This window comes from Lathamus discolor, chromosome 12 (assembly GCF_037157495.1).
Source record: "Lathamus discolor isolate bLatDis1 chromosome 12, bLatDis1.hap1, whole genome shotgun sequence".
NCBI lineage: Eukaryota > Metazoa > Chordata > Aves > Psittaciformes > Psittacidae > Lathamus > Lathamus discolor.
Window position 1 is genome coordinate 10,694,205 of NC_088895.1, and position 72,089 is coordinate 10,766,293.

General features: G+C 40.0%; 1 long non-coding RNA gene across 1 annotated transcript; it reads left to right on the forward strand.

The window, feature by feature from the left end:
• The first annotated feature begins 5,765 nt into the window (after positions 1–5,765).
• On the forward strand, positions 5,766–59,608 carry LOC136021001 (uncharacterized). The gene is made up of 3 exons (XR_010615628.1): positions 5,766–5,828; positions 7,066–7,140; positions 59,542–59,608. It is a non-coding gene; the product is annotated as an uncharacterized LOC136021001 (long non-coding RNA).
• The last annotated feature ends 12,481 nt before the right edge of the window (positions 59,609–72,089 follow it).

Sequence of the window (72,089 nt, forward strand, 5' to 3'; positions counted from 1 at the left end):
TATGGATATTAACACTGACATCTTTCCAGCACAAATGGAAGCCCATCAAATCTTGCTAAATTATTACCATTATGTCATGCACAACAAAAGTCAGTGTCTCCTCAAGACTCTCACTTGGTTCCTTGAGATATAATGCTACATATGATTGAAAAATACGGATTTCTAGTTGCTTGGAAATCCATGAAACTTGGACAAAATGAGTCTTCAGTGAAGCTTATTCAGACTGTTTGCAGGGTCTCTTCCAAGATGATGGCTTTAAGAAGATAGCATTATATTTTTATACAGTAGGAAAACTGTTGAAAAAACTCCCAAATTTGTGAGGAAAGAACAGCTAATGTGGTAGAAATATCAGCTGAGGTTTAACCAGGGATTTCTGTCAGAGGGGTCTTGGTAATCAGGAAAAATACCCTCAGGAACACTTAAATGACTGTGGCCAACCTTCTCCCTTCTACAAATGTCCCAAAGACTTATTTGTTAGACCCTAGTGGTGTGGTATAATAGGTTAGGAACTGATTTACTTGCTTGTAAATTAAGAAATGCTGTGTTTTACTGTTAATCAATAGTTTGGAGTAATAAACCTTTCAAACATTCACGTTCTATTTCCTCATTTAATGAGACAGGAAGTTTTTTATTTGAACTCTCTATAGAAAGAGAAGGATTTGTACAACACTTACCATGCCTTTACAGGCTCATTCCTGAATCTATATAAACTTCTAAGATTTTACAGCAGACACATATTTCCTTTTGTGATGGTTGAGAGAGAGATAGGCATAGAGGATGAATGTAGGGAAAACACACTGTAGAAGCTCAACTTAGAGGGTGCATGTGTCCTGGGCTTCAGAATGACTACATCCTGTTTTGGAGCATTGTAGCCAAAGTGTGTGCTTATGTCATTTGGAAAGATCATCTGTGAAACATCTGTGTTCTATGCAAAATGCTTTTATAGATAAGTGAAATAATATTGCAGTCATCCGAGTGGTTTTAATCATGTTGCCTACTTTAAAAACTTAGTGGATAGCTTTTTGGGGTAAACAAAGTCTGAACTATCAGATCAAATGTAGATTCATTAATTAAGTTTTCCTTTTCAGTTTATGCCCCAATGAGCTTTCAGTTAAACAGATGTATTTCCTTAAACGAATGTGAGTCAGCAAAGCTATGGTTTTCCTAATTTCAAATAAAATGTAAGGATTTTATAAACATTCTCAGGGCTGTTGAATTTAAAGTATCATTGGGAGTAAAATAAAGCCAGAAAATGGTGAGGGCTTTTTACATGTCTGTATTTAAAGTCTGAGTTATGAAAGGAAAATGAATGGGTTGTAGTTGGGCTTTAATAATGAACCATTGATTAAAACTCTTGGGTTTTGGTTGCTGATGTGCTTGTGACTATCTGCAAATGAATCCTAATTAGCACCTGTAACATGCTCATAGCATCTGTATGCCTTGATACCTAAAGAGACCTTTTACTAAATCTAGTTCCTGCTGTTTCTGGAAAGATATATTAACCTTAATAATAATACACTGATCATTCACTAACTCTGTGTAAATGGCAGCTTAACTGGAAGTGTGTTGCAGTTCTGTGCAGCTTCAGAGTCTTTTGAAAACTCCAAGAGGCTTCTGCAGCAGTTACCTTGTGCCTTCCTGCAGTCTTTATTTTCCTTTGGTTGAGTAATAGTGACAATTAATTCTGTGTGGCACTAATAGACAGGACAAGTGTTTTATTACTCAAAGTAAATTAGCATGGAAGTAAATACCAGCTGTAGTGTGTCCTCACATTCTTGTAAATCACACATGACTGCAATGATGTTTCCTCCTACGACTTACCCCTTAAAACACTTTGCTTTTTTACAAGATAGAGTCAGAGAAGGGAAATTAGCTGGGCTCCCAAGGTTCTTCTCAATTATGTAGGTAAGGGCTGGAACAGACCTTACAGCAATTACAGTAATGTTCATTAGAAATTCAGAATCTTTAGCAAAAAGACTCATCAAGGCTGTGCCACAAAAGTGTCTGTAAAACGGGCAGTTTAGTTATTAAAACTCTATATATGAAAACCAAGAAGCTTATTTTGGTCATACCTCATTACTGTTCTGTTTGTTGTTGGGGAAAGCTTACCCTGACATGTTGCTATACAGAAATCCTGGGGCTCCTTTCATCTTTTTCTCCTGGCATTCTTTGGGATCAGCTCTATGCTACTGAGAAATCAGATGCTTTAACTCCTAGATCAACATGGTGCAATCTGCAAAGAATAATGACCTTTCAAGTCATCATTAACAAAAATGCCTATGAACAGGAAAGTGAAAAAGCTGCAGGAAAATACAGACACAACTGTTTGACCCCACTACCCCCTTCACATCTTTTGTTTCTGTGTGTGTTGCCTGGCGGCATCTGTGCAGAAGTAGTGTCCCCAGAACTTCAAGGGCAGATTTGAATGCTGAATTTCTGTTGTTGTAATGTTCTTTTGCTCTGAATGCCTTCGTTACACTGAACTCGAGGTTGATGTTTCTTTCTTTTTAATAACAAATGTAATTTATTCATTATACAGAATAAAAATGTGTTTGGTTTAACAAAACGAAATCCAGTCTTTCTCTCCCCACCTTTCTCCAATAAGCACCTGATAACAACAAGTTCTGCACAAAGTCTGTACAATACTCTGATTCTGTCAGATTTAAGTGGCTAAATTTAGTCGTGATTAAAATCAAAACTTTCCTCTATTTGGTAGTTGATTGATATCTCATACATACAGCCCTCTATAGGATATCTGCTCTCCTCACAGAGTCCACTTAATGAGGTTATAGGGTTGTTTTTCAAGAAACTCTCAATATCACAGGCTTATTTAGTCTTAAATTCAAACAAAATAGGTTTTATAATTGCACAAAATATGAAATTATGGAATAACTCTGAACTATTTCAGCTCAGCTACTTTAAAGAATCTTTGAAAATTATTCAAGAATCATCAAAATAGCAAAATATTGCAAAATTTACATTGCTGTGAAATATTTGAGTTTCATTTGGCCTATTTTTAACCATTGTGGTAGAAGTAAAATAGAAAGGTTTTGTCTGAATTTCTGACTTGTTTCTGCACCACTGTGGCACTGGGCTCTTCCTAAAAGCTATGTCTCATACTAGGAGGAGAAGTGGAACCTGCAGAAGCTAAGTTATGTTGTGCAAGGGAGGGGCTGGAATGGGTTCGTGAATCCACCTGGACCATGCTTTCTACAGCTGATCTCATTAGGAATGAAACAAATGTAAAACTGTACATCTCCACCTCTTCTCTCTTAGATCTCCAAGGAAGTTCTGGTTGAAAGCAAGACTTGGTGAACTAAATTACAAAGAAGCTCTTGGAGCTACTCAGTCTGGGATTTGATTTAGCATTGCCATTAATTTGCTGTATATTTCTGGTGTTCCTAAGTATTCTGGTTTCACATCTTCCCCTAGCAAGCATTCAGTGAATGTGATGCTAAGGGATGACAGATGTTTCCTAAGCCTCAGATGTATCTCTGTGGCTGCTTACAGATACTCATTCACAGCAAGTTTTTCCACGTACAATCATAATTTTACAATATAGCAAGTGAATTTCATAAAAAACTTCCAAGAGGTTTGTGTTTTGTCTCTTTATGGCTGAAGATCAGAGGTAGTCCCTGGCCATATAACAGAAACATTAGCTTATTTCACAGTCATTGTAGTTCTTTCAGTTTGTAGAACTTGCCTCAACAAGTTTATTTTATACAGCATGTAGTCAGGGATAGCAAAGGACCTTTAAGGCAAATATGAGATCAGTTGATGTGTAAATGTTCTAGTTTCCCTTAAGTATTGTATTGAGAATATATTTAAGTTATAATATTCAGAACTTGTGCTTTAGTTCCCAAGGCAACACAAACCAGGAATGGTAATTTAGAGGCTCTTCCAAGAGCCCTTTCATATGGAAGGGATGAGCAGTTGTAGATTTCTGATTTGTGGTTTGGAGGCCTGATAATGAAAACTGTCAATTATAGAGCCCATATTGTAACACAAACCCAATCCTTAAGCTTTTCTATTAATACACACTGCACCTTAATTTTAAGACTCTTTATTCCTAGTCATCATGGGCCCTGCCACACATCACTACTTTCTGCTGCCTGAAAGATGCTGGGAATAGTGAGTGTCTATACATCAGAGTAATTTTAAGTTTTGCTCTCATAATGAATGGAAATTGAATCAATCTCTTCTGGGACTTACTCCAAGATTAGACATTAAAGCAGGATTTTTACACACACACCCTACACACGCTTCTGCACTAAGCATAACTTCAGTTAATATTCCTAACAGCTACATTTTGTCCTCAAAAACTAGCTCGTTACCTTGTAAAATATACAGGAATCAGGTGCTTGATAGCAAATAAAGCCTTTAAAAAATTATGTTTAACCACTATGGATTTTAGGAGCCTGACATGAAGCAGCTATTTCACACACAGCTTTTTTGAGGCACTCTGGAGCAAGCTCAGAATTCTAATTCTGGACTTAAAAGATTTCAAGGTTGTTCCTAGGATGAGACAGGAAGAGCATGTGCTGCTTGGAGGACCAAAGTCCTTTACTGCAGCTCAGAGAATGCCATGAGTTGTGGCTGCCTCTAGACCAAGATATAATTAGATATATTCATCAAGACTCAGAACTTTCAAGCATTTTCTGTATTTTCTTCTAATAAGCGAGGAAAAAGCAAGTAAAAGGAGAAGGATTACAAAAAGTTTAACCCTCAGTTACTTTAACAGCAGTTTAATTTGCTGACAATAGAGGAGAGGCAAAAACTGAACAGGATTAAAAACTAAACTGAAAAGTGTGCACTCCTTTGGGGATGAGGGTGAAATAGAGATGTCGTAATAAAACATGAGCAGTGAGAATATAGCATCCTCTAAAGGCTTTAAGGGTTCAAGGGAAATAAGAATCATTTCTATGAAATAGTTATTTTGTGGAATCCCTATATAAAAATAGGTATTGATTACTATTTCGTACTTCAATTCTTTTTACTGTTCTGACAAACACACTTATAAGTCTTTTAGCCCTAATTCATAGCTCAGGGTTTATCTTGTCTTGTTCTTTTGTCAGAGAATGGAGCCATTACGAACTCAGCAATGCAGTTGTACTGGGTGCCTTATAGCCTTCCACAGTTGCTTTCATCTCCCTTTGGTTGAGAGGATATCAGTGTTCTCCTGAGCATGGAAAATGAACACTTCAGTAAAATTGGGACCTTTGCAGATGTTGGTGTCCTGGGGTGCCCTGACTGATGTTGTCAAATTCCAGCTGTTACGCAGTTGCTCTGTAACAAACTTGTAACAATAGCAAAGCAGTCGGACTACAAAATAAGTGTATGAGAACTTTAAATATGAGGATTAGGATGGTAAGTCTGTCACACTCCAAAACCTGGAAGTCCCCTGTTCTAAAGAGCTCATTGTTAACTGCGTCATAGATGAGCATGAAAGCTTTTGCTGCAGAGCTCTTGGCTACAGTCTGTCTTTTCTTCCCACAGATACCACGATTTACTGCATGTCCATGTTTTTATGTTGGTCAGGAGGTAAATGATCTGTTTGCTCAGACTTGACACCTGCTGAGCAAAAGCCCCGTTTTTTTATTAAAGTGCTCTTAATATCACATGGTTAAAGTATAATCTGTCATACACACAGAGATGCCAATGCAAAATGGCTACACTGCTCTTAGAGCCCAGTACCATGTGCTGGAGTCATAACCATGTTCCTCTTTTCCCCAGACCAGTCTTCATGGAGTCCCTATTTCCTGCTAAAATCAACACCTTTCAGGATTTGAGTTTAAATGTTTACGAATACTGCACACATTGCCAATGAGGTAAGTTCTGTATCTGTCATCTCCCCACTTATGCTGTTATGATACCCCCTCAGCCATTGCTGAAGTTTTAATCCTAGCAGATCCAAAGAACTTTCAGCATTCCTTTGTGCATCATTGCTTGCAAGGGCAGAGTTCCCTTCATCAAATCTTCTACAGCAAATTTCATAGATTAGTAAAAAGGTGAAAGAGCTCTGGTCTGTTATTTATCCCTGACTGATATTTATTAGCAAAAATCAATTTATGCTGGGACTCCTTTATGGGTCTGTGATTGCAGTAGCTGGGGCAAGGCGTAATTAAAAAGCTGCAATGTGTTCTCTCACCTCAAAATTGGGCTTTAAACTGATGACAAGATAATGAATGGTGAAGTCTAATATCTGTATTAATTTCTCTGGGTGTTCACAAATGTGGCTGTGTGTTGTGTAGGTGGCTGGAAAGTTCAGGATATTTGACAACTAAGACACATTGCTGCTGGCAGAGCCCATCTGTCTGATTAGCCTCAGTTATGTGATGCAAGTGCTTGTTTGCACATCAGCCCAAAGTATTGGTCTTGACTGTTCACATAAATCTCAGCCAGATTTCCTAATGAGCTGTTGCCACATGCACATCTAAAGCTAATTTTGGTCAAAGGACATCTTAAAGCAGTACATAATTTCAAGAGTTGGCAGAGCCCTGTGAGTTAGATATTACTCAAATTTTACATACAGGTTAAGTAAGGCGCAGGATCAAGCTGTCCAAAGTAAGTTGTTAAAGCAGACTTGGCCTTTGAAATAAGGAACGTTGGTTCATTAGCTCACCTCCATTTGCCACTGAAAGCAAGACCTGAAAAACTGCTTTTGAAAGATTTTGAAGTCAGATTATATTACATCAGCAAGCCTAGGTCTGCCCCCTTGTGCTGTTACCCTGACAGACAACAGTTTCTTGGGCTTCTGTTAGCCCTTGACAGCCTCACCATTGCATAGCATCACTGTTAGGGCAGTTTAGGCTCTCATCAGAAATCATAGCAAGGGTGCAGCTGGTTTAGCAGTGGGAAAGGGATGGAAATTGCATTTCCATGTATGTTTCCTGAATTTTGTACAAAATCACTTTGCACAATAGGTAGAAGGCACACTCAGAAACAAGATTGCTCCTGGTTACTTAGGTATGTAATGTGTAACTCAACTCAATGAGCAGACCAGCATCAAAGATGTTCTTCCCAAAGAGTGATTTAACTCCATGCCTCTTTCCTATCTCATTTTAGTCTTTTGGAATCAAGGTTAATGAAAGGTAGAGGAGCCACACAGGTTTCAGTCACCAGGGAGAGACTTAGCCTAAGGTAAGACAAGAACATTTCTTACCAACAGACTAACTTGTAACTAATTGAAAATGCTCTAACCCTTTTGATAGCACCTGAAGCGAGTTAGTACAGGCTATGAATAAAACCAAGTGAGAATTTTCTCACATTTCATTATTTTTCTTACTCTTAATCAGGAAGACAAGCAATGAAACTCAATCCTAAATCCTTTCTCTAGATCTTTGTTTTTAATAAATTAAGTAAAATAATAGTTGAATAATTTTGCTCAAATTCAACTTTTTTCCACAAACAACTCTACATACTGATTTTTTTAATTCAAGCATTTCAACTAGGAGATTCTAAGAAATGCAAGTGTTCTTCAAATTAATGAATCCAATCAAATTGACTTTTTACCATGAGCACTTTTGATTTCCACTACTTAGTATTCTGCAGTGTGGAAGTCCTATGCAGCTTGTGTTGCTGATGTGTATGTTAATAACGCAGCAGTCCTTGCAAGTGGTTGCACAGTCAAAAAGAGCTTTAGAATGCCTACATCTTTCTTGGAAAAGAGGTGAAAGTAGTTTGGCAGGATTACCTGCAACCAGTTGCACATGCAAAAGAAAACAAGTACAGCTTAATGGGCTTCTTTGAAAATCTCTGCCACTGAGATTAGATACTACTGACTCTATGGGACAGCTGCTTTTCTGTCTCCTTGAACAGCCAGGTCACCAAGTCCTTATCCACCAAGATGAAAACATCTCTCTGCTGTATTGCCAACATGACCTTCTCCTAGGTAGAACCTTGGTGTTTCCTGAAGGCCTCTGATCCAGGTCAGGGGCCTGCTTTGCTTTAGCAGTTTCAGAATGCTATTTCATTGGATTGCATGGCTGGAAGCCAGAAAGTTTTTGATTCGGAAACAACCCCTTGGCTGTTACAGGCTTATGTAAGCATATGTCCACTACAGTCAGCTGTCTGTGACCTACAGTACAAAATACTTGATAACTCCTCTTATTATCCCCTCTGTTTAGTAGCCTATTAAAAAAAATCAAGAAAAGTCAATTCTAATGAAAAATGTACTTGTGTAATGGCAAGGACTGCTGGTCTATGTTAATTCAACTGGTCAGGCCATTAATGTCTCTACCCCTCAATTTGATATAGTTCCTTTACTGTGAGACAACATAATTTGTGTGCTCAGAACACTTCAGAATTTAATTAGTGCTGGCACAGAACAGTAGCACCTTGAGTAAAAGGAATATTAAATTGCTTAATTTTTGACATAGAAAATCAATGCATTCTCTGTTCAAACTTGGATTTTGTTTCATTATACTTCTAAATAGATTTACAGGAGAATATGTAAGATGTTAATATAGCTAGCATGTTAAAAACTAAAATACAGCCAGGACCTGGTCACTTACCCAGGTATCAAAGAAAATGCATCATCATTATTATGAGATCATGAAGTTCATGTACTTCTCACTTTTTGGTAGAAGTGTTGCCTAAAGACTGACACAAAATAGTTCACAACCATCCACAGCTGCAGAATATTTCCTCTTTTCTGAGTAGAGTGAGAATTAATTGGATTCCCAGCTGATGAGGTTGAAATGAGGGCTGGGAGATGGAAAGGAGCAATTGTTACCTACCTGTTTGTTTCCACTATATTTGCATTTATAGGAGGCTTAAAATTCTTGCTCTCCAACCTAAGTCCTGAGCATCAGTGAATAACTGAGGAACAGTGCTTTCTGGCAGTCTTGTCCTAACTTCTTAAGGCCCAAACCTAGTCAATACGAACTGAAAGTTTTTAGTGCAAGAGCATTGTTTGCCCATAAGAAAATCCAGGGTGTAATAACACTTTTCTGAGGCTTGTATAGTCTGTTTTCAGAGACGATGTTTAATGGACCCAATTAATCCACAGCCCAAACTTGCCTGCTTGGATACAGCAGGTTGGTTACACCTGCCCAAGTGAGCGATTCAGTCACATTATTCTCTCCCGGAAAATCAAATCCCTTCAGCAGAATGGAGCCCTCCCCTCCTGCTACATGAATCTCAATTATATCCAAATGTAGCCTGAAGCTAATATATCAACAAAGACAACTCTATTAGACAGTTGGCATTGCTTTAAAACTCACCCATTTTACAAGGTCACTGTGTTCCCCCTTCTCTTTCCAGGAGCCACACACAGTTGTTTTACCACCTCATCAACAACCTGCCATTCTTTTGTATTTTCTGAATACTTTTTTCAGTCTGGGCTGGTGTCTCATGTACTTTCACCTGCAGCTGAAGGGCATTCCACTGCTATAGATTTTAATCAAGTCTTGCTGGAGTGCAATTTTCCAATGTTCAGGTATCAAAATGATTCCTGTTCCTGCCCAAAAGTAAGCTTACAACACTGGAGAGAAGTACAAATGAATGCTAGAAATCGGAATATTCAAGGATAACCTTCCGATCTCTAATGACCTCATTTTGCTGTTTTCAAAATATGTGCATATGTTTTCCCTTTGGTTTCTTTTTTGAAGTGCAGCTTATCAAGAGAGCAAAGGGAAATCTGCATCCAGAAAAAAGAGTCTTCCAATAAATATGTTAGTCTGCAGTAAAAATCAGTTAGTGAAATAAAATAATTGATAGCTTTTTGTGAGACCTCACTTGGAGTATTGTGTACAGTTCTGGTGTCCTCAACAAAAGAAGGACATGGAACTGCTGGAGCAAGTCCAGAGGAGGCCATGAGGATGATCAGGGGGATGAAGCACCTCCCGTATGAAGATAGGCTGAGAAAGTTGGGGCTGTTCAGCCTGGAGAAGAGAAGGCTGCGTGGAGACCTCAGAGCAACCTTCCAGTATCTGAAGGGTTCCTATAAGGATGCTGGGGAGGGACTCTTCATTAGGGACTGCAGTGATAGGACAAGGGGTGATGGGTTAAAACTTAAACAGGGGAAGTTTAGATTGGATATAAAGAAGAAATTCTTTCCTGTGAGGGTGATGAGGCACTGGAATGGGTTGCCCAAGGAAGTCGTGAATGCTCCATCCCTGGTGGTGTTCAAGGCCAGGTTGGACAGAGCCTTGGGTGGGATGGTTTAGTGAGAGGTGCCCCTGCCCATGGCAGGGGGGTTGGAACTGGACGATCTTAAGGTCTTTTCTATCCCTAACTATTCTATGATTCTTTCTGAAATCTCCAGAGCTTGTTACACAATTTTTGGAACTTAGAAAGCCTTAATGTACTGCTTCTGCTTGCCTGCTGACAGCCAAATCCCGAGGAAAAAGCCCACATATAGTGTAATCTCCTTGACATGGACCATTAAATACAATGCCAGCTCATCCTCATCATGCCAGTTACTTCATAAGGAGGCACGAAGCATCTGTTAAGACTATCAGACAGCTTTGTGGCAACATGCCTTTTTTACCTTCATATTTGAAACTTGTATCATTTAAGGGGTAGCTCTTTCAAACAGTATGTGAACGTTTGTAAGCGCTGGGACTGAAAGTGGGTGGCATTTGGGATTTTGACATACTCTCAGATTAGTGCAGAAACTTTCTGAGGAAACATTCATCAGCAAATCCTCAGTTGCAGCAGATGTTCACTCTGAAACTTCTTGCACATCAGACAGGGTATTCTAAGAGTCTCTGTTTCAGACAGGCTGTAGAAACCTCCCACAGGAACCAAACCACAATGTTTGTTTGCTCTTGTGTTGCACATGTTTATTGTGCTTACAAAGTATGTGTTTTAAGTGTTGCCCAAGTGACCACAAAGATGGTGATTCTAGCCTGTAAACACCGCCTTGGGCTGTAATGGTGCATCTTAGCTGGAGAGTGATTCCCTTGGGAAAGAAATTTAATCATCACAAATGAAGGCAGAAGTTGAGGCTACCTTAAGGCTCTTCCAATAATCTAAATATTTATATTCCTTGACTTACAGTGCTTAATCCTGCAAGTGTAACAGTCAGTGGAACTGTGATTTATAAGGAATACACTTCTTCCAGTTCAGGGAATAGCCATGTTTCTAGTTCACATCTGTGTAAAAAGATTAATTTCCAGTAACAGACTGTTACTGATGCTTTTGGAAAGTTTTTCTGAGTTTTAATCTAATTGAAAATACAGTATTAAGTACTTTTCATCATTACAGACATTCCTTTAGGGCCTATGGATCTTTGTAGGACAAGAACAGGATTTAGTTTTAAGTAACACACTGAGACATGATGAAAGCAAGAAGCAGGGTCTGAGACCTTAATTAAAACAGAGTTACATTTCAGAGAGTTATTGAAGAAGAAGGAGGTGCTAGGGGCTAGAGAGTAGCTATAAATGTTTTTCAAAGCCCATTTGTACAGTGAAACAGCCAATACAACAACCCTGTTATTCACCTTTGCCATGTTAGTATTTGTGAAATCAAACTTCAAACAGGCTTGGAGCTAGGAGCTCCCTGTCCAAGGGTGATGGGTACATCAAGGAGTAGGGATGAAGGAATGGATGCTAGCGGCTGGAAGCACAGAAGCTCCTCTGAAGTTTGATAATGCTTTTTGACCTTGCTAGAATTCATTTCACTCCACAATCCTCTTGATTTCAGTGCAAGGTCTTGCAGCTTCTCTGTTCAGCCATTGCTGTGAATTCATTTATTGTGGCTCCCTGCTAGAATTCACTTGCACTCAGTGCCTGTGCCAGACTGCACCATGACTTCCTCGAGATGATGAGAAAACAGTCTGGTTCCTTAGCGATGAAGCAAATGCAGAGTTAAACCAAGCCAGTCAGAACTGAAGGAAAGCTCAGGTTGTTCAGGTTTACAAAAAAACCCTGAAGGCTCGGAGTATTTTTTGTTCCTTCTGATCTCTACATATTAGGTGTATTAGGGCATATTTCCTGCAATAAAGATCAAAATTAAATCTTTCCAACCTAATTTATAGTTATCTATATTGTTTAAATCTGTAAGTTGTTCTAAATCCGTCATTGGCGAGTAAATGTTAAGGCAGTTGGTATCTGGGAATCACAACAGCAACATCTTAAGTCCTGTGGACATTTCTCCCAACCATGCTTTCATTCTTCTGGAGGCATCTGTGTCATCAGCTTCTAGGAAACAGTCTAAAACCATCTCAAACAGACCCACCATATGTTGTGGCTACGTCAGCTAGCTGCAGGCTCCTGGTAGAATAGGGTTAGAAATAACTTGTTACCCCATGCCAGTAAGATCCTTGCTATCAGAAGACACCCTAAGATCTTTGAGCCTCTTACGTTTATTCATCTGAATGGCTTTGCCCAAAGCTCAGGATATTCTCCTTAAAACATCAAGCATTGATAAGCCATGCGATTAAGAAGAGAGAGATATTGGTTTCTTTGGGGAATTATCTGCTGAGCTATTGCCAGTTTTCCCTGCAGTTCTCTTGGGAGTGTCTGAATTAAATATGATAAGAATTGATGAACTGTGCAGGAAAACACCTCAAGGCTATCAGGTATTCATTTACAGGAGCAGAGGGAACCGTTGTCCATACTCTAGCTGTGTTTTATCACAAAAATGATGCTTTAGAGACAGCTTTGTGTATGCTATCTTGTTTCAAAGTTGGTTTGGGTTGTTTTTTTCTCATTAGATCATGTTATTTTTTGAAACTACTAAGGATTTATGTTTTGCTGAGTCCTTTGCGGTATTTATTCTACAAATGGGCTACTAGTCCCTAATAGAGGACTAATTTGTATATGAGTGTATGTATATATTGAAAAAAGGAGGCATGTCTAGGAATAAATTTCCTACATAAATCACTGACTCATTTAGATTTTTACATAGCTTCCTCTTGAGGGGGGATGCTGTTGGTTTGGGGGTTTTTTGTGTGTGTGTTGTTTTTTGTTGGTTGGTTTGGGAGGGAGTTCACTTTCTCTTGTTATTTATGAAGACTTTGGGATATATTTTCACACTTTCTGATCCAGAATACCCAGAATCTGGTGGTTAATCAAAGGAAATCTCTTCAGGATAGTAGTTGTCCTCCTAAGCAATATATACAAATATACTTAATGAATAAGAATAGAAGACAGTAAAGCCTCTAAGTTCCTGGCAAGATCAGGAGAACAAGTCACTTAAGGTTTGAAGCTTATTGCTGGCAGCCTCTTTCTTTAGCATAGAGTTAAGTGTACCACCTGGTCAGGTAATAACATGTTTCTGTGAAAGTAAGGTGCTTTTGCATGGTAGCATTCTCATGTATATAGAAACCTGACTGCCACTGAACACTGGTCCCATACTGCGATGGAATAATGTACTGCCACAAGGATGTGGGTCTGAAGTACCTGTGGCAGGTGGTTTTAACTAATATGGCTGCTAGGAAATTTATCTATGCAATTCTCTGAATCTGAGGTCAACCAGAAAAATTATTCTCTTTTTGTTACTAGCTCATCAAACACATTTTACTATAGTAAGTGAAAGTCATGTATCCTGCAAATCTACTGGAATAAGTTGTACAGAGTTTTCTGTGTGTGTGACCATAGTCGTTTCTCAAATAAATGCTTTATGTTTAAAATGCCTGGTAATTCCTGCTGCCTTGGTGAAAGCTATTAATAAAGCATTTACAGGGATGAGTCATTCAGTATACTAAATGTTAGTATACTCTCACTCTGCGCTAATAGAGGCACTGTAGTTATTTAGGCATTTGAATTCAACAATAGTTAAAAATTCTACCCTGAAGTCCTCAGAATAATTTGATTTGGAGTAAATGAATTTCTTTCTAGACTTAGTCAAAGCAATTACATTCAACTAGATGCCGTATTACAGCATGACATTTATCATCATTTAAGTGCTGCACAGTACTGAAGAACTCAAACTTATCTTCATTTCCATTCTGGCAGTTTGGTGGTTGGGCTGACTTTGCATTCCCCAGTCTCTTCATTGTTAGGAAGAAATGTGGAGTTCAAGCAGAATTTGAAGTGATAACCCAAGAGGATGCAAAGAACAGGTAGACCTGGGGTGATATGGGTTTTGTTTATAAATCAAGTTTCTATCACTTACCTGTGTTTTTCACAAGGATGCTCATGACTGTAATAGAACATGAGTTAATGCAACCCCTTTTTTCCTCTTCTTCTCTGCTTGCAACTTTACTGCGAGCTGTGCCTTCCAGTGGGATGTGATTGCAATTTTTTGCTCATGTTAAGCCTGATTTGAATTATTAAAGTGGGCATTGCCTGTGCACGCTTCTATTGCTGTACAAAACTGTATTAAGACAGTTGCTCAGATTTTGCAAATGCTTGGCTGTGCATCCCCTTACATCCAGGGTGGTCAGTTTTGACTTCTGGTGTTTGCAGGCTGAGCTAATGACCCAGGTAAGAGGTTGCATTCAAAGATGCAATAATCTAGCTGGTCTACTAAGGTCACTTATAAGGAGTTATTTGCTGTGAAGATTACATGAAGGTTCAAGTGAGGATCTCCCTAAAACTAATGGGCATGTGTACTTTTGTAATCTCATTTCTGTGGTGTTTACAGGCATTGTATCAAAGGAACTTTTCAAAGGCACTATGGGGAACAATGCCTCACTTCACAGATGTGTTTTTGTGCATATTTGTGACCCTTCTCCAGAATACAGCTTCATAATGTTTTAAAACTTGAAACAAGTGAGAATGCATGTGGGATGTGGTGTTCTTTTGAAACAAAACAAAGTATTTGAATCTCAGTTTGAAACAGGAGGGTGTCTGTTGTGGAACATCCAAACCTTCTGTTCTCTCTACTGTAGTTGCACTAAACTTCAATTAAAGAAATAATGGGTATGCTGTCATCATACCATTAAAACAAGGGAAAACTATTCAATATTTCTTCTCATTTTAGCTGATGAAAGCTAATGGTGATTTATGCCTTTTCCTCCTTACAATAAGTATAATAGAGATTTATTATAACTTGGGTTTAATTTCCAAGTCTAATTGCAGAACGTGGTTGCTCAGAATTACTAGCTGTTGCATTTTTAGGTCAAACTGCTGGGTTTTCTTCCCCATTAATCTAATAAGGAGAAAGAAAAAGCATTTTGTGGCACAACTAATACTTGTTTGTTAACATGCTGTTAGAATAAAGCTTTCAATTTTTCCTCAGTAGATAATGCAGAATGAGGCAGAAGCAAATTCAGCTTCCAAGTAAAGCAGATTAACCAAATTCTTCTAGACAATTTGAATTGTCTAATGAACGTCTCCACAGACCATCCAAGATTGTAGTTATTTTGCAGTAAATGCAGGCACTGAAATCTGTGTTTTGTAGTTCCACAATGAATTTTATGGTTGTAGTCAGACTGCATTGGAATATCTTACCAGGAAGATCAATTAAAAAAGTTGCTACACGGTAACTTCCTGTTGTATTTCACCCACTTTGGAGCCAAACAGTCCCTTACATTAATTTCTCCTCTTAGTACCAACCTTCAGACACAAACTTGGAGGAAATGAACATCTCTCTGTGATTTTCCAGGCTACCTCTTTCATTACAGTCTTCCTATTAAGCTTCTTTAAAATTCTGTTCTCTTCATCTCCATACACCTTGGAAATGTATTAGCTTTTTCAGTAGTACTCCTGTTGCATTGATGTCAAAGGGTAGAAAAGCTTCATTTAGTTTGCCCTTTACGTTCATTTTCTCATGTGAGCTAAGTAAAAAATGGTAAGACTCTTTCATTAGTTACTTTTAAAGAAAGGCTTTTTAAGGGATTAACATGCAAAACAACATATGCTTTAATGTGTATTCTTATGCTAACAGAGAAGATAGTTATTTGTTATTTTAACCCCTTTTTCCTCTTTAAGATTACTGCTGCAGCATAAGAGCTCAAGTATAGGACTGTATAGTGAACAGGGAGAGCTTCCTAACACACAGAAGTTGTAGCCCACATGGCAGTGGAGATTCAGTGAGTGAAGATGTCCTCCATCCCAGATCTTTGACAGGGATGGAAGGAAAAGACGCATTGTGGCTGCATGTGAAATATTTGGAAAAGTGGCATAAACACTCATGGACAGTGCTTCTACTTCCTTCACAAGCAGGATGAAGCCTGAGACCTGGTGAAGCTAAGAGTTAAGAATTCACCCTAATATTTAGAGGTGCTGACTGCTCTCAAGTCTAATTTCTTTTGGAGCATCAGGGTAGGATCTAGTTTAAGGATGATTAGAAATTCCAGTGATTTTAGAACAGCAGAGAATGTACTCTGAACTATTGAAAATGCTTTCTCAAACCGGTGTTCTTAAATATGTGAATAAGACTCTTCTAGTTTCTAATTGAGAGGTGAAACACTGAAAGATTAAACAGGAGACTTAAAATAGGGAGCAACTGGTACCTGTTGTCCTGCAGAAGGTTGCAGATCTCATGGTATCAGAGTGCTTTGATTTGGTTCAATAACTGTCTAAGCACGCACATCTTTTTGCTCACTCCAGATGCAGCGTGGGTCCTCTGGCCAAGGAGGGTGGGATGGCTTCTATCTCTTGGCCATCAAATTCCCTTCAGTGGAAGGTTTTCTGCATCCAGCAGTTTTCTGCTGGCATCTGGACATGGAGCTGATGCCAGGCTGCAGTGTATGTAGCCCAGTAAGTAAAATTCAACGCTCACAGTGATGTGAAGAAGATTAAGTCTGGCAGAACTCCAGTTGCATATTGTAAATAGTCTGTCTGTCATAGTGGTTTCCTGGCTGGCTGGATCTGGTTTTTCCCTGGTAGGTTCTGTGGCTGTAGATTTGCATTACTGTTTCTTGTTAAAGACAACGCCCTGAGGGTGTTAAGGTCTTGTTTGACTGCAGAGCTAAAATATAAAGCTCCAGATTCCCCTCTCCATTGTACCTAATTAAAGAATCTCATTAACCCTCTCTGTATGGATTGTGAGAGGATGTCTCCTTGCTGCAGGCTGCTAATAGGTTTTCTGGTAGAAGAGCACTTACCTGACCCCTGGTATTAGGTGCTGTGTTTAAATGCAGTCTGCCAGCTCCTGGCAGTGACATCTCCTTTTATTGTCCATTCTTTCTGAGAAACTTCTCTGAACTAAACCTAGTTCTTTAGGGTTGATTTTTCTCTCTTTTCCATCTCTTTCTGGAGCATTTCCAGTTCAAAAGCTGGTCAGTTCCCTCAGCTGACTACACAAAGAGAAGTGGGGAAAAATGTTCAGTACAATGCTTGTCATGTGTTTTCCTGCATGTCATCTCTGCCCCATTGGAATTTTTTTAAGGGTGTGTGTAAAAGGATGGTCTGTACTACACCAGTGACCCTTTGATGTTTAGAAAGTTACCCGCTGGTTAGCTTGACAGAAAAGCAATGATCTGATAGCTTCATACATTCAACTCTGCTATCTGGTGGGGGGGGTGCTGCTGAATGAAATCTGGACAGTCCTAAGATAAAGGATGTGCTGCTGAGCATGGTGCAGGAACATAGCCTGGCTTCTGCAGGGAGCCAGCTCCAACTCAGCAGGGTTGATTGTTTCCCACTCAGCACTGGGTGTCTTCTCCTGGGGTTCCCAGTGCTGAGGCACAAGGGAGGGAGCAGGGCCAGGCACTCTCTGCTCAGCAGTGAAACAGAATGGTCTGTGCCGAAAATCCTTACCAGAGCAGCATGTGCTGGGAGCAGGTGCAGAAGCGGTGGCTGCATGTGGATTCCCCTTTGGTCTGGCATGGTGGAAGCCAACAGCCCAGCTGGGCTCACTCTTACTGCGTAGGAAGAGTAGCGAGTAGCTGTACGGCTTTGCTGCAGGAACCAGAGCTGGTCACCAGGCACATGGGAGGTGCTTCATTGGGTGCTGCATGGCCAAGACTGCTGGGTCTCCTGATACAAGGAATATTTGGATGTGGAAAAGAAGGTGTAGTAATAGGGTGGTGGTCAGGTGGACTTCTAAGTAGGCAGATGAGGATGGGCAGATTACCAGAAAGAAAGAGGAACCACAAACACCCCCCATAGTCTAAATGTCTGGTCTGCACTGGAATCAGAGCATAGAAACTTCAAAGGATACCCCTGAATTTATTTGCTTAACAGACACATCTGTGGCTGAATTTTTACCCTAAGCTGCCATGAGGATTTGTGTATTAAGGAGGTACTGTTTGCCTGGCCTTTCCCTTAGCAGATGGAGAGCTGATTCTATTGAAGTTGGCTTTAAATAATGAAACGGAAAGCAACGCAGGGGGAAGAATCAAAGTTGCCCACGTTTAGCACAAAATCAAGAAGCTGAGCAAACTGAAGTAGTGAAAGGGCAGGAGGAGAGATTATCTAATTTCCTGTTCTCCACTCAAGAAGAGGAGCTGAAATATTTACAAATGGGCTGTTTGAACTAGCCAGTGTTATTGAAACCTGCAGAGAAGATTCAGGTTTTTGGAATGTTATAGAAATGCATGTATTCCACTAGGCAGAGAAGACTGAACAAAACAGCAGGCAGGAGTGGCTGCCAGTTGGTAGCAAATCTGGAGCACTTGCTGATTCATATTCATATAACAAAACATGAGGCACGGTTGTCTGCTACAGACCACTGTAACACTTGTGTTAGTGTTTGAAGAAGTGCCCTGCAGTCAGTATTTTTAGTTCAAATCCCTGCCCACACTGGCTTTCTTATTCTCTCTTCCCTGGGTCCTCATACTTACCAGCCCTTTCATCCTTCACACTAATGGCTGTAGGTAATTGTTGGGATGATTCATGTGCATAACACCTCAAGGAGAATAAGCTATGAATTGGAAGGACTGTTTTCCAATCAATGGTGATAAGCAAGAATCAATCATGTACCATAACCTGCAGATATCACCTAAAAGGATGTATACTGACCATTGGTCATGGCCTGAACAATATGCTGGCTTATTAATTTTCATGAGGTTTTCCCAAAGACACGTTAACTTGGACAGCACAAGGTCACTGAGCAGAGAGCTGGGCAGGCTCCGCAATGTCTTTTGCACAAATATAAAACAATTCTTTTAGGCCCTGCTCATCCTTCTCTATTGCTAATCCCCACAAAACTCTGAGTGGTCAAATTTACTCCTTCCAGTGGCTTTGCATTTGTCGTTCCTAGCAACTTGCAGAATTAGTTTCTCAAAACAATGTTTACATCCTTTTGCATAACTGCATATGCCAACAATGATACTGGAGAAACAATAGCACATGAATTACACAATTAACAAAGGGACTTGGGAATATAAAAATACCTGAGGGACCCTTTCATTGAATTGAATAAGGGAGGAAAATGTCACCTTCGCTATCAGAGTCAAGTGCTAAGCGATTATATTTAAGTGAAATATCAAGACTGATATTCAAATAAAACTGTTCCCCCGTGGCCTTTAAATCTATGGCCTTTAAATCATTTTCTTGCATCCATTGAGCTATTCTGAGACACATAACCTGTGCAAAGTCCTCTTCAACTATCAAGAAATATCAGTGTATTTTTCCTAGTAATCCTGCCTATTTACCATGGAAAGGTTTGGCATGGCAGGGGGGATAGCAGGGTAGCTGTATGACTTCTGGATCAGAGCTGGCTTGCAGGAGAATGGTCTCTTCGAGGAGGAGATTGTATCTGTTTGTACCTGCCCATGTCTTCCATAGTAGAATAAGGTAAAGCTAGAATCTGGCTTATTTAATAGCTTTTGTATAGTTAGATTTTATTTTATTACAGGAAATACTGTATATTGGGAAAAAATAGCAATAAAGAATATACATCTTTAACAGGAAAATCTTCAAATCCAGACCGTTGTCAGCCTCTGTAAGCTGGTAGACACAAAAGAAAGTTACTAGATCAGCTTTTACTCTAACCAAACAAAACCCATCTTGTCTTTAAAGCACCCATATGCATTTATAAACTGGTCTGATGGGTTGTGTATATAATTTTGCTGGCTAGCAGAATATATAACTTATACTTGCATGGTAGTACAACTGAACTTAAAAATATCCTTAAAGATGAGACTGGCTTTGCAAGAACACAGGGACACTCAGGCTCACTTGAGGAGTGTATTAAACCTAAAGCATCCTAATGATCTAATTTACAAATATTTCAAACCTGACGTATCGATGCACTCAAGGTTAATTGCTGCTCTTACTCAATTAGTGGGAACTCGATGCTCTTTATTATATAAAAGTAAGCCATTAGCACTTCCTGCATTTTTATAGCTGAGGTTCAATAATGACAAAACTTTAATCTCAAACCTTAATTGGTTTTTATCTGAATACTGGTTTCCTCACAAAACCCCAAATCTCACTATGTTGTCCGTGTATATTTGTTCTGTGATTCCAAAATGATATTCTTAAGTAGGCTTTGTGTAAGTTTTCTTGGTGTCCTGCTTCAGTTCTCTTTTTGTAAGCTTTTGTATTCCTACAAATTCATGCTCTCTGCTTAGCTGGCTCTTTAAAGGTAATTTTTGTCTGGTAGATCAGATATGAAACTTCTTAAAGATGCTTTTCTATCATCTGTCAGCCTCTACCCTTTTCCAGAATTGAGGTGCTTCACAGAATATATTATTATTATTATTATTATTACTATTACTATCATTATTTTGTGTTGACCAGATCAAAGGTAGTGGTTTAGATATATTGGAACACTGCATTGTAAGTTTAAGGTTTGAAATGACCTTCCAATGGGAAAGTATTCTATATTGAGGATGAGAAGGAAGTCAAAACTGACATAAACCATTTTGATTTAGCTGAAACAATTTTGTGGAAGCTTCTCTCTTCAGAAAAAGTTCAAAATTGTTCTCATGCCTTTCTTTGGAGCAGGCTTCAAGAACAAGCTTGGAAATTGGAGATTTCCCTGGTAATAAAACTTCCATTTCTTTCCCAGATTTAGTCAAACCCAGTAAGTTGGTTGGTTTCAACCTTTGTCTGCAGGTCATAGTGGAGTGTATGGATTCCTTCTGAAGGATCTGTGTGAGGCAACCCATAAAAACTGGGCCATTAGTGGCAGACTGAAATTCATCCTACCAGTGCCTGTTCCTCAGCTGCAAAACCCTCAGAGGTTTGCAAATTGAAAACACAGTAGTTTTCAACCTCCCAAGGCAACAACTCTTGATGATATATCCCTATATGCATTAGTAGATGCTGGAACAAATAATTAGTAAGGAAACAGTGGTTGCTGTTGAAAGTTTTCAATGCTGGACACTTTTTACTGCCAGTGGCTGCTTTTTTGTCATTGTTTCTATAGTGTTAAGAGGATTTGTGTCATTTCAAATCATGCTGTGATAGCTGATAATGTTTTGTTTAAGTAGGTTAACTTGTCTAAATAATGAAATACTCGGGGATCCTTTGACCCAAGCTCAATTGAACACAGATGGGCTGTCTGTGATGAAAGAAGGAATCAATAGGATATTCCAGCCTCAGTAAGTCAGCGAGTCAGATTTCATCTTCCTTATGCTGTACCTTTCTGATTTCTGTCACGTCTGAAATGTTATGTTCAGTTCATATCCTAAAGAAAAGAAGCATATTTTCCCAGTCTGCCTTCTTAGCAAAGGTCATCCAGTCATGCTGTCTCAATGCCCTCCAAGTGTTAATGGGTTAGAGACATTACTAAAATAGCTGTCCCTTTACATATTACTTCCCTACACATTATATATTCATCATGATTTGAATTTGCTTTTAGGGGATAGGAAGGAAAGTACAGAATTGTCAAATCCGAATTCATTATAATTCTGAGAGGTTATTTCTCTTTAAGCCATCTTCATACAATAGAACAGTTGTGAGGGGCTGGGGTCTGGCCAGGAGAGCTCACCTGGCAGCATTTTCTCTCACAATAAGTATTTAGAGCAACTCTTCCTCTGTTGGGAATGGCCTTGGGAACTTACTGCACAGGGAGCGAGTGCCCAGCCTAGCGGCATTCCTGCTGCATGGGTCTCCCTTCTATTCTGCCATGCAAACTAGGTGCAAACTGTGCTGTGCTAAAGAAAAGGCAGAGCTCTGATCTTCTGCCCAGCTAACAGAATGGGTTGCAGGCTCTGAACAGCAAATTCTCCATCACTGTGTTTTTCCATGCTCCACTGAGAATCTGTAGACACTTCTCTCTTTCTCATAGTTAACTAGCAGCCCTGATTCTCTTCAGGCAGCTTTAGGAATAAAGTGTTTAGTTCTGTAGCTTCAGATCAACTCTTGTTAGCTTTTGTTCTGGGCAGTCTCCTTGATTTTATTGTTCTGTTTAAAAAGAGCACCTCTAACTCTGCCTGCAGTGAATGTGCTAATAGCTTCCGATTCTCACTTGTATCTGAGCAACTTACCCTCCAGTCTGCCTGCACTCCCCTTGAAACAAAAGAGAAAAGCTCCACAAAGGTTTGATTCCCTTTCACTCCCGCAACTGGAAGCATATTTTTAGCGGCTTTGTAGGGTCAAAGACAAGTGATGTAAACTGAAACTGATTGGAAGTAAGTAGAATCCTGGTCAGGACTAGAAGCAGACTTAAGAATCAAGTAAATAAACCTTCCTGAACCCGGTGAAGCTCCCAAACTGGAGAGATGGAAAACCTGCATCTTCACCTTTGCCTTTTCTATGTTTCTGTGCAGGTCATGCTAAGAAAAGAAATATAATCATTGGAACAGTGAATATCCATCCAAAGCATTTTATTTCACCTGGGTTTCTCAAAGCGTCTCTCGGGCCAGAGCCACGACTCGGCAGCAAGCTCCGTGGCATGATTTCTGGGCCTGTTTCACCAGTGTTTGGACTAGACAAATGGTGTGTTTAACAGAAGTATCTCCAGAACTCAATGCATTATTTGCATTCCTAATCCACAGTAATCAACAAATGCAATCCAGCAGCACTGCTTCTGATGGTTTATACCAACCATCTGTATGGAGCACAGGACAACATCTATATTCTCCGCAGTGCTTGCTTTCATGCAGTGATTTGCCCCTGAGAAGCCATTTATAACTGGTAAGGTGGATACTGAAAGGAGTTCAGTCACCGCTTGGGTAAACTCAGGCTAACTACCAGTGCAAAATGAGCTTAAAATGCAAGCAATTTTAAAATTGCTCTGAGGGCTTTTATGTATCACCAAGGGAGCGCTGGGCTTGTTCCTAACTCAGTGCATACATCTAAGGCCGTGTGGTCATTGCAGGGGATCCCAGAGGAAGGCTGCACTCTGAGGCACACCAACGTGCCGGTGCCATGTGTGCTGGCTGTGCCTGGTGGCTCTCCATTTAGCCCCTCAGAGTATTTGTATTCCTATGTGTAACTTGTCTGTCCCAGTATTTTTCTGAAGTAATTTCAAATGCGTTTCAGTCTCTGCAATACAGATTGCAAGCAAATTCTTTCATGTCTGTTGTATGGAGGCTTGCTATTATCCTGTAACATTTTATTTATATATTACATATTTCTAAAGGGCTGTCAAAGGACTGTCAATTATTTATTCATATCAGGTGGAGCAGATGTAGAGGAACTGCCATATCCGAAGTTTCAAAACTTTGAAGGAAAGAAATAATTCAAATTTTAATAACCTTACCTTTTACTCATGTGGGTTTTTTCCCATTTCCAAGCTTTTTTTGCTCGGGTTGATTACCATACACATTGCTGTAGGTGATTTTGTTTGAAGGTAGTTGAGTGAAAAATAAAGATTAATCTTGACTGAATTTTTAATCATGTTTGCAAATGAATTGCAAATATAAATACCAGCTGGTTTGGAAATGCATTTATTTAGAACATATGGAACCAAAACTGAGCCACTTGGTAACTTTTTACCAGCTTAGCGAGCTCCCTAGGACTTGTTCCGTGAAATTATTCATTTGGTAAATGATGGGACTGTCTTTGAGTAACCAGCATTGGGGAAACTATATGTAATGGTAAAAGATGGTGTACCAGGAAAAGAACAGGAGATAGGAGAGTGGGCGACACTGCAGAGAGACTGAGGAGGCTGCCTCCAAGCCTCTGTTCTTTCGCTGGCTTTCCATGGTAGCAGACTCCTTATTCCTATGCTGTAGCTTCTTTTCATGTAAAATGGAGAGAAGGGGCACTGATAAATGTCATGTGATGCTTGGATAATGTCCTGATGGAGGACCCAAAGCTGAATGTAAAAATGCATTTGAAAGGACTGAGTGAAGTAGCACACAGACAGCTGGGCTGATGCATGCAGCATGAAGATCTGCTTTGTGGCAGTCCTTCAAATCCCTCGCTATAAACTGACATGCCCAGTGTTCCTGAAGGTCCAGGGGGACAGATTTGTCTCCTTCCTGTCAGCCATCCTAGGAGCAGCTGCCAGCTGTCTCCTTCCCTCTCTCACAGCACTGTTTTTAACGCTATTCTTCGGGTACATGAAGTGCTATTGATTTCACCTCAACCATTGCTGCCTGCCAAGTTTCACTTCTGTTAATCCTTTTTATGTAAAAATGCCCCAAGCATCCCCTGGATTGTGGTGCAATCCCTAGGGACATTTGGCAGAAGGATTCTGCCATCAGCCGAAGGATCTTCTTTTGGGACATTTTAACTTCTGGTGATGTTACTCGGGTATTTTGTACAGAAGAGCTAATGGGTTTAAGAATCATTAAGGACAGCTTTGGTCAGATGGTGCTCCTGCTGAAATCAGTATGATGGTGATTGGTGATTCAAAGGAAGCTTGGTATTTTTTATTAACAAATCCTGCTTCTAAAATTTGAGTCGTTATAGTCTGCTCAGATTAGCACAAACCATCAACCTGTAGCTTTCACCTGTGTTTTCTCAAGTATTGTTATCTTGGGTTAAATGTCTGAGTCCATTCTTTGTTTTTCTATAAGCAAAATCCAGCTGACAGAAGCTGGCAGATCTGAATCTCATCTTTATTGCTCCATCCTTACTTAGGAAGTTAGAAACTGTTTGAGTTAGAAAAAAATCTTCCTATAGTAAATTATGTTTTCCTGAACCATGTGGGACTGTCCAGTATCAGATAAGAGTGAGAAACCCTTTAAGCCCATCTATGATAACAAGTCTTATGCTCTGTCTCTCCAGACTTGTAAGGGGCATATAGTACAGGCCTGGGTTGTTCTAGGGTTCCATTTTTTATCTTCCCCTCCACTTCCCAGCATAAAGAAAACATTTTGTGAATCTTTTCTGTTTTCATTTTAAAATCACCACGTAACCTTGTGGTGTTCATCGCTTTCCTGATATTCTTGTTGTAGACAGCATTAAGATCCTAGCTGATTGAATTTATTGATTTCTGAGTGATCTCTTGAATGTTATTTCACATTCATGTTCTGTCAGCATTGTGTAGACAGCCTGTGTTAGAGAATTTTGTGTTTATTAAACATGAAACTATAGCTCTGCAGACTTCCAATTTCAAGGCACTGAATGGATGCAGGAACACAAGGGACAATGTGCACAGTCTCTTTACAAACCATTTTTTATTTGAGGTTTTCAGAAATTAAAAGAAAAACCACATCTGCAAGTAGGAAAATTTGCAAAAACATATTCAGGGCAGGTTTGCTGCTTATTTTCTACTGTAACTAAGTCATATCTGAAAGCACAGCCACGTACTGGTTTGAAGGATCATGGGAGGAAGAAAAACCAAACATGCTGTCCTGAATTCTTTGTGTAGGCCACTTTTTTCCATAAAAACCTTTCATGATTTGTCACAAACAAATTGTTTTTGTATCTTCTAGACCAGTATTTTCTAATTAATATTGCCATTTGAACTCTTGTTTCTGAACTATATATATATATATATATATATAACTCTAGAAACCAACTGCTATCCTTGACCTGCTTTGTTCCTCTCTGAAGCTCAGCAATACCATTTTATGAAGATGAGTTCAGAAGTGTCATTCTGATATTCTAGGCTGGCTGTCTTCTTTATGCCCTAGAGCAACGCTGCAGTTTACTGGGATGCCCTTCTCTTTTCATTTCACTCTGAGCTATTTTAGGAAGCAGTTAATGTTTCTCTAGCAAAACCCCCCAAAGGGCTTGCCCCAAGCTGTAATGTTGTGCTCTCTCTAAAAGGATGTTCTTACAATGCAGTGACCAAAATGTCTTGTAAAAACAACTCAGAAATACGTTACACATAATGTTACTACTACTTTTCCACAGACCTTGACATTGCAAAGTCAATGCATGACAGACAGTGCTGTGTCTGCCAGTATGATGTGCATTAAACTTTCCCCATTGGGTCATTTCATAAAGCAAGTTTTAAGAAATGCCAGGACATCACAGATCTGTTTGAAATCAATGGAATCCAACGATCTTCAAACCCAACCAAACAAACAAAACCAAAAAACAACCCAGTTTTAATTCTTTACATCATGCACAGGTTGCATGTTCTCCAGTGGAACTCTTGGGGGCATAAGATGGGTTTATATCAGTCAGCAATTGCCCATGCTGGACTCCTTTGAAGGTTTATGCCATTGAATTTCCTGTTGCTTAGTTGATGATAATAGTCACCAGGAGCAATGTTTTACAGGGAGAGGAACTGGGAGTTGTGTTAGACCTCTGGCAAATTGCTCTTCAAGGGAAAAACTCAGATTATCCACTTTGAATGAGGAGGGAGCTATCACAGAAATCTGTTAAATTTCTCACGTATGAAGTACTTTTCTTTTTTCCCTTATCAAGTATGTTTTCCTGCTGATCCTGATTTGATCTTCAGTCTCTCACATGATGTAAACAGCAGCTAACCAACCTGGAGCTACATCTGTCTTAGCTGTCATTAACTTTCAACTTTCCCATCTGCCATCAAACTGGGCTGTAGATCCTGAAAATACCAGTCTAGTCCTTCAGCAGCTTCTTTCTGTTTCTCTTAGTCACTGAATTCAAACTGAGATTGGTATTTTCTTTGTTCTTATACAGTAACATTTTTCTTGTGTTTTTCTATGAAATATCTTTCTGCTCTTCCTTTACTGCTATGGCTGTGTTGTAATTAATGATGAGCCAACTTCAAAAACCTGGCTCAGGTTCCCCAGAGTTCAGAGGTTTATCTGTTTTTACTACAAACCACACTCCCTTCACACTACCTAGAGAGGAATGTGACCATTCACTTACACCACCATAGTTTTCATAGGTACCTCTTTTGTTTCTAACATTATCCCCTCATTTCTTGTATGCTGATTTCTTAACTGGATTTACTTTTCATCAATGTTTGTTGAAACTTAGTATATTTTATTGGCTTCTAATAGTATTTTTTTTTAAGTAATGATTGGAAATCTTAATTTTACTGTAATTGCATAATGCTAAATCATGAAGCAGGTTCAGTTTGCTGGGATTTGAGGCAGTCTAACCTTTTCTGCTCTTTTAACTGACTTCTTTCTCTAGTTACTGAATGAAGGTTAAAATAACATTTCAAGATGATAGAGGTGTTCACCTACAAAAACACAATGGAAGATGATTGTGTGTCATATGATAGAAAACCCAAGGTAGTGCTATTGCATGACAAGCTATTACAATAGATGTGAGGGAGGTCAAAGGCAGAAAACCCAATGATTAAGATATATTGCCACAGAAACAGGAAATCTTTTGGGAAACATGCGATCTTGAACTAAATGCCAATAAATTTAACAAAAAGTAGACAAGATACGTGCTAGAGAGATGGATGAGGGGGATTCACGGGCTTGGGAGGTGTGTGGAGAGCATTCAGGGAAAGAGGATTCTTTTGACAGTGTTGTAGACCTTTATCCAGCAGTGCAACAGGCAGTAATACTGGTCAAAAGAGACAGTTCAACTAGAAAAACCACATTGTTTTCTCCTCTCTCAGGAGAATGGAAAGTGCCAGTCTGAGCTCTGTCAAAACCAAAAGAGCTAACACTTAGTAGTATCTGTACCTTTGCTTCAGTAATGAGGGGCACTTGTGCCATTTCCTTGTGCCTTCTTTGATTGGCTGTGCTATAGCATAAATGCTGCTTGATGGATCTGAGGTGGTCAAGTGCAAGGAGAGCTGAGCAACTAGTGATAGCTATGGCCAAGCTCATGCAGATAAGCTTTGTTTTAGTTTTCTTTCACAACATGATGTGTGCAATGGCATGGCTGTAAGCAGCAGCAGAAAATGTGAAGATTCCTGGCAAACTGAAAAATAGGGCAACTTTGTATTTAGAGTGGCAATTAAGTTAAATGGTAATGAACTTAGTATCAAATGAGTATTGACCTCCCAACTTTACCAAAGCTCTGTTTTGAACTGCCTGTGCTTTGCTCTACTTATACCTGATGCTCATGAAGAAATGAGAGATTCAGTGACTTCCATAAATCTTCCTGAGAAGGAAAAAAACCCCAACTTTAAAAAATAAGAAACCTCTCTCCTAGAAAGTCTCCAAATATAACTTGACCGGTCATGTTTGCATTAGGTCATTGATGGGAAACCTACAGTCCACTGCAGTTCTACTGTGGTAGAATCAAAGAGCGAGAACTCTTTCTTCCAAAGGGGAAGACTTAACTCTGGAGGCAGGCCATTGCACACAGCCTTTTTGTCCTTGAACTGCCTCTTGTGTTTATTCCAAGCTCAGCTGAGTCCCAGCTTCATGCATTAAATAATCCGTGAGCCGTAGGCTCTGCATTCATCTTTTTCTGCCTTTTGTTGGCACTAAAGTAGTTGGAGGCATTTGTTTCTATTAAATAACCAGCACAGAATCATAGAATTGTTTGGGTGGGAAAGGACCTCCAAAGGTCATCTAGTCCAACCGCCCTGCAGTGAGCAGGGACATCTTCAACTAGATCAGGTTGCCCAGAACCACATTCAGCCTGATCTTGAATGTCTCAGGGATGGTTCATCCATCACCTCTCTGGGCAACCTGTGTCAGTGTTTTTTCCTCATATCCAGCCTGAATGTAAGGCTGAATCCAGCATGTAACGTTGACTGCACGTTTGAAATCCAGATGTGGAAGGGAGGATGACACAGGCACTGTAAATCATGTTACACTTTTCCTGCTTTAGTTCCTACTTACCCCCCAATGCCCCTGGAGAACTGCAGTAATCTGGATTGAAATAGTAGCACAGTAAGTTCCTTCCTTGTGTCTCTTCTGTCCTGTTTACTGTCTTTAATATTATGCCGAGACTGGAAATTCTCAGGGGTAGGGTTCTGTCACAATAGCACAATTGCTGTGACAAGGGAAATAGAGCCTTTAGAAGCTATTCAATAAAATTCAAATCACAGTAGTAATAAGAAATGTGTTTCTCAGGTAACTCAAATAGTCTAAACAGAGTGTTGTATTATAAACAAGTTCTCTTCTCTATGCTTGGTTTTGTTGATGAAGTGATGAACAAGAATACAACAGAGCATTCACCTCCAGCCTTCTCCCCAGATTCACCTGATGATTCTTATTCCAGCTACTACATCCTCTGCATCAGCTTCATAAGAAGGGATTTAACATCATGTCCTACCTTCCCATCACCTTGGATACAACTGCTGGCCTGTTTCAGAGAAACATTGCTAGTTACTGCAAAAAGATAGAATTACCCAACTGTACCCCTGTGAGCCTCAGAAGTCTGGTACACCCCTTATTAGCTAAAGATGCACCAATTTTTATCATCAGAGCTCAGTAATTCTAAATATCTGTTCTTTGCTTCTACAGTGAAGTCTTGTAGTTGCAGAAGAAATATTTGCTTATCAACTTACAAAACTGGAGAAGGAATTAGAACTTTTTAGTAGTTTCATCCCTATTGAATTCACGGAATTGAACTGGTGTGAATGGGTTTAAAGTATTTGGCCATTCAGTGCTTCTTTAATTTGTAGCACTTTCAATGTATCTGATTTGTAACTGTATCAGAATGTAATTCTGATCTGTCAGAGATGAGGATTTAGGGCAAAGGAAGGTAGATGTCGCTGCAGTCAGTAGTCTCTTAACTTCCTGTAAAGTGATCTATAGGCCAGTTGATGTCAGGACTGCCCTTTTTGTGTCCCTGGGCTCCTGTGACACTGGAACTTGGCCCTGCCAACAATGTTAAGCTCTGTGGAACTATTTGGGGTATTATCAGTTCCTATCCAAGGGGGTTTTAGGATATCTCATTGTTTGGGGGAAATGTAGATATGGCAAATAAATCCCTGCACTCTGTTATTTTATTTTATTTTGGTTTAGTAATATCAGCTGGGCCTTTTTTTGTTCTATTTTTGTGTGAACCTGGGTGAAGCGGCAAAAAGCTTTTTTCCCTGCATGGCCGTATTTAGCAAAGCTTTCTCCTCACGAGTGACACTTTTCAAACAGCTCTAATACTGCCGGCTGTATTCTTACTGTGCTCTTATATAAACAGAACCTAATGTTTAAAACTTGTACTTCTCTCATTCTGGCAGAAGTTGTTTTCTTCACACTCTTTTCATCATTTTTAAGCCATTGAACTCTCAGAGCTACAAATACTAGAATCACACAAAGGCCAAGTGAAGCAAGAGCGCTGATTTGCCATTGGCAGTGGGAGGGTGGCTATTTTCATTGGTACTGGATCCATGGCACAAAGTCAATAATAAAGCAACATTTATAGAACTTGGCGGTGATTGTAAGCATACTTCAAAAAAATTCTTTTCAGCAGCACTGAAAATATAATAATCAGTGATCACAAGGGCTTGAGTTATTTTTTCTATTCTTGTAGCCGATGTTTTTATAGTCCTGTTCTTGCTGTTTCCATTCCTATATTAATATAATTTTGCTGTAAACAATAAACATAGCAGGAAACCAGTTAATCAGGCATGGTGATAAAATGCAGACTCTAACAGTTAGCAGTGTTCAATGCAAGGTTCCACTCAGCTCTGTGTACCTTTGAAATACCACCTAGGGTGCATGTTTAGTGCTTCTGCATCTTGTACTTCTTTTTTTGTGTGTGTGAAAGTGTGGCAATAAAAGATGATCTGTCCGTTCTTAGGGCAACAAAAACTACTACTTAGTTTATTCAGTGCCCATTCACATCCATCAGCAGAAGTTTAAGGTGGTGCTGAACTGGCATTAATACCTAGATTAACTCCTGTGCTGTCTGGCATAGCTAGTTCAGTGGCCAGATAAGGAGTCTTGTTACTAAGGCGCCACAGCTTAACAGAAAAGGCTGAATAAAGACCAGTTAGCTGCACACCAGAGCACCCAGCTCCAAAGAGGAGCCATTTACACAACACCCAGAGGCCTTTGTGAAATGCATACTGCAGATATGTATGGATACAGCCATATCTGTTTTACCCAGAAGTAGAAACTTCTGCTTTGCAGTGAGGTATGGACTCTGGCAATTAGAGGCACAGATCTGTAGCCAGCTTGTACTAGTCTCCTGTGCCTGCACCCTGTGAGGCAAGGATTTAGTCAGAAATGAAAAAAAGAAGTGGTAAGATTAGGATTTTTATCTTCAGCCTTAGTCTTAGTTAAACTGTGCTACAGACAGCAGTGTTCTGCCCTCCCACAGAGAGATGCTGTGAGCTCACTGCCTGGTAAAGCTATCTATTATAGAGGAAAGAGTCAGGTACTGTCAAGTCAAATTAAACGAGAAATCATCCGAACTGTTGGAACTAGATGATCTTAAGGTTCTTTCCAACCCTAACTATTCTGTGATTCTATGTAGAATGTGGTAAAAGTACGAATTTTCCCATATCTTCTCAAACAAGTTATGCTAGTGATGTATTTCAATGAAAAACAGTGAGGAATTTGGAGATAATCCAAACATCCATGTGCTGATGACCTCAAAATATAGGACCAGCTCAGGGACACATCCAGAAGTAACACCAAGGAATCAAACTGAAAATAAATTCATTTCAGGTAAGATCCAGTTTATGGCAAAACAGCCAAATACAGGGAAGATGTAGTTTTAGCATGAGGAGTAAGCTCACAGTGGATTTACAGCCAATATCAAAAGCCCAAGGGCAGAAGGATACTATAGAAGATGAGAGAAGACAGCCTGATCCAGTGCCTTGTTCCATCCTGCCCTATTGAGATAATTGTTAGGGGAGCCAGTAACTTCCTGGTCATAGGAGTGTGACAAAATACTGCATCAGCTGAAAAAAAAATCCTCAGTCTAGTACCAAACACAATTTTTTGTGAGAGGGATATCTCTCATATAGAGTCGAGTCTGCTTTCAAATGCACCTTGAACTCCACAAGGAGGACAAAGCAATGCCAAAACTGAAAAGGAATTACTAACTATTGGAATTGGATCAAAGAAAATCTATCAGTAACCATGTGGGGTACTGGTTGATGTGATGTGTTAGCAAAAAAAACTATAAAGTGTATCACTTTTTTAAATTGCACATATCTGGAATTCCAGTGTGTAATGAAACAATGCAAAGTAAGTAGCTATCGGGGCTGTACCTGCAGTCAGGGAGCCATGCTGAGACACAGAGAGGAGTAGGGTACAGGTATAATAAACATCTGAGATTGGGCTACACAGCTGGGATAAGAGATATACAGCAGGCTTTTATATTAGAAGAATCACAGGAGCAGCAAATGCTACCTGTACAGAAAACAGTTAATCAGTGTCTATGCTTTCCTTGTCTGAGACACAGATTGCATCTGGAAGCTGGTAAGATCAGTTCACAGTAGGATGATTGTAAGATGTATATTACAACTCAAGAATGAGATCTGTATGGCAATTTCCTACGGGTTCTGCTTACAGAGGCTAAGAATAAAATAACGATTAATACGAGATGGGGTTTTCAGTTGTTACTAGTATGACAGGTTTAAATATGCAAACATGAAATCTCTATTATGGTACTTTGTAATTGATTTTGTACAACCAGAAGTCCTCAAAACACATGAACAGGCTTTGCTTTGCAGTTCTTATAGTTGGGACAGTATTTAATAGACAATTCTGTTCTTTACTTTGGTGGCTCCCTAGCTTACATACACATCACAGCTGGTTGGAAGCACGGAAAGAGAACTTCCTGAATCCCAGGTTAGGACCTGAGCCACCAGCCAGCACTGCAGATACTGTGACATCTTCTGATATTGTCATGATGCTTTATGGTGTGATTTTCCTACAGAATAAGCTGATTGCATAATGTTTTGTGTTCAGACTTGAAGTTATCAAATGCCCCTATTGCTCTGTCACAAGGAGATTCCTAAATAACAGTCCATGCTGAGAGCTCTCTTCAAAATTAAATCTTCCTCATTTATCAAACCTTTGTTCTTCAGTACAGTTTGTTAAATTAGGTTATATATCACTATTTCACACATACTTCTGGTCTACATATTCTTTAATTCAGGTCATGAGGAATGGCAAATTCTTCTGTGTTCGGATTCATTTTATTCCTGTTTCATGACCTAATTTATGAATTATGGTAGCTGGGACAGGTCTTCCATGCCACAGGCTCAAAATGTGTTTGATGAGCTACTCGGCACCTGCAAAACCTGCCTTATCAGTTGTCAGCACCATTCTCATTTCCTATTTGTCTTATTTCCTCAGCACTGACCTTGACGGCTGTTCACAACTGTTGAGTTGCATGGGAGGTGAACCAGTCTTGCCTATGGAGATACAGTCACCAAGAAAGCAAAAAAAGTGTTGCTGTTTTGTCTGGATTTGTTTCTTCAAGATATACTGCCATTTTGTAGACTATCTAGTACAGTGCAGTTGTCTATATTAGAGATAACTTTGATCAGTATGCATGGAATCAGTTTAGCAGTAAATATAATTCATCTAGAAGAAAGAAATAGCTTAATTTAGCCCAATATTTTGACTCTGTCAGTGGCTGATTGTCAATGCTGAGGGGTGAGAGATGTGTAAGATTATCACAAGAGCTAACAATTCCTATTTAGCTTGGCTCCTCGTTAGAGTTCATGAAGCAATGCCATGTATTCTGTTTTAGCATGCACATGTGTATGGGATCTTAGTCACCAATTTTGCACACATATACTGGTTTGTTTAAGCACGGAAATAATCCTGCTGAAATGAGTGAGGCTAGTAAAAGTCTGAAGGTAAGCAAGGAGTATTGCAAGGTCATGGCTTTAGTCAAGGATGTCCAAATAATGGCCAGGGGGCTGGATTCAGCTTGTAAAGCAGTTTTTCTTGTCTTCTAGAAATGTTAGCTGGTTGGAAGGCAAGCAACACAGAGGATTTTGCTCTGCATGCAGAAGCAGATAATTACCTGACGGGTTATTAGGTGCTGTATTTTACCTTCTGGATGTAGCTGTCTTGGTCTGACCCTCCCATAATAGCTAGGATTAGGGCTGTGTATAAGCAAGAGGGTTTAACTGGCCTGGCCAGTCAAAAGTATGCCTTGAAAAGAGCCAGCATGACTTTCAGCTATCTGGGACAATTCTATTTTATCTCAGTGCTTGACAAAGTAACATAGGTCTCCTCCAGTGTCTCAGTCAGCTTTATGTAGGATTGTGGTCCCTTAAAAATATTTTTTCCAGCCTGTTCCTTAGTACCATGCTGCTGCTTTCCTCTCATTGTAAACTTGTGTAATTCAAAGTAGAATTTGGTCCCGTATGTAAATCTTGTGCCTGACAAAGTAACAAAGAAGCATTATTAAAAGACAGTAGTAATTGCAGCATATCCACACTAATTGGTAGGTAGTGTTACAATATACTGTATGTAGCTAAGCTGTGTCGGAGCTACAGGATTTCTTCTTGACATTACCTGTCTGTTACGTGCAAATAAAACTCCACTGCAAGAATGTTGGAAAATCAGACATAGGGGAGATTGGAAATGCTTACAATGGGATGGCCTCTCCTTCATCCTTCTCTGTCTTTTTACCTCCCTCTCTGTCCCCTCAGCCAGTGAGTCCTTGTTTCCTCTCTCTGTAACAACTGTTACCTTCCATCCCCAACTCCATTCTCAGTTGTTGGACTCCCTGTTGGGGTTGCACGTGGGGTGTACACAGGGAGTAAAGAGAGCTGCCACCCTCCTGCTGGCAAGTGATTTTCTTTGCAACCTACCTTGGAAAAGAGAGGTGAAACTGAGAAATTGAGCTGGCTTAATCAAAACCCAAGAAATGAAAACTAGGAAACAACAGGTACAGGATATGTGTTACTGACAGGGTCTCCAGTGTTTTTGCTGGTTGCACAGAGAGGTATTCAAATATAAAAAAGAATAAGAAAATACTGGTTTAAAGGTAATTTCACTTCCCACAGTGGAAGGGGATGGCTGGCTGCAGGCTCTGCTGTTTACTTATTGTTTGGGTGAAATTTGTCCAGCCACTGCAGACAAAACCTGTAGAAACTCAAAAGGGCTGAACAACAGAAAGAAATAATACAGATCCTTCGGTCATCCCAAAGGCCTGCACCCAAACCATACGAAGCAGGTCACATTCAGATAATAAGCCTGCTGGTTTTACTGAGGTGCACTGGAAGCACAGCCACACTTATTGCTCTGCTCATGGCCAGGTTTAGATCTTGGGTTAAATCTTGGGTTGCCTTCGGTTTTGCTGGTTTGACAACATTATTAAAGCCTGCCATTAAAAGATAGTGATTTTGATTGTCAACAGCAGCTCAGTTAGAGTAGATGGCAGCAAAGCTTTGAGTAGTTCTATTTGAAGGGCAACAATCCTCTACTAGCCTGAATCTTTAATTCCAGTGATATTCAAGAATAAATTGATTTATACAGAGTAGAATCCAGTCTCATATCTTTTAGTTTGACTGATACCTATATTAATGCATTTGAATCATCTTTCCTTTGCCATTTTAGAGGGAATCCCCTGAATAACAAAAACAAAGGCATACTTTCAAAGGCAGCAGATGAAAGAATGAAGCTTTAGTAAGTAAAACCCCCACAAATCTGAGTGGTTTGTTAAAAAAAACTATAAGTATTGTGAACAGATTAGTACTCTGTGGAGATCATTCATATTTGGCAGTAAAGGTCAGAACAGTCTCACAAGGCAGTTCTCCCACCTGGGTGTTGAGGTTAAAAAGATGTTTTATGAGAAGTCCTCCTCTGCTATCAGACTCTTAAAGAAGGCTGCTGCTTCAGAGTGCTTTGCTTCTTTGCTATTACATGGCAATATTCCAGAGGCAACAGTAGCCTGGTGCTTAATCTACTGCAGTTTTTGCCATTTATGCAGAAGCCAAATGTTCAGCATTGTTTGGGGAAGAACATCAATAACTTCAAAGTGGTTTAATGAAAATCAACAACTGCAAGGCTCAGCCTAAGCATGGAAATTAGCTTCCCCCCACCACCCCTATTAAAATAATATATCTGCTTAGATACTTATCTATCTTACTATGCTTAACTTTTTCTCTGGGGTTCCAAAAACCTACTCTATGTGTAGTTTCCCATAATGAAGAAAGATATCCTAGTGCATTGTTTGTTTTAGGTGCACAGATAGGATTATATCTGTCCCTCTGGCCTTGCTTGTGTAATGAAAGATACTCTATAGAATGTTTCACAGCCATTGCTTTCTGTCCCTCGATGGCTTTATACAATGCGCAGCCTGGTCAGAGCCTGCAGTTAACGGCTCAACGTTTCAGTAAGGGCTGGGCTTTTGAGACACCCTCACATACACTCCTTGCAGTCTGCCTCTTGATCTAGGAATTGCTGGCCAAGTCCGTAAAGGTTTTGCTGATTTGGATAGCGCTGTATGAGTAATAGAATGAAAACATGGTTGGGCTTCCTGCATTTTCCAGTGCTGTTATCCAGACAAGCTGTCAGTGTCTTTGTTGGCCACTTTTCTCAGCAGTCTTGTTGAGGGCTTGGACCTATTAGCTTCAGCACTTGGAGTCCTCAGGCCTTACATATTCTGGTAAAAAAATACTAGCCAATACATAATTGTTTCTCACATTCTTTAGCAAAAGTCCTTTCCTAGGTTCCACAGACCATGCTTCATTGGCTTTCAGAAGACTTTGTCCCAGGGAAAGGACTTGGTACCTTGGTTTTTTAGGTTTAGAGCAAAATTTGGCTAAGACTTTGGCTGCTTAAAGTTTTGGTTCCTGACTTACCCACTGTTTCTAGTCAGTGAACTAGTGATGTGTTGGATTCCCTTTTGGTTTTTCATGAAACTCCATGGCTTTTCTGAATTCAGCTTTTAACATCTGATAAAGCAGCTGACAGAAGTCAAAGATAAGCTGCCTTTTGACTTCAAAGGGCCATGTATAATACCTTCATTTGTCTGGTTGTTCATCAGGAGGAAACTCTCAATTTCTGACCACAGGGAAATTTATTGTAATAACAGAAGTGGGAGAAGAAAACTGGACTCTTAAGTCTTTGAACTAAAATACAGTTTGTGTTTTAACATTTGCAATAACATTGTGTGTTGAGGTGAGGAATTTTGACTTTACTAATGCTGACATTCTCATTATGCCTCCCTGTGCTTTATCTTAATCACTTGGTGTATCATAATGCTGATTAATTTGTCTCCTTGAGGATCTCTTTTATATTAAAATTCTGTTTTTTTCAAACACTGCACAAAGAAACAAAAACTAATTAATTGCATTAATAACATTTTTTAGGTTCCCGTATTTTATCTCATGCTCAGACTTTGCCATCAAGTCCGCTGCATAATGCACTGCTGTGATTTTAAGATTATGATAATCCATATATTTTGTGGGCTTCCCTATTCTACCTGTGTTTTTAATGCACATTTAGATTTTGCAGTTCATGATCAAAATCACAATCAAACTGAGTTCTTAGCATGATTCATCTGAATGCATTGCTTTGGGCTGAAGCAAGGTATAGTACAGAAGAATGTGTTCACTATGGCCATACTTTATGCTTCTTGTGTAGCAGGTTAACACATGATGGACAAATCCTGAGCTGATACACCAGCTAAATCAGAATTACCTAGGGACAGTGGTAGAAATACTTATTCTGACGGATGACTTTTCCTACAAGTAGTCTTACACAGAGCTGCTTGTAGCTGAACATAACTTCAAAGGAATAGAGTACTCCATGTGGAATCAGACCACAGAACTCCAGATTTGCCCTAAGTGTTTGACACTTATTCTGTGTGTGTGATCATGATGTATAGTTGCCTGTCTCAGAATTCTAGGTAATAGTTCAAAGCAAGCAAATGTTAATTTAATTGTCACTTCCCATAAAATAAGCCAAGCTAGTGCCCCAGCCTGACAGCATCACGGAAGAAGAGAAAAATATTCTGCCATAATTGAAGTTTCCTTCAGCAGCAGTCATTTGGAAGTGGATATAGCTCTGCGAACATTAGAGTACAATGCTACCCATTGGGTGTCAGCCTTGGACAATTAGTAGGCAAAAGCTATCACCAGAAGGCAAAAGAGAAAAGGGATTAAAAAGAATTAAATGAGGCAAAAGAAATTCAATAATTTCCATTTGTAAGGAAAGGATATAATAAGACAGTGATGCACTGCAGATTTATCTCTGGAGTAAAATCAGTCTTTATAAACATACAAAGCCTTCCTTTACCATCCTGTGGTATCCTTCACTCTACGGATCTCAATCACACAATTCAGGGGTAAACTTGTGACATCAGGCTGGAGAAGAAGAGTGGCATTCACATTGATACTAAGCAGAGGTAATTTATCTTCATACAACTGGTTGGTGGCCCTTAAGAATTTTCTGTTAGAAGCAAATCCTGTGTATAAAAAGATGAAATTGTGCATACAGTAATGGCCAGCAGTTATCTCTTTCCAAAGAGAACAGGAGCTACTGACAAATATCATGGGAAGGCATCAGCAGCTCCTGAAGACGGACAGTTTAAAAAATAAACCCAAATCCACAAAACGATACTTAAATAAAACTTAAAATTAATGTAATTCAACAACTGCTCACTTTTCCTTGATCAGTCAAGCAAAAAGGCTTCTGCCCTGGAGATTTAAATGTACCTCTGGGTGTTTGAGTATTCCACTCTCACACTGCAATCACAAGCAGCAAAGCCAACAGAAAGGAACATTCTCTTGCAGTCTAATATGATACAACTCGCTATCTCTTAGCTCTGCTGCTTGAGATCATGGCATGAAAAATTGTGGACTGATGGATATAGAAACAATCCATTAAAAACAGCACGACTGCCTTTGTCAGAGCACTGTCGTGAGATCTTTTATCAAAGTATAGCATTGCTCTGCCTCTAGAGAGAGCAGCTGATGGATAATGTTAACCTGCAGTAAGAAAAAATCAAGCAGGAGAAAAAAGATAAGGAATAAACATTTCGCAGTGGAACACAACCTGCTTCCAGACAGACCCGTTGCTGCTCGCTGCAGCGTTCCTGAATGCCAGTAACAGTGCCTGGCTTTTCGAAGCCAAGTGCTTCCAGTCCAAACTTTTTAAAGCCCTGTCTTTTTGGTTTGGTTTGGTTTTTACTTAGGGGATGGAATAAATTAGGGAAAATGAATGAAATCTGATTCAAGCAGCAGCACTGGCATTTGATTCAAATACATTATGGGGACTAGATGTTGGGTTGTTGGGGGGGGATTCTTTTTACATTTACACAGGACATGCTGCTAAATGGCCTGGGCATGAGAACAAAGCAGCTGCAAAATAAATGAGGCAGAGATAAAGCTAAAACCTGGCCTGACTGGGAAAGAAGTGCAAAGAGATCTTGCCAAGACCAGATACAAAGAAAAGAGGACTGGCAACCTGGAAAAAGAGACTTGGAAAGAATAATTTGTTTGGGATACAATGAAGAAGCAAGGGTTATTGCAGAGATGTAGATCTGGGGAAAGGAGAGACAGAAACAAAGGTACTGTAACAGAACCCAATTTAGCATGTCAGTTCAAATGTGGAAGATGCTGAAAAGTAAAGAGGTTAGAGGGAGTTTTCAAATCCTGTGTTTTAATACCTTCAAGAGGGGAAGTTGAATTGCTAAAAATCATGTAAACCATAAATATCTGTCATTAGTTTCATGCTTGTAACTCTAAAAAGGAAAAGCAAAAAGTAATTAAGCATCTGTGCAGATCATGTGGATTAATAACAGGAAAAGAAGTTTTGCTCCAAAGCTCCCAGTAGTTTTTTTTCTCACTGACAGCACAAGTCTATACTTTGCATTAGCTGCTAGCTCCCTCTAGTACACAGCACTAGAGAAAACTCTGTTAATATAAGTTTAATTACTTCTTTCTTTAAGCCATAGTTTCCAAAGAGATTTTTGGAAGCTAGATGCTGAACTAAGAAAGGAATTTAAATTCCCTTTTTTTTTTAGGTTTCAAGTTGGAAAAGAACCCCCAAAAGAGATTCTTTTCAGAGAAAAGCATAATTACAGGTGTACAGTGTGAAAACAAATCCAGACACTGTACCCATCATAAACTCATCAGGGCATATAAAAATGTCCTAGTAACCAGCAGCCAGGGAACCACAGAAATCTGAAACTATGGCAACTCGGTGTAGGAAGAAGCATTCATTGGAAGGAGAGAGTGAGAGATTAAAAACAATAGCTCCTAAATCTCTCTATCAGCTTGGGTCCTCATTTTCTCAGCAGCTTAAACCTTTTCAGCTTCCCAAGCAGAAATCTTTTTCCTGCAGCTTTCAGAACAGCTGTCCATGTTGTTATTTTGGGGAAAACTTAGTGGTTTCCAACAATACAGTTGTCTGTGAGGGCAGCTCTGCCAGTGTGCTCCCGCATGCACTGATTTGTGAAATGATGAGACAAAGAACAATTTGCTGAAAGCATGGAAAGTGCAAAGAAAGAAATGGATAAATACCAGTTTCTCCCCTTTCAGGATGTTTCCAGCCCTTGCTGTTTCAGGAAGGTTATGGTTTGCAGTCTGTGGGGCCAGTTTGCAGCACTGAACTTGGCTTTGTCACAGTGCAGAGTTCAGCCGCTGCAGTGCAGTGAATAGGGGTCAGCAGAGGAAAGGGGACATGGCCTGAAAATTTCAATCCAGTTGGAAACTTTACATGGCTGACTGTTTGTTTTTCTTCTCTGAATCCATTTCAGCTGCCTGTGTTCTAGTTTAATCCAGCTCCTGGACAGAATCAGAACTAGGGGGGTTTCTTTTGTTTTACAGGAATATAAAGTGACTTCGATTTTTGGCTCCATGTCTCTCTAAAGGGCACATGGATGTATGTGACCAGCTCAGCTGGGAGGATTTTCTGTAGATTAGGATATATGAGTATGTACCTAAATGAGAGGCTGCTATATTAGTTCAGCCAGGAGACCAACATCCTTTTGGGGGTCACTAAGTGTATTTTTATATTTTTAATTATGGTTTTGCATAGTTTGCACTCTTCTTGCATGTTATATTCTCTTCGAATAGAATGGAATCATCAATCAGCAATGTTGGAAAAGATCTTTAAAATCATCAAGTCCAACCTTTACTCCAGCACTGCCAAGTCCACCCCTCAAACCATGTCAAAGGGCCTTATCTGCATGTTTTTTGAACACTTCCAAGGATTCTGATTCCACCACTGCCCTGGGCAGCCCATTGCAAATTGTTCCTAACATCCAATCTAAACCTCTTCTAGTGCAGCTTGAGGCTGTTAGCTCTTGTTCTGTCACTCATACTTGGGTTCATCTTCTTTCTATAGCCATTTTCCATACATAGTGAATGCAAACTGCAGTTTATTTCAGAGGATAGATAATTTCAGATGCTGCATATTGCAGGATTCAAAGTCCATTTTGTATTTGCTCAGATGCCTTCCACATTTGCACATACTGCTTCATAGTAGGTAGCTTAACAGTATGCCTATGGCCTGAAAGTAGACATCTGTGGATGTCTGGTCACAGTTTTACAAAGTATGATCTTATTTGACTTAACTGTATGAGTATTTTGGTGTTCCTTTTTATGTGTGGATACATTTCAGCAGTGAATAATATCTCTATACCTATCCTGAAAACTAAATTCTAACCTTATTGAAGCTGTGATGCCCCCCAAATTGTATTTAAACCTCACAGTGCAGCAGCAACAATGTACTCAAGCCACTGGAAACTCTTCATAAAGAGCACCTGGCCAGTGTGGTCCTTTACAACCCTTCTTAAAATTCTGTAGATGAAGAAACTCTGTCTACATATCATCCTAAGCACAGGGAATTGCCAACAAAAAAGATCTGATGGTATAGCTTATTTATCTTCTTGTTTGAAACACTGGGGGAATTTATGTATGGCTTGGAAAGGTGCAGTCATGATCTATAGCACTTAGCTGTCAGATTTTCAGATGTATTCAAATATTCCATCTACTCTCCCAGCAAGTTAGGGGAACATTAATGGAGTTTTGCTAATTTTCAAGTGTGACAGTTACATGAACTGTTTTGTCTATAAATTTTAAAGATGCGGGTTTAGAGTAACTTATGGTCTTGTAAAGAGCTTGTATGTAGCTGTTTCACAGCGCTTGTGTCATAGCAGAAGATCCAGTATCCTGTGTGGTGTTTTGGCATGTATAAATGCCATTCCTGATCAGTATGCTTCCAGCCATGGTCATCTCTGCATAGCTTTCCAGTGGGGAAATGACAAGGAAGGCAGGGAGCTGACATCTCCTCGCTCAGGCTCAGCAGTGCAAGCCTGCAGGGAAGAAAAACACACTGCACTAGAAAACTGTGTTGTATTTCAGTGGGTGCTCTCAAACACCACTGCAATTACTGGGGGTGTTGAACAGTGTGTAACAGAAATTACTGTGCTTGGGGGCTCACTGGAGGCAGGCAATCAAGGCTCAGATAGTATCACCTAAGGGTGAAATGAACCATAAAAGAGTGAATATCACTGAACTCAAGAGGCATGTTATAAGCTTACTGTGAAAGGTGGGCAACCAGCTGAAAAGGCATAAATCCAAGTGATGAATGTGTTTGTATGTTGGAGGAAAGCAAGCAGAAGACTGACAGAAAGACAGTCATGACAGTATTGGATCACAGCGAGCATCCTCTTTGTATGATCCATGTTCATTGACAGTCTGCGCACAAAAATAGCCAGGCACACTGACTCATAGATATCTGATGCTGTGCTGGAGTATTTTTCGGGGCAGAACTAAGTTGTGTAATATATACGCAAGAGCCCATCCATGCTTTCTTTAGAAAGCTCTGATTCTTGTGTTAAAAGCAGATATATGTGTTGAATCAAAGTGGCATTTTCTGACAATGCAGGGTTAATTCCCACCGATGCATCAGTGTGTGAAAAGCTAAAGGCTCATTAAACTTTAATAAATTATAGAAAGTTGAAAAGAATGAGATACCCTCTGTTGTGGGTTTACTTTTATTTTTAGATTATCTCCTTGAATATAGAAAAGACTACTTTGAATTCATGACAGTCCTGTGAATAGAATTTTGGGGACTTGATTAGGAAAATCACTGCTTTATGCTGAAGAAAGAGAGCAGCTTCCAAGGTATCTTGTTTTCCTGGACACCTGCACCCCAGGCAGTGGTGTGAGACCATCTTATTATTTCATATAGGTTAAAACCAAACTTCTGATGTTAACAACTTTCAGTCCTTTTCCCCCTCAATTGCTGCTGTACTGCCCTGAAGCAGGAAAGCTCTGTAGTCTGTTAATAAGTCTCCCTTACCAAGGCAAGTAATGCTTTTATTTTTGGACTGTCAAAAATCGGCTGCTTTGTGCAGGTTGTCTAACGAAGGTGGAGTACAATCCCTGATCACTTCTATTCAAAGGTGTTTATAGGGAGTTTAACCAGCAATAATTCAAAGACCTGCTGATATAATTAGAAAAGTGCTGGCTGAGCGTAGGTGTGCACTGCAGTGTTCAAAGATTTCTAGAGCCCTCATAATCTCAGCCTACTTGGATGAAGAAAAAAAGCTTCTGATGGAAGGCATATTCTCAAGTGTACAATATAGGAGGTCTCACAAAACTGGGTATTTTTTCACCTGAGCCTTCCACAAATCTTGTCTCTTCTGGAACGTGCAGATTAAAAGAAGTCTTATTACTAAGTACCAGGCAGGCACCATTCTCAGCAATGGAGCAGCCTGGCCTCTTGGAAGTCAAAATACATTCCTCAGAAATCCCGGCTTGAGATACAGCCACAGTCTCCAAGATCACTTTTTGCTCCCTATCAAAATAAGCAATTGTACTGAATCAGGTAAAAATGAAAGCTTTCTAAGACACCACAAGCTTAGCAAATCCTTTCTTTAAGCCTTTTTAAACCCTACGCATCTCTTGCATTGACTTTCCCACATATATTCATATTCAGTTTTCATTTCATTTTGCTTTCACTAAAGGCAGCAAATCCCTTAATTACCTTGCTGCTTATAACTGTCCACAACTGTCGGTCTTGATTTGAACAAGGCTGCAGGTTTACTGCAAGGGGGGAAACCGAAGAAACACAGTGGAGTAGTAAAGGGCAGGTTTGGCTGTGCAGTGTCACCTTTGAGGTTGAACGCGTATGTTCACTCAAATGTGGCTGAATGAGAAAACTTTGGGAGCAGCTAATGTTGTAAATGGCACTGTGCATGCTGCCTTTACTTGCAAGCTGCTTCTGGGAGAGGAATTGCCAGAAAAGTTGTTTTGTTCATAGCCACTTGCATTTGAGGTTCTGCATTGAATCTTTTCTTCATGTCATCTTCTGAATGCCACCACAACACATTGAGCCACAGCCCCCCTAATGAAAATCAGAGAAAGAGAGGAGCCACTAGTCATATGGGTTTGAGGTGCTCTGGTTTAGATTTGAACTAAAGCAGAAGGAGATACATTAGATTTCATTAAAATTTCATTATCAGTTTTGTAAGCTAGCACATCTTTCTTGGAAAGGTAATTCCTAAATGTTTCCTTTCTACTGAGTGGGAAAGGAAAGGGGAGAATCTGCTTTGTTAATGCACAGAGGAGGGAACCCCAAATGGGAGTTCCCCAGATTCCGCAGGCAAAGAGTCCCTTAATTAACTTCTCCATTTAAGTAAGCAAAAGCTCTCGCTTTTAGTGCAAGGGATTTAAAGGCAGAGATTTCATTAAGTCTGATAGGAATTTGACTTGCATATAGATAATGGTGGGTGAAAGGTAGTGGGTGAAGTAGTAGATGTCCACCAAAATTAATGGTGAAGTATAGTTTATTAGCCTGGCACAAGTAATTTATATGCATCTAAATCTTTGTAAGTACATAGTCATAATGCAGCCTTACACATAATAGAGATTTTTTTACAACAAAGTTAACATAAAAATTGTCCCTGAACAGCAGCTGGGTCATAATGGAATAGCTTTTGAAAGGGAAAAGGTCGGTGAAATAGCCAGCTGCTTCCTCATCCTGCCTGTGCCTTCATTCTGGGCAAAATTATTATTTCACTAATTAATAATCCACATGCAGATTAAAATGATTACAATATATATCGCTTGACAATAAAACAGTGACAGCGAATTATGCTTCAGTGTGCAGAACAGCTTAACTCTCTAAACAGAAGATGTTTTCTGACACTCAATTCATGTCCTTCTGCTGATGAGTCAACCCTCACTGATTTTGTTTTTATTAGTCCTCGGTCATCATTGTTCTTTTATCACTATGGGGTCTTTCGAATTAGCTATAATGGCTCAGCAGCCGTGGTTGCCGCTGCATTCCCTCATTAATTCAGGTTACCTCTCTAGTTGTCAGGGACTAAAATCAAACCCCTTTGTTATAATGTTCCGCAACCCTTTAAATATTGATTATTATGTGTATGTAGAGCTGCTGAGAATTTATTTTTGTCTAGACTAGTTCAGAATGGGAAAAAGTTCCATGACAACAGTGACAATGCAGCTGCTGCTTTCTCCTTGGAAAGAACAGCCTGGCTTACTCTCCTTGCAGCCCTGGCATCCCAGGGGCTCCTACCTGCCCTCTGGAGCCTGTGCAAGGTAAAACGCTGCTTCCTGCTACCTGCCTGAGATGAACAAGCTGCAATTCTGATTTTAACGGGTTTGAGTTTTGCTTGGTTTGCATCAGATTGCAAAACCGGCAGTTCTTTAGCAGGCTTGAAAAAGAGGCATTTAGGGAGGATTTTAAAGGCTCCTCCGTGACTGCTGGAAGCATAAGTGCCATCAGTGCACTTTCTTTTCAGGGCTGTAAGTGAATGATGTCTGAGACAGTACTGAGGAAAGGCAAATTGAACTAGTAGTTACTTGCGCAAGATCATACAGTAAGTCAGTGGCACACAGTGAAATGCTCATGTTGCATGTGATGAAGTTGCTTAATCGTCTAACTAGTCATTGTGTTGTCTGAGACAAGAAATACATTTTCTGGTATTTCTTTGCTATAATTGGGCTTAATTATCTAAATAAAAGCTGGCTTGACTGCTTTCACCATTAACTAAGAGGAATACAGGCAAGCAATGTAACCAGATCTGTTGGTTCCATCCTTTTGCAGAGAGTGGGTTCATTCATATTTATGTATCCATGAGAAAAAAAGTCTAAAATCTCTGAAAGCTAAAATCACTGTGGTCAGTGAAGGAGCTCTCCTCATTTGGCATGTCCTTGCCACCTTTTCTTCTCAGACACGCTGTGAGTCTGTGTTTCACAGTGTTTCCAATGCTGTTTAGTATTGTTGGATGGAACAACATAGGTAAATGGAAAACATCTATATCAATACCTTCCCTCCCACCTTTTTGATGGGACCCTTAAGAGGAGCATTGGCCTGTCAAAGCTTCACGTGTGGCCTGCACTGCACGCCTTTCCCACCAAAGGTTTCACTGGAGGAAGTTGCAGAAAGCCCAAGGACCGTGAAGTCATCTATAAAGGAGGTCCATGCTTTAACACCAGGGAAGTAGGACAACTGCTGACTTCTGCTCCTCAGGGTTCTAGCTAGGACTGCTCTTCTATTACAGGATTTGTCATATATCCAATTAAAACTCTCTCTGCAGAGTGCTCAGCCATGAATGCAGGAACATATTTTGCTTTCAAAATTCCCTTTCTGCTTCAACAACACTTTATAATCCAATTTTCACCAGCAGAGATGAATCATGTCCCTCACCAACATGTTTACAGTGGATGGAGAAGAGCAATCACACATATTGATTTCCTTTCCTTCCTCTCTCTTCATGTTTTTTTTCTGAGAGTGCTATAAAGTAACTCAGCTTATGTTTCTCTTTCCTGTTGCTAGTTCTAGCATCAGGTAAATAATAAATATCTTCAGGCAAGTCTGTAGGAAGAAGATGGCCCAAGTAGCCATCGTATGCTAGGTATTAACAGCTCTTCATATTCTCCCTTTGTTGCAAGCCACAGACAGGCAATAGTAGAAGACCGGTTAAAGCCTCTGACTGTTTCTTTCCCCCCCTCAATTCCTCTCCTATGGGTGGTAATATAGCCACGCAATAACTTGCTTCCCATGGCAGGGAAGCATGTGGCCAGGAGGAAGGCAGCTTTTTGAGTCCCATCCCCTTCCCTAGGGAAGATGTGTGGAGACAGTGCTGATATTTGCTGCCCTTCACTCACAAATAGCAAACGTGAAGAAATGAAAGAGGCTGGCTCAGAAGGACAGGCTGTAAGATTGCTATCTCTGGGTTCTAAGCAGGAAATCCCATTATTCCAACTGATTTACATGGTGGCTGAATTTGACCTGCTGACTCATACACCGTGATGTTTGTGCAGAAACAACTTTCAGATGATACAGCCCTTGCAGACAAGATGCAATAACCCTATTACTGTCACAACTCAAAAATAATAGGTGTCTCTTAAAGAACAGAGTTTGCACATAACTTCATTACTGGGATTGAATATGTATTTATTCTGGTTTTTTGCATCAACAATACAAAAAGTTTGTTCCAAGTTGTCAGTAAGTCATTTGCTTAAAAGCAAACATGAATAGGTATCATCTCAGGTAATGCACGCATCTGATGTGTCCTACTTTCACTGCTTGTTTATCTGTTCCAAAATCAGCTTTGTTTCATGCTAGGAGGATCCCCAGCACTTCTGTTTCTCTCTGGTCTTGGTGAAGCCAAGGGGACACTGTCTCTAACAAGGAGGAAGAAGTCAAGTAGGAAAAGGTCCCTTGGGAATCGGGCAGGAAAGACTGGGAGCCTGGGTGTGCAGGTGGGGACCTACATGCTCAGATAGCTCGGATGGCCGTGCCTCATCAGTCTGCATACTGCACAGCTGCTCTGTGCTGTGCAGGGTGAAAGATGAGAAACCTTTCCAGAAGGGCAGTGTTGCCTGTTCACCTGCTTGTTACTGTGCTTTGTGGACTCACCAGCCCAAATCAGGCCTAAATTGGGCCTCCCCGCACTTTGTCTTATTTTGCCGCATTGGCATGCCCTCAGTTTACAAGTGTCAGGACTCTTTACAAAACACAGAAGATTTAGTTCTCTTTTGCTCTTTCTGTGTCAGTATTCGAAGTATATCTCCCTAGGCTCCAATATATAAAATACTGAGAGATGGGGATTTCAAGAGTGCAATTCAGAGCACTTAAATTAGCTCCTGCTCTGAATTGCCCTCTGAAGGTGCCTGTCTCTTTCTATTGATTACAGAAAGTGCTTACAGAGACCAGCCTTCTGTGCTTAAAATCAGCCTCTGTGAAGACCCTTCTGTATATTTCTTATTGCAACCTATTCTGCAATGGTAGCATATAGTAATTGCCTTGATTATTACATTCTTTACTACACTTCACTTGATGATATTGAAACCCTGTACAAACGTGAAGGACTTGAGTCTTTCAATGCCCATTTGGTGTAAAAAAGGACTGTTAAGCCTGTGTTAGGACATGGCAGAACTTTGTTGCTGGCTTTAATACATGCAGTGAATCAGAGTGGCATTAGAAACCCAACCGACACAGTGAATTAGAGCTCTGCTAGTCAAAGTAAATGAAAAGAAGATGCCTTGTAGGAAGGTAGCAACCAACTTATTAGTTAAGAGAATCTTAAACTGAATCATCCCTCTATGTCCTCTCATTTCTCACTGCTCCAGTTCTCTTTCTGATAAACAGTTTCCTCCAGCCTGGAGGGGACTTAGAGATTTTGCTTGACAGTTTCGAGCAGCAGTGCAGGCTCGGAATGCTTTTCTAAATGTGACTGTTTATTATGATCCTGCAAAACAACAACAGCAAAAGTGACTTAGGACCCAAATGAAAAATCAGAGTCAACTATTAGGCTTGCATTCTTTGCAAGGCACCAGACCCTTATTGTGCTGCACTCACTATGCAATACAGAAAGACTTTATTCAGCACTAGCTTGGAGTCGTCTGTGTCCCTCACTTGTTCTGAGAGTGAACATGCCCTCACCTTCCCTGTCTCAGGTGACAGGTATACAGGGTCATCAGCCGGAGCTTGGGGGAGGGTTCATATTAAGTGTGTCTGATAAAAAATGCTAGAGAAAAGACCCCACCATTATTCCGACTTCATGTTTCACAGCCATTTGAAGTTGTTTTGATATACCCTAGTGTCAGAAGCTTCTTTTCGACACAGATGATAGGGACTGAGAATAGCCAATGGAAAACGACAGAGGAATAAATAGATGATACAGTTTGTTACGATTTTGTTGTTTGACTGACAGAGCCAGTTGTGAAAGCAGTATAAACAATTACAGACAGAGAAGTCTGTAAATGACAATTTGCTTTTTAAGGGCAAAGGAAATATAATTTGGATCACAACTGGGAGAAATAACTTCGGCTCTGTGGAAAAAAAACCAAGCCAGACTAACATTTACATTACCCGCTTGGTTTTCCTTTCCCTTTTACTGCATCTTTTCTCTGAATTATTTCTCACATGCCTTTCCCCTCCAGCCATTTCAGGGTTTTGGTTTTCTTCTCGCTACTTTCTTTAAATGGCCTAATGGTAAAAAGCCTGCAGAATATTTCCATCAAACTCCTTTGATTGCTTTAATTGAAAAGTTGTACCTTAAATTAAATATTTCAGTAGCCTGAAAATTAAAAAAGTGACCTGCAGGACTTGCCAGTTGAGCATTGCCAAACAGGAAGAACAGGGGCTTTTTCATGGGTCAATACTTGCCTCAGACTTGGACAAATTCAGTTTCAGGTAGAAGAAAGATGAGTGCATGTGTTCAGCACTGGTTGACCTCAGAATCAAGTACTGGCTATTGAGGTGTAGTGACCTATACCTTGCATTCAGATAGGTGTGGTTCTTTAATCATTCAAGTATTAATTCAGGCAAACAACTATTATTGCAACTATCCTTGGTACAGTACTGTGGTAGATTATATGTACTGTGGAAGACAAGAGCAAATGTTGAATGCCTGAGAAATTATAGTCATGTCACCATGAATGACAGGTTCACTCAAAACAACATTTAATGAAATTTTTATTGAAATCTGTAATTTTTTGTTGAATTCACAGCACTGTAGATTTTTATGGATGTTTTTAAGTTGTTAAATCATTGATATGACTTTTATAATGATGTCTACATTGATTGTTTCTCCTAGTTTGTCATGATCCACTTCTGCTGAATCTCTTTAACGTGTCGAACTGATGCTTTCTATATTACAGCTTGTGTAATACCAGAACACAGCACACTGTCAACCACTCTGCTTAATTTTAGAAAAGGAAGCAAATAATCACACTGAGGAATTGTGTGGCTCTGACTTGATTACTGCTGTAATCAATGTGAGGTATTACTTTGACTTTAGTGTCTGTTGGAGCAACTGCTTTTTATTTCTTTTGATTTTGTTGAACAGAGAAAAGAGAACAGCTTTTAACATATGTCTCTTTCTTGTCTGAGCTACCACACAGTTCCAACTCCAGTATATACACAGAGGAGGCATATGGTTAAAAAAGAGTTCTTTTTCTTCTAAGAAATCCAAACAGAAAGCTCTCCTTTTAGAAAGAGAAATTATACTTTCCCCCATATGTCATGTATGTATGTTGAGAGGATGAAATCAGATGTGCTAAACTCGCTCTTCTTAAGAAACAAAAAAAACGCTACACCCAAAATCCAAAGCACACTTTTTAACCTACATTTCTTCTAGATACATCTGTGCCACTGTTGTTGTCCTGATAGTTCATGAAGCTTTGAATGCTAAGAGTTCAGGTTCATTATAGGGATTTGTTGATGTAGGCAAGGAAGCAGAAGTGTGCTCTGTTGACCTTTGGTGTTCTTTTGCTGGCTTTGAGAAGACAGTTACAGAAATAGAACCATGTAACCTTTGCCGACATTAGAAAAAGGCCTTTGCATAACTGAAAATCAGGGAGGGGGCTGCAATTGGCTTTTCACCACAGAAGCCTTGGGGAGGTGGCAGGTATTCAGAAAGGCAATTCGCAAATACCGTGCAGTTCTAAACAATGATACTGATGGTTGCAGTGTTACTCACAGGAGATGTAACTTGATATTGGAAAATGAATTATCGTCAACCCAGTATTACACTCTATTTCCTGCATGATCAGAACCCTGTTGGATATAATACTAATGATTTTTATATCTCACTTAACTAAAAAAAATATCATGAAGTGGTTTTAGAGCATCCTGGTGTAGCTACATGCAAGAAGGAAAATCTAATAGAAATCTGTTTCCAGCAAAGCAATCTATTCATAAATAGTCTGTCGGGTTTTGATGAATTTCTGGTGGCATTTCCTGCATTTGCAGTTGCTTGTATTTGGTTTAGGCTTTTATTATTGAATTTGTTTTGTTTCTTTCTGGAATGGAGGAAACACTGGGCAGCATTTTGTTGGATGTCTGAACACTGACAAATACGACCATTTCATACACAGTGGGATCCCTGGCAAGGCTTTGATCCCAATATATCAAGAATCAAGAGACAGTGACGAAATCCATCTCTAGTACAAACTTCATTGGATTCCCACTGAGTTACACTAGGGATGAATTTGATGCATGGTTCTTGACAAGTCTGAGTTACCTGTGTTTGTGGTTTGAAGGGATGATACACATTAATTCTATGTGCAAATTGCAGAGGGTAATTTTAAGAGCTTGACAGTCACTGCAAAATAGTTACTGTGCTGCTGTCACTCAGCTGAACTGAATATGTAAAAATAATGTTACTGCAAGACATGACAAAATGTAATGGTAAGTCCCGTCTGACAAAGTGGATGGGTGGTTTTATAAGGCTCAAGACTGGGTGTGAGGAGTTCTCATGTCCCATTCTCGCACTAGCAAATGTCAGGAGATACTCTGAAGCATCTGCTCTGTACACAGGTGTAGGTAGGCAACATTCCAGTAGATGGTGCTCAGAAATAAACAGCATTACACACAGAGTTTCTCAAACCGGGGCACACCAGTGCACTGCAAATGGCTTTCTTGGGTTCTGTTCTACCATGGACTCCATCGGGAAGCTGGAGGGTGGCTGATGCTGATCTTCAGTAGGCACTGGTCTTGCATTTCAGCAGCCTGTGTTCACATCTTCTCTACAGCCTTCCTGTATGGCCCTGGGCATGTTGCTTATGCCTAGATTCATGTAATGGAGGTGCCTGAATGGTGAGTACCTTTGCGGCAGCAAAAGGAAAGAGAACAGCAATTCTATTGCAGGCCAAGCACTTGGTTGCAGGACTCAGCAATCCCAAGGAGGAATATGTTCTATTCAGCTGACCATAAGAAGTGTTCAGCCTTCCAGCCTGGTGCTCAAGCTTTGAGCTGCAGTGAAGTACATCTCTACCCTTTTAGCTGTACATCAGTTCTGTACAAATGTAATGTAAAATGAGACTATGACATCCTAACTGCATAGGGCTGTTGTAAACATGAGTTGATGAAAGACTGTGAGATGCATTCTCCATGTTGGTTTGGGTGAGATTTTCATGGTTCTGTATGAGTTGCCTTTCAAGCATATTGGCAAGGCTAACACAGTATCTAAAGGGAGATCCATTTGTAACTAAGCTGCATTGAGCTCATGGAGTGGGAGATATGACAGAAGAAAAATATGTATTTCATTAGCAGTAAGATTTCTCTCTGCTACTGCGTTTTCTAAATGGCAAAGTACTCCCTTTGTCACTGAAAGCTCTTGTTAATTAGAAGCTCTTTTCAACAGTGTAGTCTTTATTAAATTGGAACTTAAAACCATTTAGAACTAAGAATGTGATTTGTGTTTCACACCACCAATGTTACTAAGCATGCAGCTTGTACAGCTAATGGAACTAGTCACATAACTTCCATCATATCAGTAGTTTCAAGGCAGAATTGCAAGAGCTCTGAAACCCATGACGTACTCCAGACAGACCAGACCATTAGCGCACAAGGGAGCTATGTGTTCATTACAACTGAAAACACATCTTATGACACCTTCTTTGACATTTCTTTCCCTGTGCTCTCCAGCCCCAGTCATGCATAAAGCGAACTGTGGTACTGACAGCTCTTAGACATGCTAACACCAGATTTTTGACTAATGCCCAGCCACAGACATAGAAGATGTCAGTCAGTAAGAGCCTGAAACATTCCCAGCTATGGTTGGGTACTAATGAGTAGCAGAGTAAGATTTGTAACCAACAAAATGGTTGGTTGTGTGCTTAACGAAATGGTTACCAGTGGTTCCTGTACTTTTCTAGTCATTCCAGGACATGCCATGCCATATAGTGGAATATAAGTGTGTTCAACTTGGAGAAAATCTTTCAGAGCAAGTGTATGTTCTTCAGCTTAGATAGCAGGTATTTGATCACAAATATTCTCTCAGCCATTGACAGCTGTATATTTCCAGAAAGCAGATTTGCTCTTCTATTTCGTAAGTTCAAGATAAAGCTAACAAAAAGAATTCTGTGTTAGGGGTACAGAAAAGAGCAATTCATGGTACAGATATTAATAATATTTGCTAAACATTATTATCCAATTTTAGTTTAAATTTACAGAATAATCTGTCATCAGCAGCACAGTGTGGTGCTTATTTCTAATAACAAAGTCAGGAAATACATTCTAGAATAAAACATATGTGTTTAGGGTCCTATCTAAACTCTCATACATCTTCAGTGATAGCTTGTAATGAGCACCAATCAGTATAGTCTGAAAATGGATATTTGCTTAGATTAAATATAATGTTTAAAACCCCAAAGTATGTTTAGAAGTATGGAGAGGTTGGATAACTCATAACCAGAGGATATTAAATTAAATCAAGAAAGACTGCAAGTAGAAGATGTTCTAAGTAAATGACATTTAATAATCAGCCTTATCAATTCAGAAACAGAGGCTAGATATGCTCCATAAATTACTTACTCCACTCATTCTACTTAAAACGTTAGTTTGAGTGAGTATTCTACAGCCTGCAAATGCACAAAGCTGCAGCCGAACTCCATCATGCAGCAGTTGCAGTAAAATATCTATTTTATATACTGGTGTGCTACTCCTGTCCATTTCGCATGTGATCTATGGCCCTTCAAAAGTGGAGAGCCACTGTTTCAGGAAGAAACCTCAAGTCCTTTCTCCAGCAGCCACAGCTCTATCTGGCAGCAGGGAGCCTGGGGCTCTCCACAGTGATGGAGAGCCCAGGCTTAAGGCCAGTAGGTCGCCGGCCTTAGCCTGCCATGGAGAGAAAGGAAGAGGAGGGGCTGGAGGGGAAGGATGTCTCCCTCCTGGAGACACCTGGATGCTGCAATTCCTGATAGAGGGCACAGCAGTGATTGCTTGGGAACTATTTGTGAGTTCTGTTGCTGTTTCAGATTAACCAGATCTCCAATGTGTTGCTGGATTCCACTAGGTTTGGGTTTTTAACTCATGTCCTTGGCACCTGATTTCAAGATTTCCTGAATTAATATCTTAATTACTCCTGCTGCTAGCAGGACCTCTGCTCACTACCTCCAGAGGTTTTCAGCAACTTTCCTAAGCCATACATTTCTGGTAATGATTCAGGTGTAGGAGGAATGAGTACATAGATGACAGAGCATAATGTATGGTAGGAAAACACGATTTCTGTGATGGTATCTAGTCACTGAGACAGAGAGCTACTTCACTTCAGAGTGCACTTTGTAAAGAGTCAGCAGGCTACAGAAGTTATGGGATTCTGTTGATAATTATAGAACTGTTAGCAGCAATTATGACATCTCTTGCTTATTTTTTCACTTTTTTAATATAGTATTAAGTATTTTTACCACAGCCCACTTTGAGATGCTCTTGCTTTCCCCTATGACTCTACAACACACCATGACACATTGTCATGTGTGTGCACCAACCATTTGATGACTTGAAGGAGGAAGAGAGGATGTAGATGTTGAGGAGATGGATTTAGAGATGGAGGTCAGGAGTGTGCTGAGCTCCTCAGCTCTGTGAAGTTTACAGAGGCCATGGTTGGAGGTATTTTTTCAGTGGCAGCACCAATTTCCATAATTGCTGATCCCTGCAGCACATTTCAAACCACATTGCAGCAGATCTTCATTTCTTCCAGCAGGCTGTTTTTCAGGTGCTTCTGTTCCTAATCCAGTTGCCTGTGCAGAAGCCCTGGTGTTAGTCCAGCGGACAAAGCCATGCCAGGGTGGAATGGCCTGGCTGGAACTGTCACAGCGAAGGGGTCCAGGGCTCCCCATGCCACCTCCTTTGCTCACCCCAGCCAGTGACAGCACTGCCTGCAGATTTTGTATTGCTGTGCTCCATCACACCCCTCCTGCCACATCCGTATACCTGGAAACAAACATGTATTTTCAGTGGATTGTATTAAGGCTGTAAATCACCTCATAACCTCTGCTGTTTGCCTGCCCATGCTGAGGTAGGATCAAATGTATCCTTAGCTTCCCCAAAAGATGCTTCTTTCACCCATTCTAAAAAATTCCGGAGGTGTTTCTTCTTCTTACCGCATCTTGCATAAAACTCCATTCGATTAACCCCAGAATGAGATTTGCCTTTTTTTGGCAACAGTGACACGTTGTTGATTTATACGTGGTTTGTGTTAAACCAACTCCTCTTCTGCAGTATTTCTGCCTAGCCAGTAATTCCCTATCTTGTACGTGTACATTTGATTTCTCCTTACTAAATGTAGTACTTTGCACTTGCCTATCGACTTTCCTCCCATTGATCTTGGTCCGTTTCTCCAGCTATCCGGATCATTTTGAATTCTGATCTTCTCCCAGGGAGCAGTGCAGACGCGCCAGTCTCTTCACCATCCCTGCAGCTTATAAGGTACCCTGATTTGTCATCAAAGAAATTAACCGAGTTGTCCTGTGAGGAATCCAGCTAATGAAGCCTGGTTTCCTGTGGACTTTTGTTCCACATCCAACTCATCAGGATACCCCCAGATAGATAACAGGCAAAGAAGATTTAACCACTGGGACAAAATACAGTGTAACTACTTGTCACACACATCAAATGCCTTCTAGCCAGCTGTGTCCTTGGAAGTGAGTTGAAGGCTCTGAAAGAAAACTATCTGGAAGAGACATGCAGTTTGCATTCTTACAAGCTGTTCATTGTTTAAATTTCTCAACTTTGTGCTTCTTTATATGATACTGTAAAACTCTGAAGGTCATTTTAATTGCACTTTAATTTATAAATTGCTTTCTTGGCCACACATTGCCACTCGTAGATTAAACCTGAGACTCTTATCTCTGCCTTTGTCTTATGGGAAAGACTGGTAAATGATTTACTCTCTGTAGAATGGTTTACAAATGAGCTCTTAGATAAGTGATTTGGAAGATTTTTCATATGGAGTTATTTTCCATGGAGTACAAATGGGTTGTTTTTATAAATACTAACATAAGTATGCATGGGCCAGATTCTCAGCTGGAGAAAATTAACAGAGTCAGTATTGATTTATACCAACTGCAAATATTTTTCCTTGTGCTGTAATTTTCTCTAATGCAAATCCTAATTTCTTCTCCCTGAACTCAAATTCTGAACTCCTGTAATTCCTGCATCTGTTTATTTACTTTCTGGTTTGTATTCTTTTAGCTGGGTTTATTAACATACTATATTTTTCTCTCCTGTTCAACAGTATGTGCGCTGCATGTTTAAGCTCTCATTTATAGTCCATGTTTGCTTTCTGTGATACTGTTTTGTTGAAAATCAATAAAAAGGCAATTCAGGAAAAACTGATTTTCTCTGAAGTCTAGTTAAAGAAATTGCCGATAATTAACAAGGAAGACCAATCCTGCTGCCTGGAAGCCCCCAGATTTCTTACTGAATTCCACAGGATTTAGTGGGGTACACAGACTCCAGCCTGTTAATCCGTTGTCATAGCTGGGAGCTGGGTCTATATGAGAAAGTTACACTTAGCTCTGTGAAATCAGTTCAGCCTCAATAAAAAGAAAATGCTCCTCACCTTCCCTCCAGATATGAAGTATAAGAGTATGATTTTGTAATTCGACCTCTTAACAGACAGAAGTTCTTAAGTATCCATTTAAAAAGCCTCAGATTTTTTGGTGCGTACTTGACAAATCTCCACTTCTAGCACCTTCTGAAGACTGGGCAGCTTTAAGTTTGTCACCCAAGGTCACAACAAGCTTGGCATTAGGGCCTGCAGATGTCAGGCTCTATACCACACACCACCACCACAGCAGATTTGAAAGCTTAAGCCAGTAGATCAGCAGACATGAAAATTACATGTGAGGAAACTTGCTTTAAATGTGACTCAAAACTTGCACAGCTTTTGGGGGCTTTTTTTCTCCCCCGGAAGCTAAAAAGAATGTGTTGTCTTCTCTGTTTTAATAAGTAAATGTTATTGTATAATGAATAAAACTGTACCTGCAGTTCTGTCTATCCCACTCACTAATCAGTGCACAGATAAATGCATTTTAATAATTTATTATCATTTAACTTCAGTGGAGCTCTATTATGCTTTTCATTCTTGCTGTAAATATGTAAAGTGCTGTTAATCAACCTTTGTTAGTGAATATTTGATTAATAGCTAGCAGATGCACTTGCCCGTGTGTATACCATGTTAAATGCAACGTACCAACACATAATTCATTTTTTTAATAATACACTGGGTTATAAATCAAAGGCACTCTTGAGAATGCAACAGCCAGAATCACCAAAGGAATAACTGTGCATTGTTTTAAAAGTAATAAATGTGTGCATTGTTTTAAGAGAGGCACGGACTTGGTAATCAGCTACCTATGAGTCCCAGTATCAGATAATTGTGGTAGTGCAATATGATGTCTGCAGATATCTTTTTGACTCTGTCATGTGTGTAGTTGTGTAGTTTCAGTTTTACCAGAGGATTCAAGTTAGAAAGGTAATAGCTACCTGAAGAAGCAATAGAAGAGGACGGAAGTTGCAGTAAATAGCCAAACAGCAAAGAGAAGAGAATATTAAGTCAAAAATGCTGTAGGGAGCAGCCAGATAACACCATCAGTGTCCATCAGTGGTTGTCTAAACTGCTGCACGCTGCGCTGAGGTGTATGAATGATGCTCAGTTTGAGCAACCTGATATTTTGTTCAATGGCCAATCACCATCCAAAGTTTTATGTTCAAAACCTTTACTCAGTGTTAATCATTGACATTCTGCAGTGACAAGTTGCAATACTGAAAGAGCCCTTTATGGTGACATGTCATTCAGTTCCTAAAGTTCACTGTAAAGAACTCTCCAAGTGGAATAGGTAAATATCGTAATCTAGGATTAGTTCCAAATATGGAGCCAAAGTAGAGAAAAATGAGGTAATTTGGACAAATTCTGAGACTAAGCCAAGAACTGAGCTTTAGTTCCTTGAGTCTCACAGGAGCATTCCCTCCTTCCTCAACTGCCAATTTCTAATGTAAAATATATCTCATTAATCATAATAATAATAGTTGTGGATTTAGTTGATGGCAAGTGCTATAGAGTACCTATATTATGATGAACGCATCCACCAAGACAGCTGTGCATGTGGTTCTCTGATATATTTCAGACTGCTTATTTCTAGTGACCTTGGCAATGTGTTTGATTCAATAGGGATTATCAGATCTGATAGGCCCTGTATTTAATTCTGTAATTTGGTTGAAAGCTACACTGCTTTGCATTGATTTCCATGTGCAATTAATACATTTTGTCAGTGACAAATGCGTGCAGAGATAATGCACTCTGCTCATTTCAATCTCTGCTGTGTACACTTTAAATCCAAATAGCACCTGGTGGCCGATGCCTCCTGAGAAGTGGTGGATTTAATGTGGGAAAGTAGCATTAAGAATTGCTTATGTAATGCTGTAATGATTTTCAGTAGTGAAATAACAAATAATTCCCTAGAAATCCAAGTAACTCAAAAGCTTAGACACCTTGAAATCATCAGCATGTGTAAATGGCTCTCTTGTACTGTGTCTTGCTCATACTCACAATACAATTGAATGTCAAGAAAGCTGAAGAACACAGGAAATGGTCGTTTGTTATGTGTACTGAATTTGCTCTGATATCAGAGACATGACCCTGGTGCAACTAATAGATAACAGCAGTGTATATGCTTGTATTTGATACCTTGAATGGAGCTGGCTCTGAAATGGGATTTGAGCTCCTCGGGGAAGTGTCATCTCTTACTCTGAGTTGTTTAAAAAGTAAAAACAAAATTCTTGAAAGTCTCAGAGATCTTATAATCAACTTTGCTGAAATACTTAATTTTGGTCTTTCTGACATATTTCAGTTGTATTTTTCTGACAGGTATCGTTCAGCATATAATCTAGAAGTCATAGCTACCCAAAACATTTGTTTTATACTTCAAGGCAAACAAGTGTTTCAACCTTATTCAACTAATTTTTATCTGCAGCTTGCACAAGATTGCTATCTGTGAAGCACTTCAGTTCTGTCAAATCTGAGTTTTCAGACATAAAACTCTTCCATTTAGAATTGCAGTCAGCTCTAATCTGCAATGTCTGTGAAGCTGAAAAGTTTTTCATCTGCCCAGTACAGAAATGGACCATGACTGATAAGAGTGTTTCAGTACTACTCTTGTCAAACTTCACAGACTTGAGACTATTAGAACGTAAACCAAAATCCTCTCTCTTTGTTTTTTCAAAACCAGCCAAATAAAGAAGTCGCTTTGTAGCATTGCCTTTGATATTCTATAGAACTCCCTTTAGAACTGCAGTTCACAGTGGACCTTTAATTTCTGTTAGATAGGAAAAAATCAAACTAGCGCTGAAACCTAGACCACAAATAAATTAAAACCCCCTCCTTTCTGCCTTCTTTTTATCTGTTTATATTCTTACAGGGCTGCTGTTAGTGCAATTGCATGTGACTGCCTCTGAAACAGTAATGGATGATGTCTTCATAGTGCACAGTGTGACTGGAAATGTTACTCCCAGATTGCTGACAGAAATTCAGGAAAAAAAGAAAAGGCAGAAAAATGGTGAGGTTTATCTCAAATAACTTTAAACATATGAAAAATAGATTTCTGGTCTAAATAAGCTATACTTCCTCAATATTCAGCAGAAAGAAGGGGATTTCTAGGGGATGATTTATCCTGCTTATTTCAAGAGGTATCATTCATCTTGTGGAGGTAGCCTAGACAACTCAGACACTCAGATTTCAGAGTGATGTAGGAATCCAAGTGATCTGCTTAATAAAAACAAGGTCTCCAGAACTGTAGTCCAGTGATAAAGCTGTGTAATTCCCATATTACCATCTTGCATTCCAGTACACACCTCTAGCAAGAAATCATAGTCACCACTTCTCTGAGAATAACTTATTCTGCAACCGTAGGAGAAGAGTATCTAAATTATATGGGGGTATTTACCAAGTCAGGGGTGTGTATATTCCAGCTGCTCTTCTAAGCCCTCCATTTCCACATTGAAAGAAGAGCTCACACACCTCTGCCAAGCATTCTCATCCATTTAGCATTTGGAGATGTTTTATTGGCTGCATTTTCCCGTGCTTTTTGAATCTTTCTTCATTAGCAGCCTCTAGCACCTGACAGCTAATTTGCCTGCCTACAGCTTCCTCTATTAACGCTACCTTTAGGCTGAGCACAGAGAAAGAAATGGATGTTGTGCCACTTAATGGTGTATCTGTTCCTCATCTGTTTTCAGGCTGTTGTGTCCTTCCCACCTTTTTCCTATGCCAGTCCTGGGAGGAGGGGGAGCTGCCTACACGGGTGTGGACATTTCTATTGCATATTGCACAGATGCTTGTCCTAAACCAGGCTGTGCTGCTTGTTATTCAAAAAGATTACTTCTGCAGATGTTCCCATCACTATGCCCTCCTGTCTTTTACTCTGTCCCTCTCTCGTACAGGAACAGATTGCAGTGATTTTTTCCTTTTTCCTCTCCAGAGAACTAAATCCCAAGCTAGCCCTCTAGATTTTCTTTGCTTATTCCTAAGCAGCAGTTCATTCTGGCATATGGCTTTTTCTCCTTCCTCACCATTTGGACAGATGTTTTCTCTTGACTAAGTACATTCTTAATCCATGAGAGAAATGAGAAAACTTGCATGATTTGTTTAAGGAAAAAGAAAAAGCTCATTTTTTTTTTTTTTTGTCTCTGATGCAGACTGCTTTTCAGTTGCATGTTTCCTTGATGCCATGGCTTTCATATCCAGGCCAGTTAGTATAGCAAGAGCAGAAAGTTCATTCTGATTACCCTTGAACGCTAGTGTAGTAGGTGCTGTGAAAGCAGCAAGAAAGATTTCCCTCTGCCTGAAATAGCTTCCACATGTGAAAGGATGGCAAGCAAGTGCAACAACCAGATAAGAGGATTCAAGGAGACTTTTGTGCTCCGCCTATTAGCAGTGGTCAAAGCACATCCATTGCCTAATTATAGTAATTGGTTTATCGGTGAATGTTTGAGAGATAAGAAGTTATTAGTAATAAATGTCTCATTAACAGCAGGCAGAAAATGACGAAGGTGTATTTAAACAGTCATACTAAAACCTTTGAAATTACATCTGGGCCATTTTAAGGTCAGCATTAGCAATAGTTTTTCAAGAATTCAGATTCTGGTATACTCTTGTGGGGAGAGAAATGCTAAGGTATTCCCTGCTTTTGTGAAAATAAGTATGTGATTTTTATTTGCTTTTAAGGTCTTGTAACAGCTCTTTCTCAAACTGGAGGTGCCATGAGAAGACTTGTACATGTACATGATGCCCACAGGCAAACATGGTAAAGCTTCACAAGCCAGCAGCGAGCTGTGAGCTGAGTGTTCATGCACATGTGCAGGGCCTTTTATTTGGAGTCATCTGTCTCTGTTACAGACTCATAAATGAATGAAAAAGTCTGTCTCTAAACCCATGGTTCTTCACTGCTTGCTATAGCTTTTCCTAAATTAATGATTACAACCAAGATTTTAATATGATACCCTTGTCTTTCTCACCGTAAGCATCCCACACACATTCACACCTCCCACTGTGACAGCTGAAGGAGCAAGAATGAGCACAGCCCCAGTGTAAGCAGAATCAAAGCGATTTATTCCAGGGTTATACAGTTTTTGACACAAGAAACTTTTCTTGTGACAATGGGCTGTTGGCTAACATTCAAGGTGATCCTCCCTGAGCCTCATTAAGCTGTCTTCAGTAGTTAGGTTTAAAATGGGAGGCTGGTGGTTTCCTGGCTGTCTGAAAGAAGAAAGGATGAGATTCATCTCTGCTTGCAGTTCTTTTATGGCTGAGTAAAGTGCCCTGACTGATATTCAGAGTGAATGAATACAGAGTGAAGAATGCTGGCTCCAGTGAAGTCTACACAAGAGATATAAACTCTGCTGAATTAGCTCTTCAAATATTTTGAAACCCTGCTGTATTAATAGGCTTATTTTTCAGCATGACCCTGAACAGACCCAAAAGGCTGTCAGCGTGTTTGAGGCACTCAGTAAAAGGTGTGGAAAGTTAAACTTTTTCTGGGTACTAGAATCAACGGGGCTGCTGCAGTGACCTTCAAACCTGGCTAGGAGTAAGAGCTTTAGACTATAATGAGATCTCATTTTATGCACAGGGCAAGAGGAAAAGCTTGTGTAGGGAAAGCTTAGGTGGTCTATGGGATTCACACCACTTGGGCTGTCTGAAGGATAAACCCTTAGAATTGTGATTTTTTTCTGTCTTTGCTTCTGAAAAGCATCTAGAAGAGACAGAGTCAAGAAGAGTAGCATTAGCCAGTGTTGCCAAATCCCAAGCATTGCCAGATTCTCTTCACTCCTTTAAATAGCTGAGACAATGGAGCTGGAGGAAATGCATGTCCCAAGATGTTAAAAGCCTCCTTCTTTTCAGGCATTACATGCAGTGTCTGTTTCGAACACGGGGTTCCAAGAATAGGGGAAAAGAATGAATACGCAGGGAGAGTGGGGAGGCAACGTGCTGGCCCTGGGCCTGAAGCAAGGAAACAGCGCACAGAATAAACCCCACAGATGGACTGAAGTCAGTACCCCTTGTATTTGGTGTTGCATCTCTGCTGGAGGAGAGGGGGTTGTTTTCAAATATTCCTATTATCATTCTCAAACTTGACAGTGAATCTGCCCACTGGCCTTCCTGCAGCCAGAGCATAAAACTGCGAGGTTGGAGCTTTGGGCCAAAGGAGATTCTTTCAGCTTTTATTTTGAGTATCTGAAGTCAGATTAGTGGTTTAAGCTGCTGTGTTTTCTGGAATTCACCTTCTCTGTTTTTACATTTCATGGCATGTACTGAAAGCACCGAGAACTGCAAATATTAATTAAATAGCCTGGCGCAGGCACCTAGCTCGAGTAACCCCACTGAAGCCAACTGAAAGCGTTGCACTTGCATAGTGGATACATGATGGATTCAGAAGCACAGAAATTCTTCTCAAAAGAATTATTCTTATCCTCCAAATATTATTTATTTGTGTTGGAATGGGTCTTTTCAGCTATAGCGAGATTCTTCAAACTGCAGCATAGTGATACAATATTGCTCTTTTATTAAGCCGTAATACTAGTAGATTGTTTTAAGCCTTATGCTATGAATCTCTTGCAGATGAAATGCTGCAACAGGAATATCCATATGATGAGGAGATTGGAGGACTGGAGGATGCTTTTCTGCGCACCTTTGTCATTCCAATGGTCTGGAGGACCTGGATGACTGAAAACCAACGAGTAAATAAAGCCCTATTACATACCGAAGTGCTGGGTAAGTATTGAGTGGTGGGGAGGAATGTTTAAATGATCATATGAGGCTAAACTGTGCTGCATGGACTGACTGACACAACATTCTGATGAAATCTGACAGCTCTATTGCCTTATAATTACAGACTGCCAGAGGCGCTTTTTAGACTATCAGTACTTTTGGGATAGTTTGCATCTAAATTAAAATTGAACTTCAAAGCAGTTTGATGGGGATGTGTTTCCAAGGAGCTTCAGAAATGTGAAAGACACCAACTGATTAGCATCATGCACTGTACCAGCTGGTTGCTACTGTAAAAGAAGAAAATAAAAAGTAGCAGCCATGCTGATAATCAGAAAGCGGTATCTTGGATCCTATTAATTTTCTTTTGAATTATTTAGGGGGAGTGGGGGTGTTGTTCCAGTCATGCACTTCCTTTCAAATGTTTGTTTAGTTTCTCTGTAAAGGAAAAAAAACGGGAGGAAGAGAGAGAAATCTGGAAAATCTCCAAGGGTTATCTCACTAGCAATCTGTTTAGATGTCCTCTTCTCAACCGAGCCCTGTTCTGCTAAATATTTATGGCAATGTTTAGCAAATAAATCTCACCCACCTCCCCATTTACAGTAAAGCAGAAGATTGAATGCTTTAATGGAGGATTACCTCTTTTTATCATGAGGGGAAAGAAATTCCATGAATATGTTAATTTCTGAAAAAGAGAAAGCACAGAGCCGCAACTGCAAACATCTGTCTGTCCACATTACAGATGTTCTGCCTGAAGCTTCTTTTCTGATCCCATCTCTAGACAACAACAACAAAAAGGAGTTCACAGCTCCACAGTGTGTTCTCTTTCTTGTCATACTGTATAACCTCTAATTGGAAGCAACAGACATTCTCAGGGCTTAATCCTGTCTTCAGATATAGGCATGCTTTGATTGGCACATTGTACAGCCAGTCAGGGTCTCAGCCAGAAGCAGAATCAAAATGCACTGCAAGGCAGGCTGTAGGCTGGAAGGGTGTCCTAGAACATTTAGGTATCTAAGTCCATATGAGGTGGCTCAGCTTCTTTCAAATAGAGGTTCAGTTTTCTAAATACCTGTGTTTTTATGCCAGCTTCTTATCAGCTCCTGTGCTTTTCTGTGAAGCATTCTGTAATGAAGGTTCTTTTTCACTTAATTAGTTTTGCTATGCTTCTTCAGCTTTGTTGGATTCATCCAGCTTCAGACACTTTCAGGGATGTCCTGGTGATACAGAGCACCGTATGTCAGATCAACACTATCTGCTCAGTAGTGGCTAAGTCTGAATTCTTCAGGAGAGTGCAACAAAATCACTATGAGACACAGATATTCTGTTTTTCCAATACATTTAGCCCTGGCTGAAAACAGTGACGAGGTGGAGCACTTATAAGAGGATTTATAGGCCTTTAAAATTTTATTGGTTTAGATGACTGTAGAAGAAAGAAATAGCAGTTACATATTTCAGGAATGTATAGCTTGGCTTCTGTACTTCCAATGCTGTCGACTGGTATCTCTGAGCCCTTTCAAGATTTTTCTTGGGATACTGGATCTATGTGAATGCCTCCACAGTTATCTAACTGCCCATAGTGTGCCAATATGTATACACTTGGTGTATGCAGAATCTATGTAAACAACTTGTGTTGAGGAAGTTGAAGCTTACTTACAATTAGACCAGTTTTTAAGAGACAGATATACTTTCAGCAAATATATCTACCTACCTTTTCTGTTCTGATGTACTGATTTCCACCCTGCCAACTAGCGTGCTAGGAATACCTCTTAGAAAAAGGCAATGCTTTTTTCATACTTTCATTATTATTACTTTATTGCTGTGGCTGACTTTGGATGTTTGTGTTTATTCGTGATAATTCATTCATTGCTTCATTTCCAGGTAGTGCATGTAGTTAATAGCATATGAGAACTCTTTCCAAAAATTCAAACCTGTCAAATGAAAGCACACTTCAGGACTGTAGCATCCCTATTTTCTAAGCCAGAGCCTTCACTCTCACAGAATTAGTTTGCAGAGTTTCTCAGGGAAGGAAAGGCAGCCAGAAGCCAATGCCTCTTTCATGACACATTTCTGAGAAACTATTTACTGGTTTACAATACAATGTTGAAAATTCATCAGGTATCCCTCAACTATGATGCCCTTCATTTTCACCACAGCCAAATGGACATGCCAAAGTATGCCAGCAACTTTGGCCTAATTTGTCCATCCCATCATTGTAGCTGCACACGTGGCTGGGTATTGCATGTACACATCCAAGTTCATTTAAATAACTATGAGCAAAATGTGGGCTCCCTCAGCTGCAGACCTCTATAGGCTGGATAGTGAGACCTCAGCACCACAAACTCACATCTCAGTGGCAGCTTTGTCAGCTTTAATTGCAAGTTGGGATGCTGAGCATGGAAAGATTAAAGATACATACTTAGCTTCCCTAATCCTGACTAGATCCTAGGCAGGCCCTGCTTGCATTACCTACAGTTGCACACATATCCTGCTGGACAGCAGATGATGAGAGTACCCAGTAACATCGCTGTCCAAGGGTCACTGATAAACCAGCCTTTGTACATTGCTCATTAGATCTCACTTTGGAGACCAGTTGCTCCTTATTCAAGAGATGCTTCAGAGCAAACAGCCTCACAGACAGAAGTTGTTTCTTGCATGGTTCTGCTTGATTTTCCTCTCAGCTCACACAGATACTGTGACCCAGTAGCACAGCAGGATGGTATTTTTCATAATTCCAACGTTGTTTTTCACTGTTAGAATTACTACCACAAATCATCGCTGTGGGACTTCTTTTCACCAAGAAACGACAAGTTATTAAAGATGCTTGAAGACATTCAAACAGAAAGCTGGTATTCCTGTTTACTCCTCTACAACACCTCAGCCACTCTCCAAGACAGGGTGAGGCAATTTTTACAGAGCCTCTCTGCTTTACTGCACTCCCTCTCCCCTCTCCACCCATTTTTCTCTCGCTCACTTACCGCATGGGAATTCAGAAACTTCCCCAAAAACAGAGTTTAGCTCTGAAGCTGGGATGTGTATGTGCTGGTAGCTTCTAATTCTTGACACAATTCTGGTGGCTTCAGAGAATATCTGCCAACTGCTGGCCTGGAAGCAATGAGACCAGCTCATAGCTGCAGGATCTGAAGAGGCATCAGGCTGTGGACTCTCCTGCCTTGTGGAAGCCGTTCAGTCTAAGGCACAGCAGAGCTCCGAAATGGGGATTTGATGTAAGTCCGTCCAGCTGGGACCGTATCTTGAACCTTCTTCCCACTCTGGTAGTTCACTCTGAACTGATTTACCTATGCTTCTCCTTACCAGGCCTTAGCTTTGGAAATAAACCCTGATTGACTGGAAGACAGAAGAGACCATGTACACAAATTTCTACGTACCAGATTATTTTTACTGTGGCACATCCCCTTTTCATAGCTGGTTGGTTTTTTTTCTGCATAACCAGTTCAAGAGGCAACCATACAAAGCCATGATTAGAAAGACATTTCCCTGTCTCTTGGCTCAGCATACTCCTGGGTGCAGTGGAGATCCATGGAATGGGCATAGATCCTTTCCCTTAGTGAAATCTCTTTCACTGAGTAAATCATACCTCATGTAAATGTTTTAGCTATCAGCAGCTTTTTAAGAGAAGAACTAGTTGGGATCAGTTCCTTCAACTGATTAGCATCGTCTATACACAGATATTATGCTTTTGACTTCTGTAGTAACATTATATAACGGTTATACAGCACTTTCTTCAAGCAGAGCTCTGTCTGTACATGTAAAATGTTACTGTAAACATGCTTACTCTTAATGAAAGCACAGAAAAATCTTTGCTACCTCTCTGAGTACAGAGAAAAGTGACGAATGAATCAACTCTCTATTGTTAATTAACCACTTGTAAGTGGATTACTTGCCTTTTAGGGCAACATTTCTTCTATCTGAACCTGGATAACTGACTTTCAGACAGCCAACATAGGATAAAATACATCCCAGTAGTGTAACTCTGTGTTTCTGTTGGCATCATCTTAGATTGAGTCCTCGGGAACATATGGAGTGCAGTGAGTGAGAATAGATTCGGTGATGCTCTTCATGTCTGCTGGCTGGGAAGTAATTGTAGCAGAAAAAGAAGAAATCACCAGCTTGTACTGGCATGTTCTTCTGCCTGCTTAGATTCATAAATGTAAGTATCCACGGCCAGCAAAGACCTGACAATAAGTAAATGCTGGTTTCAGGCAGCTATTCCTGAATGAGATGCGGGGTGACAACATTCTCTTGTGTCATTTGGCTACAAAGAGTTGCTATGATCCTATTCCAAAACAGTGAAATAGGGGTTGTCCACAGGCGTTCTCTGGCTAGCTATGGCACATAATGAAACACTTTAAGATAGCTTGGTAGTTACTGTAACCAACTCGCCCATAAATGCTCTTGTCTGAGCTCCTGGTTTGCCACTGACTTTGAGCCTGACCTAGGATAAATGGTTTAATCTTGCTGTGCCAGACAGAAGTGTTGTGAGGATAATCAGTCTGCAGGAGGCACACAGATACTGAGGCCACGGGTGGTGTGTAACCTAGCACAGCAGTTACAACTTGGAACTGGTGCACATTCCACCAGGTGGAATCCCTCGATCAGAGGGGAACATGTTCACCCACACCATGGGAAGAACTGGTACTTCCGTGCAAGGCGTACTTATGGCGCCATTAGGGAAAGCCAAGGAAATGATTCCCTTGTGTGATTATACATCCTCCTTTCCCCGCTCTGATGCAGGCATACGCAAAGCCTTTTCTCACACTTCTCCCCTCACTTGGGCAGGTTTTGCCCTTATTTGGATGTGTTTCCTGCAGGCGTCACCGGCCCTGTCCTGTGGTAGAACCGGGTAGAACCAGCCGGAACCGGCCGTATGCGGGTGGGGCAGCCACGGCCGCTCCTCACAGCGGCCCTGGCAGCGCCTCAGTGTACTGGCTCCCCATGGAACTGTGCACGGCATAGGAGCTCCATGCCTTGGCTGGTGAGGTACGAGCAGAACATCAAAACGTCTCCATTTTGTTTTAACAGCCGGCTTATGTGTGTATGCGTTTGGGGGAGCAGTAAATAGAAAGGTTTTCCCTTTGTAGAAGTTACAGGGCAAAAGGAGCGCTGTTGATCAGGCCTAAGAGTCTCTGAAGTATTGATTTCAAAGTGCTTTGTCTTCAGGGCTTCTGTTGATCTTAATACTTAATGTACTAAATGAATGCTAATAGGCAGTAATGAACTGTCTTAAGGAATAAGATACTATCAGCTTCAAATCTCAGAAGAAAACACAAGCAATTCCAGATGCTTTGGAAAAATAGTGCTGCAGCATCGGCTGAGGGAAAACGGGAGTTGGTGACAGGTCTGACGTTTAGATGCTGGAAGAGGTCAACAGTTCCGACTTTCAGTGCTGTCAAGATGAATTTAGTAAGAAAATACAGGTGATCGATGGAAAAAGCTGTTTATAGGAGCAGGTTTTTGGTGATAAAACCAGGGCTAGGTCTGAAGTCTGCTGTCCCTCTAGTTCTCTGAGCCTCATCTGCATACAGTGACACACTGTGCAGTGAGGCTGCACTTGCAAGTTGTTGATAACAAGGCTGTACAGAGGGACTCACCCCAAATACAGTCAAGAGCCAAAAGTGCAATAGCCAAACATCTCTCACGGACAATAGCCAAAAGTGCAATAGCCAAACACTCTCACGGTGTCCTTAGCAGCGTTTTGGAGAGCACTGTGTTTTGCAGAGCAAGTGCAGAATATCAGTAGAGACAGGAGAAGTTTGAGTGGCCTATACATATATTCAGGGTAATAGATGGATACCCATGGGACCATCAGGCATTTCAGGTTCAGTTCATCTCTTAACTCACCATTAGACACTTTTCCAGATGAACACACACTGGGTCTGAAATGGAGGAGAAAGAAATGAGCAATAGGAGGAGGGAGCAGAGTCTTTCTTTTGAGTATGGAAATTATTCTTCAAATGTCTTTGTTGACAGCTGGCATGGCACAAAATAAGCATAGGTCTATTTGCAAGTAAGCAAGAATTAGCATAAACAGCAGCTGCTGTATTACCAAAAAACATGTAGCAATAAAGAATTTTTCTCTGCCTTCAGAAACAAAGGTAGGTAAAAAGCCTGCATGAAGTAATGAGTTAGTTAACCACCTGTTAAAGCTCTGAGCACCAGCAAAATGAAAGAGCTATTTGTTGATGACAAAAGCATTTTTTGGAATCAGGATTTCTAATTAAAACTGAACCTACGATAAAAAAAATGTAATGTGGTATCAAAAATGTCCTCTTCCTCATTCCCCTCCCTCCCCAGTCAGGGCTTTCCTACACTTGCCTTCTCAGTTGCTTTCCGGATGCATCTAGGTAATTGTTTCAAATTTTCCTGAGGTTGCTTGGACAAGATTTCTTGTTCCCTCTTCTCCAGCTCCAAAGCATCTAAAGTCAGGCCATCAAGGCACGTAATTGTATTTATGGCCAGATTGCATTCAGCAGGATAAGTTTATGGTTTTTTGTCTGTTTCTTTCTCTGATAAAAACTAGTTACTAGCATACTAATATCATTGTCATATTTTAATAAAAACTAATGATCCAACACAGTGGTGAAATGCAGAAACAAGAGAAGAAACAATTTTAAGTGCATAATTTCAGATTGATGATGCTTGAATTTATAGCTTAATCTGTTTCCCATGGAAGGCAGTTTACCTATTCAATTAACTTTCCAGTATAAGCTGTGCATCTGGCTATGGGCAAGTTCTGTAATTAGTGTATCTAGATTTTACTTGTACTTTAGCACTGGGGTCCACACCTGGTTTTCATTTCTTTGGAGCTGCAGTTATTTGTCTCTAAATTTTTCTGCCAGTAGGATATTTTTTAAAATGGAATCATGCTAAATAATAGCCCTATTTAGAATTTGCATAGAGTTTATTTCTTCAAAAGTCAGTTTAACAAAAGGCTCAATACACAGCGTCTTGAAATCAGTGCAAGTCTTTCCACATGAAGTTTTGGATTAGGATGGTTCAGAATCAGATCGAGATACTGCTGCTTATCGGATTATTTACTTTGTTTTATCAGTCTGTAAAATTAGTTGAGTAAAATAGTACTCACAGTCAGTAAAGTCATCAGACTTTTACTAAACAGACATAATTTCACTGGGGGGGATGTGTGTATGCACACAGCTAGGTCTGATGATGTGCTTGTGGCCCTGTAAAAAGTGTGTCAATACCAGGATGAGAGTTTAGGAGTTTCTTGCTTAAGGTCCCATGTTCTTTGCCTTCAGATGTACTTTTCTTTCTTGCTATGTAAGTTTAAAAATGTGTTTTGTTTTGCATGTATCAGTCGACACTTGCTTTGACTGGTAAAATAGTTTTGACAAACTATCAATATTTTGTATGGGAAGAGTCCTGTGGCCCATGTGGAATGCTTTTGAAGCAGCACGCGTTTTTCATTTGATCACAGTTTCATAGTATTTCTTCTGTTTCTGTTGTCGGCATCTGTTTTCAAGGTAACTATATTTCAAAAGTGTGCTATCGTTTTGGTGGGTGAAATACTTCAAAAGCTTTTGAAATAGAAACCATATAAATTTTCAACAGTAGGTTTCTTTAACAAGCGGAGAGAACCAGATCTCGTAGTTTGCATACAGATTGGGCCAAATGTTTTTCAATACCAGTCATTAAAAATACATTTCTGTTTGGCTGTGGAGTTTTTTTTGAAGAGGAAAAGTCCCTGCTGTTCCCACTATAGATGGAGACATCAGCATCACGACCACAGAGTCCATAGTAATTTTATTGCAGTACCATTCACTGAGGTGTTTTTTGGTTTTTTTTCTTTCTGAAAACACTTGATCCACTATTATCTATCTCTTAGTTACCTTTGTAGCTGCAAAAATGCCTAGGCATAACAGTGTGTATATAAGTAGAAAGAGACATAGAATCCTTATTTTCTGGCTATGTAATAAATTGAAATGTTTGAAGTCTTTATACTCCCCAAACAGACCTCATTATAGTAAAATGCTGTCGATTTTGTTTTAGGTGAGAACATTATTATTTCTCTCTACTTACACTCTTGGACTGTGATCCTTTCACCTCCTTCAAACAGAACCTCAGCCCGTGAAGAGCTGTGTATGATCTACATGAAGCTACCCCTGGAATAAGGTAATTTGTGTACGAGCAGGAGTATCATTGTTTGGTCTCCTTTACTTAACAGCAGCAACCGCAGTTGAACAAAATCTGGTCAAATCACAAGTCAAAATGGGGAATATTTGCCTTTTCTATTTCTGTTTTGTATCAGGCAGATATCAGATACCAGATTTAAGTTCAGACTAGAAATAGAAGAGTTCAGATCTTGCCAGATCAGATACAGATCTGTATTTGATCCTTACCTGATCTGGCAAATACAGATCTGTATCTGTATTTCTCACTACAGATACAGAACAAATAAAATGCTTTAGGCAGGAAAATATATCAAGGTGTGGAATGGGAGGAGGAAGAGAACTGGATAAAACCTGAATTCATGGAAGATACTCAAGTTTTTCTTTTGATTTTAGTACGCATAGCATGTTACCCTTGGATTTAATTCTTTAGTGGACCCCGTGAAAGATCAAATGTGATACAGTGTGGACAGTGCAGACACCTGTTTCCTGCCTGTGTTTTGTGCATAATACTTTCTTCTCATGTAAGATTGGTGGGACACTAATCACTATGGTG